Source organism: Apium graveolens, chromosome 6 (genome assembly GCF_009905375.1).
Source record: "Apium graveolens cultivar Ventura chromosome 6, ASM990537v1, whole genome shotgun sequence".
NCBI lineage: Eukaryota > Viridiplantae > Streptophyta > Magnoliopsida > Apiales > Apiaceae > Apium > Apium graveolens.
In genome coordinates this window covers 55,190,674-55,262,072 of record NC_133652.1, presented here as the reverse complement: position 1 = coordinate 55,262,072, position 71,399 = coordinate 55,190,674, and the positions used below count along the sequence as shown (strand labels likewise).

General features: G+C 36.3%; 6 protein-coding genes and 1 long non-coding RNA gene across 10 annotated transcripts in view; 2 read left to right on the top strand and 5 right to left on the bottom strand.

The window, feature by feature from the left end:
• Nucleotides 1–13,956: 13,956 nt before the first annotated feature.
• Nucleotides 13,957–14,488, bottom strand: LOC141667976 (uncharacterized). The gene has a single exon (XM_074474629.1). The coding sequence runs from the start codon at nt 14,359–14,361 to the stop codon at nt 14,137–14,139; it is 225 nt and encodes a 74-aa protein (XP_074330730.1). The 5' UTR covers nt 14,362–14,488; the 3' UTR covers nt 13,957–14,136.
• A 1,395-nt stretch (nt 14,489–15,883) lies between these two features.
• On the top strand, nt 15,884–16,372 carry LOC141665080 (uncharacterized). Its single transcript, XM_074471063.1, has one exon. It carries the CDS (start codon nt 15,884–15,886, stop codon nt 16,370–16,372), a length of 489 nt encoding a protein of 162 aa, XP_074327164.1.
• Nucleotides 16,373–17,147: 775 nt separating this feature from the next.
• LOC141668155 (coatomer subunit epsilon-1-like) lies at nt 17,148–22,061 on the top strand. 2 transcript variants are annotated; one of them, XM_074474864.1, is made up of 7 exons: nt 17,148–17,405; nt 17,495–17,584; nt 18,427–18,578; nt 19,768–19,903; nt 19,980–20,135; nt 20,381–20,460; nt 21,589–22,061. In XM_074474864.1, exons 1-7 carry the CDS (start codon nt 17,241–17,243, stop codon nt 21,680–21,682), a joined length of 873 nt encoding a protein of 290 aa, XP_074330965.1. In that variant the 5' UTR covers nt 17,148–17,240; the 3' UTR covers nt 21,683–22,061. The 2 variants fall into 2 exon arrangements, with proteins under 2 accessions (XP_074330965.1, XP_074330966.1); XM_074474865.1 differs by lacking the exon at nt 21,589–22,061 and adding an exon at nt 20,704–21,553.
• A 1,348-nt stretch (nt 22,062–23,409) lies between these two features.
• LOC141666595 (UDP-arabinose 4-epimerase 1) lies at nt 23,410–28,672 on the bottom strand. Of its 2 annotated transcripts, none has more exons than XM_074472674.1 (11): nt 28,562–28,672; nt 27,824–27,974; nt 27,451–27,575; nt 26,213–26,326; nt 26,023–26,130; nt 25,836–25,927; nt 25,008–25,149; nt 24,778–24,872; nt 24,352–24,481; nt 24,032–24,176; nt 23,410–23,871 (listed from the first exon to the last, which is right to left on the bottom strand). In XM_074472674.1, the coding sequence occupies exons 2-11, from the start codon at nt 27,882–27,884 to the stop codon at nt 23,648–23,650; spliced, it is 1,236 nt and encodes a 411-aa protein (XP_074328775.1). In that variant the 5' UTR covers nt 27,885–27,974; nt 28,562–28,672; the 3' UTR covers nt 23,410–23,647. The 2 variants fall into 2 exon arrangements, with proteins under 2 accessions (XP_074328775.1, XP_074328776.1); XM_074472675.1 differs by lacking the exon at nt 28,562–28,672 and adding an exon at nt 28,492–28,512.
• Nucleotides 28,673–35,077: 6,405 nt separating this feature from the next.
• Nucleotides 35,078–38,345, bottom strand: LOC141666596 (UDP-arabinose 4-epimerase 1-like). 2 transcript variants are annotated; one of them, XM_074472677.1, is made up of 6 exons: nt 38,089–38,112; nt 37,421–37,571; nt 37,048–37,172; nt 35,810–35,923; nt 35,620–35,727; nt 35,078–35,524 (listed from the first exon to the last, which is right to left on the bottom strand). In XM_074472677.1, exons 2-6 carry the CDS (start codon nt 37,479–37,481, stop codon nt 35,429–35,431), a joined length of 504 nt encoding a protein of 167 aa, XP_074328778.1. In that variant the 5' UTR covers nt 37,482–37,571; nt 38,089–38,112; the 3' UTR covers nt 35,078–35,428. The 2 variants fall into 2 exon arrangements, with proteins under 2 accessions (XP_074328778.1, XP_074328777.1); XM_074472676.1 differs by lacking the exon at nt 38,089–38,112 and adding an exon at nt 38,159–38,345 and having other exon boundaries at nt 35,079–35,524.
• A 12,800-nt stretch (nt 38,346–51,145) lies between these two features.
• LOC141665079 (uncharacterized) lies at nt 51,146–51,887 on the bottom strand. The gene is made up of 2 exons (XM_074471062.1): nt 51,709–51,887; nt 51,146–51,524 (listed from the first exon to the last, which is right to left on the bottom strand). The coding sequence occupies exons 1-2, from the start codon at nt 51,885–51,887 to the stop codon at nt 51,146–51,148; spliced, it is 558 nt and encodes a 185-aa protein (XP_074327163.1).
• Nucleotides 51,888–70,312: 18,425 nt separating this feature from the next.
• LOC141668105 (uncharacterized) overlaps nt 70,313–71,399 on the bottom strand; it is a 1,524-nt gene continuing 437 nt past the window's right edge. The window contains exon 2 of the long non-coding RNA XR_012552921.1: nt 70,313–70,615. This is a non-coding gene — a long non-coding RNA (uncharacterized LOC141668105). The remainder of the gene's footprint in view (nt 70,616–71,399) is intronic.

Genomic DNA, 71,399 nt, shown 5'->3' with positions numbered 1-71,399 from the left:
TCACCGTATGTGCGAGTCGATAGCCTCCCAGGATAAAACGAGGTAGCGGCGGCGTTACGGATAACGAGCACCTTCAGCGAGCTTGAACGGGCACGAAACTATCACCGAGAGAGAGAGATTTGTGTTTAGAGACGAATATGTTTTTGGTGTGTTTAACCCTAACGCCTTAGAGGTGTTTATATAGGTGTAGATAGACTTGTGCGCTACTCTTTTCCATAAATAATCTGAAACAGAATCAGATTGAATATATCAAGACATACACCATATCAATTAATCTGAAACAAAATCAAATTAATTTATGCCATAATATTTGAGCTAAATTCTAATGGAAAATAATAATTTCCATTATTAAGAGAATATCATCATATCTCACACATCTTTTAGTCATAATGCTCAAAAATATGACTTACCAATATGGGACTTATACCCATATTTTCCAACAATCCCCCACATGGGTGAGATTGGTAATCTTAGTAGCACACACCAGACAGACAGACAAACACGGAGTTTGACTTGGTGATAGTTTCTTCGATCAGATATAGCATACGATAGGTAGAGAATGCTCCTTGAACCTTCGCTCGAGTAAGCATACCGACTTTACTGGTAGACAGTAGACGTGCTTGTCCTTGAACTGTTCGACCGGTTATGTAAACGATGATATACTTATCACTATATCGTTTCTGACTCGTTCAGCTCTCATGAGTATGTCCATTTTGGCCATGGAACATCGTCCTGGTTCTGCAGAAGTTTCTAAAGAATTGTGCCTCGCAATTCTCCTTTGAAGCGGCCCCACTTCTCTCCCACATAGGTGATCTTTATCTTATAGAGTAACCCGCGTTTACTCAACTGAATTCCATGCGTTCACTCCTGAGCTCCACGTATTCATCAAAGATCATTAAAGGCTCAAAGCTTAACCTCGTACCTTACGGGTCTCACTGTTTCCTCATCATAGGAACAGGCCAGGGGTTACCCCCACAGTGATTTGGTCATCATGATTTAGTTTTCCCATTGAACCAAGTTCTTGGGATCTCCAGTCAGCAATGGTTGGGTGTCCACCATGATGTCGTTAAGCAATAGGCTTAAGGCCCATCCCTCTCGATGATTTCTCAACCACTTCTCTTGATAACCCTTTGGTTAGTGGATCCGCGATATTATCCTTTGACGGTATATAGTCAATAGTGATAATTCCGGTTGAGATCAATTGTCTAATGGAACTGTGTCGTCGTCGTATATGACGAGACTTTCCATTATACATCGTGCTCTGTGCTCTGCCAATAGCGGATTGACTATCACAGTGAATCCCTATTGCAGTTACAGGCTTTGGCCATCTTGGAATATCCTCCAGAAACTGACGTAGATATTCAGCCTCTTCGGCGCATTTATCTAGTGCCACAAACTCAGCTTCCATCGTGGAATGAGTTATCACCGTTTGTTTTGAGGATTTCCATGATATTGCCGCTCCAGCTAATGTAAACACATAGCCACTCGTAGACTTAAGTGCTTTCTTGCTAGATATCCAATTTGCGTCAGTATATCCTTCTAATACTGCTGGGTATCTGCCATAGTGCAGTCCATAGTCTCGAGTTCCCCTCAAGTACCTTAGTACCCTTATAATCGCTTTCCAGTGATCAGCTCCCGGATTACTCGTAAACCTACTCAACTTGCTAATTGAGTATGCAATGTCTGGTCTTGTACAACTCATGAGGTACATCAGACTACCAATTATCCTCGAGTATTCCAATTGGGAAACAGCTACACCTTTGTTCTTGGATAGGTGCAAAGTCATATCTACAGGTGTCCTAGCTTTCTCAAAGTCATCCTTAAGAAACTTCTCAAGGATCTTGTCAACATAATGTGGTTGACTTAATGCGAGACCCTCTGATGTTCTAGAAATTTGAATTCCCAGAATTACATTTGCTAGTCCCATATCTTTCATGTCGAACCTTGATTTCAACATGTCCTTTGTAGATTTGATAACTTTATCATTGCTTCCAGCAATAAGTAGATCATCTACATATAGTGTCATCATGACATAGCCATTGTCATTCTCCTTGACATAGCTGTTCTCGTTATCCTTGTAATAGGCACAGCTATCACATTCATTGATTTTGAAACCATTGGCCAGCACGACCTCATCAAATTTTTCATGCCATTTCATAGGCGCTTGTTTCAAACCATACAATGATTTCACCAATCTACACACTTTCCTTTCTTGTCCTGGGACAACAAACCCTTCAGGTTGTTCCATATAGATTTCTTCATCTATGTCTCCATTTAGGAAAGTTGTTTTCACATCCATTTGATGTACAGTTAGATTACGCATTGCAGCAATAGCAAACATCATCCTTATGGACGTTATTCTCGTTACAGGAGAATATGTATCAAAGTAATCAAGGCCTTTTTGTTGCTTGTATCCTTTAATTACAAGTCTGGCCTTATACTTATCAATAGTGCCATCAGTTTTCAACTTCTTCTTGAAAACCCACTTGCTACCTAATGGTTTGCAACCAGTTGGCAAGTCCACTAATTCCCAAGTATGATTTTGCATAATTGAATCAACTTCATTCTTGATGGCCTCTTTCCACATAGGTCCATCAGGTGAGGTAACCGCCTCCTTATAAGTTTTTGGGTCACCTTCTTCGAGCAAATAGGTCATAAAATCAGACCCATAGGATTTCTCCGTTCGTTGTCTTTTGCTCCTTCTCACTACCCCCACATTTTCGTCTTCACTTTCGTCACTCTCATTATCGTCATCTACAGACTCATGAGATCGTTTAGACGTCGTAGGTTGTTGGTTTCCTGGATTACAGGGAAACATCGTCTCAAAAAATGAGGCATTTCTTGATTCCATAATGGTATTCTTTTGAATATCAGGAATCTTGGATTCATGAACAAGAAACCGATATGCAGTGCTGTGTGGAGGATATCCGATGAAGACACAATTCACAGTCTTAGGACCTATCTTCACCTTCTTCGGTGTAGGGATCAGTACCTTTGCAAGGCACCCCCACACTTTCAGGTGTTGGTAACTTGGTTTCTTTTTCTTCCACATTTCATAAGGACTTACATCCTTATTCTTGCGCATCGTAATATTTAAAATATTATTTGCGCTTAAGATGGCTTCTCCCCACATCGATTGTGGGAGCCCATAGCTTAACAACATCGCATTCATCATCTCTTTCAGAGTGCGATTCTTCCTTTCAGCCACACCATTTGACTGAGGGGAGTATGGTGCAGTGACCTCATGGATTATACCATGTTGTGAACAGAATTCCCCAAACGGTTCAACATATTCACCTCCACGATCACTTCGTATCGTTTTGATTTTCTCAGTTTGTTGTGTCTCAACTTCTTCCTTATAGATTTTAAATTTATCTATAGCTTCGTCTTTGCTTTTCAACAAATATACATAGCAGTATTTTGTACAATCATCAATGAATGTAATAAAATACTTGTTTCCTCCTCTTGTTGGAGCGAATTTTAAATCACATATGTCGCTATGTATTAGGTCTAGCACTTTGGTGTTCCTTTCCACACGTTTAAATGATGATCTCGTTAATTTTGCCTCAACACAAGTCTCACACTTATGTTTTGGATCGATAGTAAGTTTAGGTATGTATTCTTTTGCACTTAAACGTCGTAAAGTGTCATAATTTACATGTCCTAATCTAGCATGCCATAAATTAGGAGACTCAAGCAAGTAAGCAGAAGAATTCTTCATTTCATTATCGTCCTTAACGGACATTACATTGAGCTTAAAAAGCCCATCAGTTAAATAACCCTTGCCTACAAACATACCACTCTTAGACAAAATAACTTTATCTGACTCTATTACAATGCGAAAGCCATGCTTATTCAACAGAGAACCAGACACAAGGTTCTTGCGAATATCAGGCACATAAAGTACATTCTTCAAAGTCAGATTCTTCCCAGAGGTCATCTTCAGGATCACCGTGCCTTCACCCTCAATGGTAGAAGTTGCTGAATTCCCCATGTAGAGTTTCTCACCAGCATCGGAAGCTTTGAGGCTAGAGAAAACCGCCTTGTCTGAGCAAACATGCCTAGTAGCACCAGTATCAATCCACCATTCACGTGGATTAGAACCGACCAGGTTCACTTCAGAGACCGTAGCACAGAGGTCTATGTCACCCATCTCCTTGGAGATATTCTCTACCATGTTTGCTTCTTTCTTCTTGTTGGGCTTCTTGGGCTTCTTGCAGTCAGAAGACCTATGACCAACTTTATCACAGTTGTAGCACTTCCCTTGAAATTTCGACTTCGAAATCCCTCCCTTGGGTGCCAGCTTTGCCCCTTTACCAGAATTAGCCTTCTTGGGCTTGGAGCTTTGAGCATGCTCCACCATGTTTGCCTTCTCAGTGGCAACGTTAACTTTCTTCTCGGACCCTCTGTTGTCTTCTTCAATACGAAGTCTAACAATAAGATCCTCCATGGACATCTCCTTTCGCTTGTGCTTAAGGTAGTTCTTGAAATCTTTCCATCCAGGTGGAAGCTTTTCAATAACAGCAACAACTTGGAAAGACTCACTTATGACCATTCCCTCAGCATGAATGTCATGAATGATCACCTGCAGTTCCTGCACCTGACTGACCACAGTCTTAGAGTCTGCCATCTTATAATCAAGAAAGCGGCCAACAATCCACTTCTTTGCCCCAGCGTCCTCGGTTTTATACTTATGGTCAAGTGACTCCCATAAGACCTTAGCTGTTGGCTTTGCGCTGTATACGTTATACAACGAGTCAGACAAACAATTTAACACATAGTTCCGACAGATGTAGTCGGAGTGCTTCCAAGCATCAGCAGCATACACAGTCTGCATGTTACTCTCAGCAGTGAGCAACGGTGGTTCTTCCTTAAGGAAGCGATCCATATGCAACGTGGTCAGATAAAAGTGCATCTTTTGTTGCCAACGTTTGAAGTTCGTTCCGTTGAACTTCTCAGGTTTTTCAGCATGTGCAGCAGGCACAGTTGGCATAACAGGTGCAGCAGGCACCACGGGTGGAACAGATGGTACGTGCGTCTGTACTACAGGTGTATGCACACCAGTAGGCACCGCAGGTATGATCGGAGGAGTGAATCCTGCCGATATCTGTCCAAGAGGAACACTAAACTGTCCAATGACAGTGTGTCCCACAGGCACATGTCCCGAAGGCACATGTCCAACAGGCGTTTGACCCCCATCAGATCGTACGATCCGTGCGTTAGGGTTAATCGGCTGCTGGTGAACCCCATCAGATCCAGTGATCTGTGCGTTGGGATCAGCCGTCATGTTCATCGAATCGTTCACAGTTTGGTTCTCCATCGATCTGTTACTCAACAAAACAAGCAGATACAGATGTATCAGTCACAGATGTATATAAAAGAAATAGCTTTAAGATTGTGAAAACAATCTGCGATTAATACAAATAATCAAACAAGTGTGTGCGTGAGTAAACGAAATCAAACGGAGGAAGAAAAGATATAAACAGAAGAGAGATCCTCGAGTCCAGTTGAAACTGTCTCCTTAAAGCTATTTCGCCTTTCACCGTATGTGCGAGTCGATAGCCTCCCAGGATAAAACGAGGTAGCGGCGGCGTTACGGATAACGAGCACCTTCAGCGAGCTTGAACGGGCACGAAACTATCACCGAGAGAGAGAGATTTGTGTTTAGAGACGAATATGTTTTTGGTGTGTCTAACCCTAACGCCTTAGAGGTGTTTATATAGGTGTAGATAGACTTGTGCGCTACTCTTTTCCATAAATAATCTGAAACAGAATCAGATTGAATATATCAAGGCATACATCATATCAATTAATCTGAAACAAAATCAAATTAATTTATGCCATAATATTTGAGCCAAATTCTAATGGAAAATAATAATTTCCATTATTAAGAGAATATCATCATATCTCACACATCTTTTAGTCATAATGCTCAAAAATATGACTTACCAATATGGGACTTATACCCATATTTTCCAACAGATTTCTTTATTAAACATCTAAACAAGAGTAGTTAAGTACTTCTTGTCTAAGAACAAGAGAGCTAACACGTACTACCAATAAGACTTAACTAGTTCACTGCGAACAGAAGTTGTGTATTTTAATATGTGCGAGCAAGTTTTCATATAATCAGGGACCTGTTACTTGGGTGTACTATAATTTGCTCCGTATATGGCCTTTTTGGACTATAAATGTTCCTTCAAAGTGTTCCTCGTGATTTTAAATGTGAGACCTTCAGTTCTGCAGTTTATCACTTGCCAGGTGCGCAACCATTCTCATTTTATTTCTAATGTGGGACGGGTCCCCTGGGAGCGCAAACAAGAACATTTCGGGAATGGTATAATTTCAATTATAGAAATCCACTAAAATGGCAAAGAGATCCAGTCTTCCCGCAACAATGAAAGGTGGTTCCTCTGCCCCTCGAATCATATCTAGGGCAATAGAATTGCATCTATTATGTCAAAGCACTTGTATTCACTTGAATAATAAAAAAAAATTGGAGAGTAATGGTGGTGACCAGGTCTCCCTAGACCCCTAGCAATGATCTGGCAAATCATCAGAGCTACTATTGTTCCTCCTCCATGGGTTCAGATAGTTTAGCGTTCATATTTTTTATTTCAAAATTTGCAATGCTGAGTTGGTTAGTGCTAAAGCAACGCCTTCTTGCCAAGGACAGAATGCTTCGGTTTTGCATGACTTTTAACTCTAATTGCAATATATGTACGTTGCAGTTAGAAACTCGTGAATTTCACTTTTGTTTTTTGTGCTTTTGCTGGAGCCATTCCATTCTGATGGCACGTTCGTCGCCTCTTACTTTCAGTTGGCAGGAGTTCTGGAATGAGAATTTTTTTACCAAGTGCCACGGATACAATACAGAAGCAAGTAGCGTATTACTTCTATTGCGGCTGCGTTTCATGCTATTTGGACAGTGAAATCTGCAAGCCAGATTCTCGGTGGAGTAAAAATTTGTTTGTTTTTTAGTAGAAAGAAAATTTTATTATGCAAAAGGAAAAAAAATTGTTAAGTAAATTTGAATGTTTTTCAAAATTCAAATGGAGATCAGAATGGGTGCCAACTCCGTACTGATTCTGCAGTAGTCGACACTCATACCAAAGAAATTCGAAATGGTGAATAGAACTTGGGTATGCTATAATGACGATGCATTGGGGGCCGGTTTGTTGTGACCATTCTGTTTAGCTTCATAAGGATCCCGACTATTAATCTGCATTTTTTTTCCAAGTAAATTGATCCTCCATTAAACCAAAACTTTACATATAAGCACAAGTAAAATCAAATTTTTCCTTCACATTTCACAATATTACCTACCAATTTGGCTTAATAATACCTTGGACCTGTGATCATGTACACATAAATATTTCGAAGAAAAAAAGCATACACATCAACCCTTAATGTATTGAATGTGTATAATTTGACCCTTGCATCTTCAAGAACTCATAAATTGGTTGGCCAAAAGACATCACAGGGTAATCTCGGCAGAAGCTAAACTGATCTTTTCCCTTTAAAGTTGAGATGCTTGAACAAAAGTTCTTTGAAGGAGAATTACACATTCTTAAAGTTGCAGCTGTTAAGAAGAGAAAATGCAAAAGACTTGTACGGGTGGGTGTGGTGTTTTTATGTTTATTTGTTAACCATGTTATGATCATGACGACAAAGTTGGAGCAAAAAGGTGGCCAAATGAAGCTACCACAGATGTAGATGTAGGCTCCCAGTTACACAAAACTTGTAGACTAAAGCATTAATGCTTATTATGTTAGCTATTACGTTTTATACATAAAATTTGGTATAAACCTTGTTCGGGTCAAAACCGGGTCAATTGGTCAGAATTGGGATATTGATACCTAAAATTAAGAAAATGATAAGGCATCTATTTTAAGGAAGAAGGCGCGCCCTACGAATATGGGGAGGCGCGTCCTTATGCATACAAGAAAAGTAATGTTGACGTCTTACATAATCAAGGCGCGTCCTCGTTGGTGAAGGAGGCGTGCCCTGTAGATGTATGAAGAAGGAATTTTGAATGATTTCTTGAGCTGGCCCCTAACCTATATATGTGTTAGGGCACGCCCTCATTAAAGGAAGTGAATTTCAACATGTCATTTGGACGAGTTCTTTGGATGCATCAACGAGGGAAGGAGGTTATTATTACTAACATATTTGCTGCATATATTCTATAGAAGAACTCTTTCCTGTAATGCAACCACAGGAAGGCGGTGTCCGTGGTTAGAGATCTACAGGGGTATGCCTGGACGGAAGGCCTCCTCCTGTAGTCAATGAGTGTCCTCATTGGGGATGTGGGGTAAAATCTGGTGTGTGTTTTGGGAGCTCTGTCTCTCTAGACAACAGGTGTTCTCGTAGGGAGACTTCAGAGTATCCTGCACTTTGCACCCAAAAGTTTGGGATCACTTGTCCAGCAATCTGGTAGGGGCTCCTTATCCGGGGGACAAGGATGCGTCCAACATTTGGGGTGAACCACGGCTATACCTGCGTCCACGGATTAGAGAAACAGCTGGTAGCGGAGGGTTATCCTTGGCCAGGGAGATGCCTTATTCGTGAAGTCTCGAAGCCGTGTACGAGCCTTGGGCCTTTGTGGTTGGGCCTCATCGGCGGACATTCCTAAAGCTAGTACAAGACGGTTTCCAGTAGGTTTCCTACTGGGCCTCGGGACAAGAGATCTAAGCCCATTAGGTTTCTTGTTTGCCAAGAATTATGTTGGCTTGATTCCCTATAAATAGGGATACGTAGGCAAATTGCAGGGGGTCGGAAGCGAGTGCCATAAGGAGCCACCACCAATCCTAAGCAATCTCAGCCCCCAATTCATCACAACCATCACACTTTGCTCACTTTCCAGGCAAAGAACCACCATGGTTTGATTTCGACGATGAACCTCAAATACAAATTTTGTTGATACCAAATTCCTTCATAAAAAAATTGGCGCTAGAAAGAGGGGTGCTGATCAAGATCATAATCTCATGAGCAATAGATGTCTCATCACGATGAAGGTTCTCTAACATAAGAATTGAAGGGTAGTCACGGAGGAGGTTGCAAATAACGGTCACAAAGGATATCCGTGAATAACTATTTCGGCTAAGGGGTCGAATGAGATTTGAATGTAGTATCCGCGGCCACGAGGGATATCCATGGATGAAGATTTCCATACATGGGGGTTGAAATTTACAGCCATGGCCACGAAGAAGCAAGGTTGGATACAAAAATCGGATTTGGTGGGTTAAGCTATTTGCCTACACTGTTTGGGCCCTATCTCGAGTTCCTTAAGTCAGATTTGGACAATCTTACAGCCTACGCGAAACTTATTGAATTCTCTTTAATTCAGAGATGATATGGTTATGAGAATTCAAGTTGAACAGCCCGGAAACAGAGGAAAACAGTAGCTGTGAATTTTTACCAAAAAAATCCTATTTGGTTTAGAAGATTGCAAGAAACCTATTCAGTTTAGAAGACTACAAGAAACCTATTTGGTTTAGAAGATTGGGAAAAACCTATTTGGTTTAGAAGATTTCAAGAAACCTATTTGGTTTAGAAGATTGAGAAAATCCTATTCGACTTAGAAGATTGGAGAATCCTATTCCAACAAGAAGACTAAAGATTTAGAAGATTTGAGAATAATATTCAGTTTAGAAGACTTAACCAGGAGCAAATCTGAGGATGATCGAGAGGAGAACACTCCAAGAAGAAAGTATTACTACCATGAGCTAGTCATCGCCTTTAAGACGATTCCTCGAGGTAACACTCAACTAGTTTTGTTGTATTTCCCGTTAATAGTTTCTAGGACTTGTGCAGGAAGAATATTGTGAAAGAGATTTGGCACGGAGGAGATCCCCGCAAACACTTAGGACGCGCCTTGATAAAGACATCTGAGGCCCAGGAGACTTCCAACAAATTTCAGGAGAATTCGCTGATTGGACACGTCCGTCCCTCTATGACGCGTCCTCCGGGTAATATTTAAAGTTCCATATTAATTGTAGTTCTTGCAGGTAGGAAACCTTATCTAGAAAAAATCTCATAATTTACCAAGTACAACATCACAATCTATTAAGGCGCGCCCTCTGCATGTGAGATTCAGTGGAAAATTACCCTCCCGGGGCACGCCCTCAGAAGAAAAAGTCTATGGAAGATTTCAATGAAGATGTCTTGATGAGCAGATGAGTTATAGTCAGTACTTGAAGAATGGATCGACTGGAACTAATTCCTTATCTTTCAAGACGCGCCCTTTCTTTAAGGCGCGCCCTCAGAAAAATATTGATGGTGAGGTGAACTTTATTGACTACAAGGAGAATCTTAATATTGGAATTTTATAAGAAAAGAAGCTATCAGAGTAGAGGCACCATGAATCCTAGGATGCGCCCCTTGCTTGTCAAGGTGAGGCCCCATGACATGAATGAGCTCCTTCATCTAAGAATATAATGTTATATCCTCAACAGTTATAAGTAAACTCTTCAAGGCTATCTCTCTTAAGGCGTGCCTTCATTGAAATACCCATTTCCTCTTCCTCGACATTACAGACATGATTTATAAAGAAGCAAATGAAGTACAATGATCTTCATAGTATGTCGAGAGTTTAATTTCAGTGAACGCGCCCTCACATCCTCAATAATCTGAGTGGGTTTTCAGGACGCGCCCTGAGCATATCTGGCTCATATGTTAAGGCTTCTTCTTTCGATATGATTATCAAGGTCATCTGGTTGTCTTTAGCAAAAAGAAAATATGAAAGTTGCATTAGAAACAAATGAGGAAGATGAGGCTACAAAGTATTTTTGACAGGGTGCACGCTCGGGGGGTAGATCACCTCTCATTAGTTCCGTGGTGTTACATATTGCCACATGAGTGAGATATATGGCTTTTCCTAAAAATCAGAGAGATGCTCAAGATCAGGAAAACACCCATGTTTAAGAAAACGCTCAACTTCAAGAAAATGTCTCTGAGAGTGAGATGCCCTTTATCAGATACCACTTCGTGAGATGCCTCGCTGAGAGATATTTCAACAAGAGATAGTTTCTGTATCCCTTGAGCTTTGTTGAAGATAAAAGCCTTCTAAGAATATTGATCTTTGATTTAGTTTTGTTATATGAAGATTCTATAGAAGATCATTGTCGAGGTAGATGATCCTCTTATAGAGGACGCGCCCTCCAAGGATGAATACCCTTGTCGAGGTAGATGCGTCTCTTACTGAGGACGCGCCCTCCAAGGATGATTCCCTTTGTCGAGGTAGATACTCCTCTTACAGAGGACGCGCCCTCCAAGGATGAATACCCTTGTCGAGGTAGATGCGTCTCTTACTGAGGACGCGCCCTCCAAGGATGATTACCATTATCGAGGTAGATGCTCCTCTCACAGAGGACGCGCCCTCCAAGGATGAATACCCTTGTCGAGGTAGATGTGTCTCTTACTGAGGACGCGCCCTCCAAGGATGATTCCCTTTGTCGAGGTAGATCCTCCTCTTACAGAGGACGCGTCCTCCAAGGATGATTTGCCTTATCGAGGTGGATGCGTCTCTGACAGAGGACGCACCCTTCAAGGATGAATACCCTTATCGAGGTGGATGCATCTCTGATAGATGACGCGCCCTCCAAGGATGATTTCCCTTATCGAGGTAGATGTGTCTCTTACAGAAGACGTGCCCTCCAAGAATGAATACCCTTGTCGAGGTAGACGCGCCTCTTACAGAGGAAGATCCCTCCAAAGATGATTGCCTTTGTCGAGGTAGATGCTCCTCTTACAGAGAACGCGCCCTTCAAGGATGAATACCCTTGTGGAGGTGGATGCTCCACTTATAGAGGGCGCATCCTCTAAATGATTTTCCTTATCAAGGTAAACGCGCCTTATATAAAGGACTCGCCCTCCAAGGATGAACACCTTTTGAGCAAAACGCCCCTTATAAAGAGGCTACACCCTTTAATGAAGTTAATTATTTGAGGAAGACGCTGGCACTATAAAGGGCGCGCTTTTTAAAAATAGATTATTGTAGAAGGTCATAAAAGTTTTGACTTTGGTTTGAATAAATGACTATTGATGGAAAAGACGAGAGCAGTGGTTTGGAGTTATGATTTGGCAAAACGCAAGAAATCAAATATGGAGTGGTATTGTGTCATCGGTGGAAGTATCACTCTCACCAGCAAGGCACGTCCTCCTTGTATCAAAGATTATGTATTATTTCAAGAACAGAGAGCTAGTCTTTTATTCTGGTCGCGTTTTTCTTAGAGCGCACCCTCATATGATGACCTTTTCAGTTTAAGGCGCGCCCATGAGAAACCAATATTAGGATGAAAAAGTTAGAGAAAACTCTCAAATCTTTGTTAATGGATTATGCTTTTTCAAGGTATGTGAGGTGCACACTTTTGTACGATTTCTCTTGTTTCTTACACTGAGTTAGCTCATGTCAGCTTAGAGAACTGGTGCATAAGTGGTAAATCTCTCTAGACAAACCTATGTTATAGCCATAAAGAAGAGAAGTGGCAGAGAGTGATAGATGTTACGTTGTGGGGTGTGAAGTGTTCGTATGGATTCATGACACGCGCATTCATCCAAGGCGCGCCCTATCATGTTCATAAAAGAAATAGAGCAGGATGAAGAAAGAGGAATGAATAAGTTCGTAAGGGTATACTCTCAAAATTGGTAGACGCTCATACAAAATTTTCAAGTTTGTCAGGGAGTTTAAAATTCCAATCCCATGTTCAATAGCATATAGAATTTGGGGGTAGTTGTTATGCCCAAAATTTGCTATAAACCTTGTTCGGGTCAAAATCGGGTCAATTGGTCAAAATTGGGATATTGGTGCCTAAAATTAAGGAAAAGATAAGGCATCTATTTTAAGGAAGAAGGCTATAGATGTATGAAAAAGGAATTTTGAATGATTTCTTGAGCTGGTCCCTAACCTATATATGTCTTAGGGCGTGCCCTCACTAAAGGAAGTGAATTTCAACATATTATTTGGACGAGTTCTTTGGATGCATCAACGAGGGAAGGAGGTTATTATTACTAACATATTTGTTGCAGGTACTCTATAGAAGAACTCATTCTTGTAATGCAACCACAAGAAGGCGGTGTCCGTGGTCAGAGACCTACAGGGGTATGCCTGGACGGAAGGCCTCCTCCTGTAGTCAATGAGTGTCCTCATTGGGGATGTGGGGTAAAATCTGGTGTGTGCTTTGGGAGCTCTGTCTCTGTAGTCAACGGGTGTCCTCGTTGGGAGACTTCGGAGTATCATGCACTTTGCACCCAAAAACTTGGGATCACTTGTCCTGCAATCTACTAGGGACTCCTTATCCGGGGGACAAGAATGCGTCCAACATTTGGGGTGAATCACGGCTATAACTGCGTCTACGGATTAGAGAAACAGCTGGTAGCGGAGGGTTATCCTTGGTCAGGGAGATGCCTTATCCCTGAAGTCTCGAAGACGTGGATGAGCCTTGGACCTTTGTGGTTGGGCCTCATCCGCGGACATTCCTAAAGCTAGTAGAAGACGGTTTCCAGTAGGTTTCCTACTGGGTCTCGGGACAAGAGATCTAATCACATTAGATTTCTTTTTCGCGAAGAATTATGTTAGCTTGATTCCCTAAATAGGGATACGTAGGCAAATTGCAGGGGATCGGAAGCGAGAGTCATAAGGAGCCACCACCAACTCTAAGCAATCTCAGCCCCTAATTCATCACTACCATCACACTCTGCTCACTTTCCAGCCAAAGAACCACCATGGTAGATCTTGATTGGCGACGAACCTCAAATTTTGTTGATACCAAATTCCTCCGTCAATATTATGCACTGGGAATAATTCAGTAGTTTAGGATTTACGAGTTATTGAAGTGACAAGGGTCAGAATATACACATTCAATACATCAAGCGTTGATGTGTATATTTTTTTTTCTTTTAAGAATTTATGTGTACAAATAATCATATTTCAAGGTCTATGATATAATTAAGCCTACCAATTTTTACGATATACAAAATTCCCATTCAGCATTTCATTAATCATTTCAACAACACAAGACATAAACAGGTAATAATTACACAAAAAAATGTATTACAAAGTTACAAGACACAATAATTTCATAATCATATAGAACTAGCTAGCCAGAGGCTCGTTAAAAACCAAATAAACAAAAATTAAACCATGTCTGATTTGTCAAAAGTCTTGAGATGTGTCGTTGGTGGTGAAGGATAAGAAGCTATCGCAATATCGCTACCAGGGGGAGGCGTTGGGATTCCAAAAACTTGAGCATTGGTGCGAACATCTTGACGCCCTTTAGCTCTTCCAAGAAAGTAACAACCAAATCCAAGAAGCAGAGAGAACATAATCAATGGCAGAGATATTACTATAACCATACCCATTTTTTATAAGTTGAGATTGTGTTGAGACAGGAGTACAAATTAGAGTTGTGTTGTTGAACTTGGGATTCAACTTGGAAGTGAACATGTAGAGCAGAGGAGTGTGTATTTAAAGTATATGAAAGTTGTTTCTAGAGTTCCTAACGGTCGCCTTAGTTTAACGTTAACTCTTCTTTGGAGTATCCTAGTGGCATTTATGAGCTGGCATTTATGAGTCGGTACAACCGGCTATTTTTGGATCTTCTCTGATTATTTTATTTTGTTTTTGGGAGAAAAATAAATATTTGCTAAATATAATCATGTTTTAATTTTTGATGTTTAAATTAATCGAATTTTGATTGAGATTTAATTATATAATGTCATTAAAATTATTTTCAAATATTATATCATTGAAAACTACCATTAATCTATTTTTTATGTAATTTTCAGTTTTTTAAAATAATAAATGAATAATTTTTTGTTGTTTATCAAAAATTGGTTAATTCGATCACTGAAAAGTCAAATATAACAATTAAAAAGGAACACGAGGATTAATAAGAACTCAAACTGAATTATTTTAATTTATTTAAATAATCAAAATATTGAGGAATAAACCGCAAAAACTTTTACAATAATTTACTCATGTTTTTAAATAATACACTATATAATTAACTACATTTCATAGTATTCGAGAAAAGTACTCCATATCAAAATCGAATAAATAAAAATATAAAGCTTTATTTTCATAAGTATATGACTTTTAATATTTATAAATGAAATACAATATTATTAATTATGTTCTTAATTTTGATAAGCCTTTTACTACCATCTTAAAATAAAAATGCTTAATTTTTTTTAATTATAAACTAGTACTCGATTATGGGTTTTCTTTTCTTTTATTTTTACCCCTACTCAATTTTCTAATTTTTTTAATTTTTAAAATCGAGCTTTTTCTGATTAATCAATTTTCACAAGAATTTAACCCGAGTCAAGTAAAAAATAAACTGAAAAAAAATAAAATAGTATCAGATCGAGAGTACTTGATCGATTCGGATTTTCAAATAAAGTCTCTACTAAATTTTGGATTGAACAAGAATCGAACTTCCCAACAAGAATACCACTAAAGTTAATTTTTAACATCAGATGTTCAACTGATCAAGAACATCCCTATACCCGTTTTAGAAAGACAGGATTCGTGGCTGTGGCTCTATGATGAGAAAAAGGAAACTTCACGGTTAAAAGTTGTTATCGAAAGTTAGTTGGTGAGTATATTACAACAGACGCCAGGTTTTGGAGAAAGATTTGGGCACTGGAAGTACCGGGGAAAATTATATTTTTTATATGAAGAACGTGTAAATCTTGTTTACCAACGGCAATAGCATTAAGAGACAAGAGGGTTGATATTGATAACAGATGTTCCTGGTGTCATACGGCAACTGAGGATGCAATACATGTTCTTTTTTAGTGCTCTTTTGCAAGATTAGCATGGGATGCACTGGGTTTTGCAGACTGGGTCCAAACGGTACCAGGTGAGACAATTCTAGACATGTTTAAGCGCTTGTTTACAACTGGAACAATGGAACAGTGTGTGTTAATCGCAGCTCTGTGCTGGAGTTTGTGGAATCGTAGGAACAAGTGGGTATGGAATAAAATTGACATGTCGGTGTTTGGTACTAAGAGTGTTGCGATAAATCTGTTAGAAGATTGGAAAAGAGCTCAGCAGGAAAAGGTCAAGTGTACCCCAACCATAAACTCGAGGAGTAGGTGCTGGCAAAAACCTCCAGTGGGATGGGTTAAAATAAATATAGATGCAGCAACGTTTATGCAGGATAATTCAATTGGGATTGGAGGAGTAATCCGCGATGATAGGGGAGACTTTGTACGTGCTATGTGTCAACAAGTGGAAGGGTTATGGCAGCCGAGGGAGGCTGAGGCTATTACTCTCAGGGAGCTTTTGTCTTGGACGAAGAAGTATGGATTTGTTCGGTGTGTGTTTGAGACCGATTCGAAACTTCTTGCAGATGCTTATAATTGAGGGAAAGAGAATTCTTATTTTCATTCTATTGTTAGTGATTGTATTGAGTTAAGTAAGCACTTTGAGAATGTGCTAGTACAATTTGTGCATAGGTCTGCGAATGTAGTAGCTCACTGTTTAGCTAGGGTTTCTCATTCTGAGCCAGACTTACGGGAATGGAGTACTGTTGCTCCTGAATTCCTTATGGATGTAATCATTGCTGATTCTGTTTAATGCAAGTACGTTTGTTTCAAAAAAAAAAAAAAACATCACCGGGTTGGTCGAGGATCGTCTTGATTTAATTTTACATAATACTCATCCGTACCTAGCAAAGTTAAATTTGAGAAAAAATTATATATAAACAAGATATGTACAGTTAATTCTAAGAAAAAATAAGCTTGTAAATATTATTCTCTCCGTCCCCTCAATTTTTTATATCGGGGACGGAAACTCCGCACGTACTTTAATGTTTTTATTAAAAGTAGTTGCATAATTTTTTAAAAATTTTTTTCTTTTAAATAAAAATATAATGTTCTAATTTTTATATAAAAATATTTAAAAATAAATTCCGAAACTATATTTTATAATTGCCTTAAAATACATGTCAAATATGTGAAAAAAAATATAAAGAAATGACGGGGATGAATGTAATATTAATTAACTGTAATGTAATTTAGTCAGTTTTACTGTTTTAAAGCTAAATTTTATTTTTGTTTCAAAAAAAAAGCTAAATTTTATTTTAAAATATGAATATTCATCTTTGATTTCTAATTTTTTTGATAAACAATTAAATTTGGGTCGACTAGTGATCGTAGACACTCCTGTCTTCCCTAACAAACTCATAAACAGAAATTCAGGAGTGACAAAGCTTGAGATCCAAATTAATCCGATGGCTGCACCAGATTTATTATTCTCTGTGAGAAACAACTTTCACATTGGAGCGTACCAAGCTGCAATTAACTCTAGCACCAATCTCTCCAATCTCTCTCCCGATGAAGCTATCGAGAGAGATTCTCTCGTTTACAGATCTTACATCGCTCAGTCCAGTTACGAGGTCTCCTCTCTCTCTCTCTCTCAATTTTATCTCATCTTTCCGTAGTATTCTTTAATTTTGATCATATGTTTGTTTTTTGAAATGTATAGCTTGTGATTAGCGAGATCGATTCTTCTGCTGCTACGCCTCTCCAGGCCGTTAAATTGCTGGCATTGTATCTATCTGATCCTGGAAACAAGGTTCGACAAATATTGTTTAATCGCTTTTGGAGAAATGTTGTTTGATTAGATTGATTTATTTTAGTTTGCTTTCCTCAGATATGAAATTACTATTTGCAGTCGATTTACAGTTATACTTATTATGTATGTTGTGCATCACGATTGTAATTAATTTGCTAGTTGTATGAATTGGCATCATCATTGTTGTCATTGTTATTGTTAAAGTCAGATAGTTGTTCTGCTATATTTAGCGTAATAGGATATGCATTGTGATGTTAGTATGTTGCTCAACTAAGGATTGGCATCATCGTCTCTACTATAAATAAGTTTTCTGTTTTCTCAATAGTTAACTTAGTATGTTATGCATTGGGATTGTAATTATGTTGCCCTTGTAAGCATTGGCATCAACATCTGCAAAAGGTATTTCCCTTTTCGAAAACTATTATATGATTGGCATGTCTTGAATAACTAGAGTTAGGATTGTGTTGTGTTTTGGATGAATGATTTTACTCCATTAGCTTTTAAAAGGTACTTGTTCCTTTAAAGTTTATTGCAGAAAAAATCATCTTTATGATAGATGAATATAGTGTAAGAAATGATTAAAGACGGCCATGATATGATATAATATATATGACAATACTGATACAATTTGAGGTAAGTCGTCATATTATTTTTGTGGTGAAACACGTATGCACAACCTTATCTGTATGTAGGTTTGCTTCCAATAGCTTTATGTTTAAACTATATTTTTCTTTAGCTTTGTGAGTTTGATAATTTTAAAGAAAAGGAAAGTGATGGACATGGATTTGACAGCTAATCCAAATGGCTGCTTGTGGTTAGTTTAATTTGTATATATTCTACAGGAAAGTACAATCTCAAACCTACATGAGTGGTTGTCAGATCCAGCAATCGGAAATAACCCAATCCTTCGGACCATTGCTGGCATCATATATATGCATGAGCAGGATTATAATGAAGCTCTGAAACACACACATGCTGGGGGAACAATGGAATTGTGAGTTCTCTTCTTTACTTAATTATTCTGAATAATAAATGTTACCCCAAGCAAGAGCAAAAATATTTCAGGGTTTAAATTGTCTTTGGCTAGTTCATGCATACAACTCATGCTAACATCAAGTTAGCTCTAAGTGACCATGATCTGTGCTTGCAAAGATATGTTTCTTATTTAACACATAGGCATGATAATTTGGCTATGATTTTTGCTGCTTCAGTCATGTCGGCTATATAACTTTCTAAAGATACAAGACATATTTCATAAATTGTTAAATATATGTACTGAGTTAAGCATACATGTTTAAACAAACATCAGAAACATTATAAGCAATAATGATTCATAGAAAATTATTAAATGCCAATTGAAAAAATATGAAAAAAAAATTGTGCATCACCAGATTATATAATATTATAAGATGTTCATTGTATAATATTTATATATGTATTGTGTAACTTATAAATCAGTAAACTATTGACTTTATTTTCTTCTGGAACTTTTGCCATCTGCTACTCTTCCGACTTCTGATTTTTGTTTGTTTAATTAGTAGTGACTTTTTTGTTGAAGTGGACAAAATATATTATTTGTGTCTTATTTTGTGATATAGTATACGTGTGTGTCTCACTTTGATAAGGTGTACGCTCGTCTTGGACCTAGGCTCCACCGGGCCCTTTGCACCCATCACCTTAAATAACATTCATCAAGAGAGCTGTACTCAAGATTAAAATGCTTTTTACGCACAGTAATTCGCTTTAGATTTTACAAAGTTATGGTGCTTCTTGGATGTGAAATATTATCAATTTGTGAATTGGAGAGCTCTGGGGATGTGTTGGCTATAAAAGTATTTGCAAAGACGATATTTGACATGAAGACTGGAGCTTACTTTCTTATTACCGAAGCTAACCATTCTGGTAGGAAAGCATAAAGAAATTACATATTGTTATTATACAGTGTTCTACATTAAGGAATGCTTGCATTTACTCAGTAGCATAGTTTTTTTTCTTTTGTTTTTTTAATATTCCTGACAATGCAGTATGCTTCTTCCATCTATTTAGTGCTTGTTTGGCAACTCTTTTAAATAAATGAAATGGTCGAATTTATTTAGAATTGAAAACTCATCTAAAATATTGGTAAATAGTTGCTGTAATTGAATACAATTGTTTTTTAAGCCTTCACTGATTTCATTTTTCAGGCATGCTTTGAATGTCCAGATATTTCTTAAGATGCACCGAACAGATTATGCAGAGAAGCAACTGAGGATTATGCAACAGATTGACGAGGACCATACATTAACTCAACTTGCAAATGCATGGATAAACCTGGCTGTGGTACGTACCCTTTTTTCCTATTATATATAGGCGGGAGGTTTTCAGTATCTTGAGTAAGTGTTTTCTTGCAAGTCAGGGTGGCTCAAAGATTCAAGAAGCGTATCTCATATTTCAAGATTTCTCAGAGAAGTACCAGATGACTAGTTTGATTTTGAATGGGAAGGCAGTTTGCAGCATGCACATGGGAAATTTTGATGAAGCTGAATCATTATTGCTTGAAGCACTAAATAAGGCAAATGTTTTATTGTTATATTTTGACTGAATTTTTTCTATGCCTTTCTTACCGAGCTGCCAATATTGATTCATTAGGAGTCAAACATCTATATAGTTGTTCACTTATCAGTCATCTGATTATTCTTTTCATATTACCATTCAACCTTTTGATCTCTTTTAAGCTGTGTTTCAGTTTATCTCTTACTTGGTTTACCATCTTTAACATTTCCTTCTGTATATATATGTTTTCTGTGGTTGGTGCAGGACACAAAGGATCCAGAAACACTGGCTAATATGGTTGTGTGCTGTCTTCATTTAGGGAAACCCTCTTCACGTTATCTAAGGTAATCAGAATTACCAATCCCTTTGCTTTCTTTTGCGCTGTGCACGTACATAATAGCAAGTATTTAGATATTGAACACAGAATTATAGTACGGTGCAAGTTCTTTCCAACAAGAAACCACGCTGTCAATTTTTTTGAGAAACTATCAGATCACGTGCATTTTGTATGACTTATATGGAAGTTCGAGTTTCATTCGTTTTTATATCTAGATTCATATTTGAATTTGAGTTCTGTTTTAATATAGTTGTAAATTTCGTGGTTCATCCAAAGCATGTCAGCTTTTGTGAGGGCAGTAAAAAGTAATGCGCTAAACTGCGTAAGTATTCCTAAGATCCCCCAATTATCTAGTGCTTTATACCCAACTGTTTGCGTGTTTGTGGAACTATAAGCTGCAAAAAAATATATTACATATCTATTAGAGAGACGGTTAAACGGTTCTGGACTTCACAAGCTTTTTTCTAAAATCTGTTTGCATAAAAATTTTGTTGGCAATATTTTTGTTTGCAGGTGGTTCTAGTTACTTGAGCAAAAACTTCATTGTTCTTATTCTGTCTGTCAGGCTGTTATTGAATATAAACCATTATGTTTTTAATTTATTTTGCGGTGCCATATCATTCATGGTATCCTGCCAATGGTATCAAGTACCTATCCCTGTGTTAAGTATCAGTATATTATGAGAAAGGAAATTGTGAAATTAAAGGCATGCTTATAAAAACATCTCAATCTACTAGTCTACTACTCCTACTAGCTGATTTATATTATATTGGGGGCCTGGCACACTCCGTTTAAGTTATTTAGTTCGCAGGAGCGGCTGTATCTCTAGTGCCCTTTAATGTTTATAACTTTAGTTATATATTTAGTGTCGTTTCACATTCACACAGGATTTTGTTTCACATTTACACAGGTGTCGTTTCACATTTACACAGGTGTTGTTTCACATTTTCACAGTTACACCTGATATGTTGGAGCTCTAGTTTATCAGTTTTTTTCCCTTTTTCTTGCTTGATGATATAATTTCTTCAGTTTCTTACTTTCTTATGTTCAAGCGAGTCAAAACTCACACCTGCCTGTCAAATGCAAGAATGTATATCTGAAGAAATAATTCCATTGTCTGATTTTGCTTTTGCAGCCAGTTGAAACTTTCACAGGCAGATCATATGCTCGTTAAATGCATATCTGCTGGAGAGGAGGCTTTTGATAGAGCAGTTCAGACGGTTGCTTAACGGTGGATGAGGCATCACCAATGAATCAACTGGAGCAATACATGACCGAGGAAAACTAAAATACCTTGACAGCTATCTTGTAACTAGAAAACTGGCACCGCTAATTAATCTAGTACTCGATGCCGAGTCATTGTCCCCAAACTTGCAGAGGAAGTTAGCTTTGAATCCAAGAATGTGTGGGATCCCTGATTCACCTCATTGTGCTTAACCTTCATAAATATTTTTCGTTTGAACGAGTTTACTAGCTTTCCTTTTGCCCAGTTCAAAGAATTAGGATCATTGAACATTTCTCCGCAATCTGTTTTGATATGGTTACTTGAATTGTTTTTATGAACCCAAATTAGGATGACAATAAAGTAGGTGTCCCTTTGTATATGAATATTTTTTAACTAACTGTGTGTCTGAAGTGCAGTTTGTCCAGAAAGAAAGTTTGAAGTGCAGTTAAATATTAGATATTGATATTAACAAATCAACTAATTGAATAAAGGGTCAAATCTCCGGTCTTCCTTCAAGTAGAGATCATCAAGTGATATGTTGATATCTTGAATTAAGTAAATTTACATGTACTTGTTTTATTACAATGGTGAATGTAATTCAGTATAAACCTATATCACTAAATCAGATTCAGCACTCACAATAAAGGCACTAAATCAGATTCACAATAAAGGCACTAAATCAGATTCAGTATCCACAATAAAGGAGGGAATAAGCTCACTATGATAAAAAGAGAAAATTAACTGAATTTTTTCGCTTGAATTTAAGATGAAAGAAAATTCAAGCTCCGAAAATTATATCTAAAAACAAACTAAATAAATTTAGTAGGTAAGGATTCTTGCCTGAGAGACACGATTTTTGAAAGAAACAAACATCAACAAACATCTTAAAGCTCTGATCGATCAGGTAGAGCGGATGAATTAATTACCGAAAAACTTTCAATCTCAAACAAATCAAAGAGTTTGGTAAATTGACAAAGCCCCACGGCTGATTTTTAGAGGAGGCTATGTTTTAGTCACGATAAAATAAAGTTGAAAGACACACAACATCGTGTAATTTAATTTTAAACGACTCGAATCATTTGAGTAGATATCTTATTACTTTTTGTTATTGAATTAAATCTATTATTCTTCAAAAAAAACTAATTTATTAAATCTCTTCTATTTTTTATTAGTCGACCGTTAACTACAATAATGCTTAATGATTAAATAGCGATCGGACTTGATTTGAAAACTTATTTAATTAAATTTAAAACATCATATTAATTTAATTTGTAAAAAAAGTACGGAGTTGAGATGCCAGGCCATATACATTTATCTCACAGATGTTTAATTGTTAGCATCGTATAGCTTACAATTTTTCTAAAAATTTATTATTCAGTAGCAAAATGATAAATATTAACAGGCACTTGACTCCGTGCGATTCTAGGTTTCAAAAAAAAAACTCCATAGAATTCTATGTAAAAAAATTATAAAATGAGTTATTTTAACTTTTCTCCCCTCCAAAAACAGGAAGAAAAATTTGAAAATAAATTTAGGAGTAATTTATTTTCTGTTCTTAAGCTTTTTCTTTCGCTTTCCTTAACAAAAGGAAAGAGAGAAGTCGCTGCAACAAGAGAAGAGTATCACTTGCTGTAGCAACAAAGCTCTAAACCAATTATTGGCAAAAAAAACAACTAAAGCACTCCCACAAAGAAGAAAAAAAGAACTACGAAGGATGTTTAGGCAAAAAGATGTTAAATAATCATACCCAACTGGCATTATTATTAAAAAAAGTGTTTCAGCATTATCATAATTTAGAAGGCTACCTCCTAAAACTCTACCCTGTATAGTAACAATGATATATAAGATACTTCAATAAATATGTGAGCATGTCAAAACCCCTCTACTATAAATAAATGTATTAGGACTGGGGCAAAATCAGGCTCTGGGTTGGTAACCAACTAATCTTCCACTATAACTGTACTGTGGTTTATGAATTGTAACCATCAAGATGAGACTTTTGCCATCTCCAAGCCACCTGCAAACTTTCTTCAAGGTTTGTGTATTGTGCGGTCCAGTTCAGCTCACGTAAGATTTTTGTGGGGTCAGCTAACACTTCTGCATAGTCACCAGGCCGGCGGTCGAGAAAGTCGACTTTGATGCTTACCCCAGTTGCCTTTTTACAAGCCTCGACAAACTCCTTTACAGATCTACCTGATTGAAGGATGCCCGACAAGAAGTTTAAAAAATTGTTTATCCATGTAATGTGATTCAAAGTTTTGTTTACTTAACTTTGTAAATAAATATTTTTACTCGTATAACTGAGATGCAGCCTAATAGAAATCTTTGAGCTAATAATCATGTAAACTTTTACCTCTTCCGGTGCCAACATTGTAGATTCCAACTTTTCCAGGCATGGCCTTTGCAAGGGCTTTCACATGAGCATCAACAAGATCAGTAACATCAATGTAGTCGCGTATGCAAGTTCCATCTGCAGTTTTATAATCTGTTCCTCTAACCTGCATGTCCACAGAATACTAATTAGGTAAAAAAGCAAATTAATATAGATATACTAATATAGTGATATACAAAATCTATATACAGTATAGATTAATATCTTTACGATATGTAAAAATTTTATTGTGAAAAACGCATATAAAGAAATTAGGGCCCTAAAAAATGGATGGTAGATACCTTAAGTCCAGGAATAATTCCTCGAGCTGCATCAAAGCAAGCACCTGATATTCGCCCATGCTCACGTAGTTCTGGCCTTGGAGCTTCTCCAAGTCTTCCCTCTGGGTCTGAGCCAATTACATTGAAGTATCTGAAATTTAAGGAGGAATGTAATGAGCAGAATCCTTAGCATCGATAGAATAGGTAAAACTCCAACACAACTTCAAAACCACATACTAAATTACTGGCTACATATTACATAAACCTAGCAGCCCTCGGCATAAAGAATATTTAGTCTATAATAAATACCAGTAGTGAATTTTTGCCAAAATTTATTTTCTTATACGGATACTATGCTTGCTACTGCCATTTGCCAAGACAAATGAGAGATTTCAAAAATGACAATTAGTTTTTTTAAAACATGACACTAAATATTCACAAATTTACCTTAAAATCATAACAGCCATGTTCGAGTTCGAATGGAAATCCAGAATAATATCTTCTGCCATCTTCTTAGCTTTCCCATAAGGATTAATCGGAACCTGCAAGAAACAAGAATATTTGGATGTAATATATCATAGCATCGCAATAAAAAAAAATTCCGATATTCCCTTGCAAAAGTAAACAGGTAGTAGTAGTAGTATTGTTGGTGAGCTTAGATATGTGCTACAACTCACCTGAGGAGTTTCTTCTGTAATTGGCATCTTTTCAGGCTCCCCATATGTTGCACATGTACTGGAATATATTAGAGTGCCAACACCATGTGCTGCCATAGCCTCCAGCACCACTAGAGTATTTGATGTGATATTGTGATAATACCTTCATTGTCAAATATGTAAGTTACTAAACGAGTGTTGATGTAGCAATAACACAACTTCATATCCAAATTAACATAACTAAATAGTAAGACTAAAGCACTACGATAACAGAAGATATGAAAACATTAATGGAAATGAAAGAATGTTGGTAAGTAGTGGGCGTAAAGATGGATCAATTTTTCAGGAGGGACTTCCCCTTCTATTTTTTTGGATAATGTTGTTAGATAAGCAATAATGTAACTGGCTAGGTAAAAAATTCAATGATTTGCTATAAATGCCACAATACCAGTTCCTTCTATTTCCCAACAGGGAACTTTTTATACTGTAAAATTATACTGTAATTCTAAGAAAAAAATTTGGCTTCTCTTTTTTTTTCAACTATTCCTCATGCAGACAATTTTATTCATAATCAACAATTTAGGAACCACTGGAAGTTGAGGTGATAGCACATATAAGCTTCAGCTCATAAACTTTAGCCTTTACATATCAAACTGATCCCTTGTTGAATTTAAGTATAGAAACTTCAAACATCTAAAAGAAAATTTGAACAAAGTGCGGAGGTTTGCAAGAATAAGAAAATATAATTTCAGTCTGGCAACGCATTAGTTTCAGTAAATTGGCAGCAGTCAGAAGCATAGATTTGCATTGAAACTACCGGTAAAACTCATAGTTTTGAATTGCATTTACTTTAGAGGATCAAGGGTACTCTCTCCAACATATGCTACAGCTGCAAAATGCATCACAGCATCAAATGCATTTTCTGAAAATATTCTGTTCACCTAATATATTGTGAAGGAAACAAGATGTGTGTATCATGCTTATTCACAACAATTAGTAGTTCATTTGTAGTATCAGTTATTTATGCTTAGGATACAGCTTTTGCATCCCCCAGGTCGGCGTATATAAATTGAAGTCTGTCAGGTTCAGGGAATAGTTCTTGTAGAACTTTGACGGCACCAAGGTTTCCGCGGGAGAGATTATCCTGTTGAAAAGTAATATATGAGAATCTTATTCAAATACATAACATGCAATGCAAATTCTTAGTATACAGTTAAAAGACAAACCACTATAGTCACACGATATGAATCTTTCAAAAGACGCAAGACAGCATGAGAACCAATATAGCCTGCTCCTCCAGTGACTAGAACATGTGTAATCCCTGCTTCATGATGGGAGAACTTGGGAGGAAGAAGGAAAAAGTGAAGCCATTATCAGAAGTTTTTCAATATATAGAAACCAAGTAAACAAAATAACTAATTTTCTTATAGCAAATCAAAATTAAAAGAAAAACACAATATTACATTAAAAATATGTTATACTTGTCAATTGCAAAAAAAATCTTTACAATAGGCAGACATACAGGACACCGATTTGTTTTATTTTCCCTTCTGAAGCCAAAATGAAACAGAGAAATCAAGTTTGTTGTCAATTCGGTCACGCAAGTCAACCTGAATCACTCCATTCATCATCCATTCCACTTCAAAAGATTCAATTGAGTAGTACTCAACACCTTTACTTTGATTAGACAAAATACCTTACAACATAATAAAACTTCTGGAATCTAACCTAAAGTAGCAAGTGCAGAACAATGTATGAATAAATTTCTATTTAATATGTTTGTGTGACCTATTTCCTATGTATTGACAGTTACTAGACTGATGGATCTGTGTATATCAAGTGTCTGAGACTCTCAAGCAACTGGTAACATATCGAATATGCATTAGATTCAAGTACTTTGGGCACCCATTATGTTGTCAAAGACTGTTTTGAAGATGTATTGAGTAATGCAACAAATACAAATTATTTTTGGATAATTACTGGAAGCCAATCTAAAAGCCCGCAGAAAGGGAAGCCTCCTTGGCCACTCCTTGGCCAAGCATCATATCATTAATGAAGTACTTCCATAATTTAGTAAAAGATATAGTTCAATCCATGTAACTGGTGTGAGCAATGCAACTAATGATTCCCTTCCCTATAATAAGAAATTAAAATTTGTTTGCTGACCTAAAAAGGTAGCACCAAACCTACCACTTATAAATTTGCTGGCTGAAATAATAAAGATGTATAAATCTTACCCTACATAGTACATAAATTAAATTACCCATAATGAAGTCAGAAAAACTCATAAGCAATAAAATGAGAAAAGATAAAGAGGCAAAAACACTATTTTTTTCACAGCAAAAGAGTAGATTTATCTCTTTGGTAGGTAGGATAAAATTAACTGCAAATCATAAAACTCCAAAACGAGATTTACATTTCATATATAGACAGTAGTGTATGTATTAAAAGGTCAGGGACTAACTGCGCTTGGGGTGTTGAAAGTTGGAGATTGTTTGAGCACGAGAATGCAAAATGCAGTTAAGGTGGCAGCCAAAAGAATTTTCCCAACGTAACTGCTCTTTTTCTTCGGATCCACGAAGTCCATGCCTACAAGCAATGAAAAAAACACAAATTTAATCTTTAGATCATCCACCGCTTGCAGCTGTTCTTCTGTTGACATACATACTACAGCTATAAACCATCAACTAATTGAATTTTTCTTAGAATACAACTCCGGTCAAATTAGAGAACGGAAACATACAATTCTTTGATTCTTATTAAATAAACTAATACACCTAATTCCTAGTAGGGGAAGAAGCTTCGAAATGAAAACTAGCTGTAAGAAACAAATTTACCTCCTAAAGACATGGATCTGTTAGCTCTTGCCTGACTTCTAGACCTATTAAAATTTAGCATTTGCAGAATAAATGCTAAATTTAATAATAAAAAAGAACCGTCTTCTAAATCAACAATAAAGACCCCTTCTTAACTGCAAATTGATGTAACCTGGTGGAATAAACAAATAAAACAAATTATTAGTTAAACCACAAAGAACAAGAAGAAAGCTAAATTGAAAAGTCTACAAACAAACAAACAAACAATGGGTCCTATAGCAAGCGAGAGATAAAAAAAAATTGAATTTTAAAAATACAAGAACGAGCAAAAAAACATAAACCCGCCAGAAAAATCCAACATAAAGAAAACCCAGATGAAAAAAATATCATAATTAGTTGAACTTATTACAATGGCATGCAATTCAGAATTGCAAGAACTGAGCTTTTAACATCATCAATTCCTATGATAACTCATAAAACATTGTATATTTTACTATAAACTCATCAAATTCACAAACTTTATGAACAAAAAAATAGTATTCAAGATCTATGAACAGGTTTATATAGATAAAAATGCAAACTTTAAGAAAAAAGAGAAAAGGAGCCCATTAAAAAATAAAAACCAAGAATCAAATAATAATACCAAGAATCATTCTTGATAAACATATAAGAGAATTCAAGTAAATTACAAGTGATGTTGATCAATACAATGCTATTAAATTGCTGGGGAAAAAATCAAGAAAATGAGAGAGAAAGTACCTGTATTAAGAGCAGAGGCAAAGATGTCTGAAAAGAGGGGGGGGGGGGCGTTTAAAATCAGTAAAAAAGGGGGCAGGTGTAAAGGGGGTGTGAATAAAAACATGTATGTATAGGTAGGCATCAAGAAAGACGACTTTGAATACAAAAAAAAAAAAGATTGAATTTTTAGCACACCCCACCACGATTTATAAGTGACTTTGAGAGAGAGATAGAGAGAGAGATTTGAGAATTGTACGTTTCAGAGTTTTACTGCAACTATGCCTCATAAATTGCAGTATGTATATCCAGTGTTTTTACTATTTACGTTAATTCTTTAGTTAACTGAATTAATTATCTACTATTTCTTTTTATGAAGTTTTATAAAATAAATATTATAATCAGAATCCCAAGACAATCCCGAGATGTACCTGGTCTTTACAAGATATCCATAACATTTACTATAGTTTAGTTGCTGATATAACTAAATTAATTATCTACTATTTCTTTATATTAAGTTTTATAAAATAATACCTTTTCCAGAATATAACATCAGGCAGTAGATTTTATACTTTATTGCTAATTTATTCTTCCTCCCAAAAAATATCTCGTGTTTTGACTTTTTATACTATTTTAGCATTGACTATCAATTTACATTTAAATTATAAGATCAAATATAGTCATGAGTGATTTTGTTGAATTCGTATTTATGAATTTTTTAATATTATGGAATTTTTATATTTAATATTAATACAAAATTAAAAATATTAATAATAAAAAATGTGCATCGCAAACGAAATAAGACAATATAATAATAAAATAAGACTGCCAAGTTGGAGCATAAATACGTGCGTATATTCCTCGGTAATCATACCAAATGTTCTGCTCAGAACAGAGCAGTATAATTTGATTATTAGCTGAGTTGACCGGATATAAATTTTTATGTTTGAATTGATTGTTAATTTTACTAATTTCTCAATTTTTTTATAGTTTACAAATTAAAAATCATTTACTTTTTACGTTTAAGAGATTAACCTTAATTCTGCATATATTTGGTTGAGATGGCACAAAGTGGTAACATCGCTGAGAAACTAAATAGTAGTACACATGAGCTTCCGAAGAGGTTAGAAAAATTATTATCATAAGAAATTGCATCACATGCAGCTCTTCTGTATCTTGGTTGGCCTATTCCAAAGTTGCGATTGTATATTATCATCCATCATGTAATAGTATATTCATTTTTTAATTTTTAACACGTATGTTTAATGGTAAAATTATGTATTTATTATTATTTTTATTGTTAAATTTTAAATTAATTAAAAAATGTGAATCCTAAACTTTTATTTGCTGTAGAAATTGATAATTTTTTATAAATACATTTATAATTTTTTTAATTTTAGATCAGAAAAATAAAACTATTATTTAAAACTGTTATCAAAAGATAAAGGACTTGTTGCATATGTAGATATAAATAGATAATAAGATAATGCAAGATTTCGTTGAATTACAAATTTTGTCTCTATAAATACATATCTAGCCGAACCAAGGATAAAAATATTTTTATTCATGATTTTTTCAAATCTTAACAAATTTAGCAGCATTAAAATTTAATAAATTAAGAACTTTAATATGTCAAAAATTATATAATATTATGTTAACCATTTGATCATGGTTATACATATTTGTCTTCCCTACTTTCATTAATGTCTATTTACTAAATTTTTAATATTTGATGTATTATAATTTAACATAAATGTGTATTTAAAATAAATATATTGTATACCCTCTATTTTTTTATGTTTTCAACTTTGATATGTTCTTTCAAGTTCTTTAAATTTCTAAGTTTTTCAGAAAGATTAAATTTTAAAAATTAAAAAAAATCACTATTTTACTTCCTTTTCCTATCTATTATTTAAATATTTATGAGTCCCAAAATTTTACTTATTTCTTTTCAACTATGGTGTATTCAATTCGAATTTTTGGGGAGTTATGATAATCCGTGGAATTTAGATTATTGTTACTGATTTTAATTTTACGCTGATTTTAGCGGAGTGTTGTTGAAAAATCTGGTAGAGTCTTGCTAATTTAAATAGTGATAATTATTCAAAATCTTATTAATTTTGCTAAGATTTCATAAAATATAAAATACAATAGTAAATCTATCAAAATCTATCATTTTATCAAATACAAAAAAAAAATCATGGACTTTGAATATAACCAGACTTTAGTGGATTTCTTAAAATCTAAATTGAATACCGCCGGATTTTAATGGACTTTTTAGAATTTAAATTGAATACCAATAAATTTTAAAAGACTTTTTTCAATATTTATTGCATATCATCGGATTAAAAAAAATATAATTCAAATTAAATATCTTAGGATTTTCAAGATTAAAAAAAAAAAAATCCCAATTGATTATGGTCTAATTGAATATAAAGAATTAGAAGAGCACTTGGCACTTGGGTGATGTCCAAAATATCTCATTTTCAATTTTTATGCTGTTTCCTAATCCATCTCAAGATTTTAGCCCTGAATGCCCCGCATATACGTTAATTTGTTTGCCGCTTCACATTGATATTTTGTGAGATGTATGATGTATCAAACCGATGCGCTGTTCCCATGTATCTAGTCCATTATTTCGATGTTACACATCAGGCCTAGTGCGGCATCGGAACAAGCGTATCATGCAAAATTTTTTAAAATTATGTTACGCAGATAATTTACCGCATTTAAAGGGCAGGATAATTGATATTAAATATACTGCATTTTATACTCCTTGAAATAACTTATTATAAGTTTTAGTTAGGTGTGAATGTTAACAAAAAAAAGGTTCATTGTCTCCTTAAGAGAAGAAGAAATTAAAAAAAAAAAAATCAAGAAATGAACAAATAGTTAGAGTGGGAGGGACATTATATTAACTTTAATTTGATTTGAAATTACAGTTATTTATTAGGTTTTTTTCCCCTTGTGCATTTTTAACCAGCCGACACCCCTGCCTAACTATGCTTTATTTTCCAAGTCCATGCATTCAAAGTTGGGTGAAAAACAATAATTTGGAACGAAAAATTACATATGTTACAGAAATTGTCACGTGATCAATTTTTTACATGAAAAAATAACTAAATATTTAATCGATAAATTTGTAGATATTAGAAATATTGATGAATTATATACATTTTTAATATGTTTTGTGTAATTATTGTTATAATTTTACGGATTTATACAGTTTGTAAAATAAATCTACTGAATTCTGGAAATTTTACAGGAAAAAGAACAAAAAGTTAATTTTTGACGTGACTTTAAATACCAACAGAGAAAAGAAAGTTTTACTAACTGTATTAATTGAAAAAGAAGAGAGCAGGGTGAAAAAGTGAAGATAGGCAACCGGAAAGCTTGGCACGTAGTATGTTATGTAGAGGGGACAATTGATTGTCCGGTGACAAGAATCTTGTCGCATTTCGACTGTACTCTTGCAGTTGTCACATGTGTTAACCCCGTATATGCTCGACATGTGTCCTCCTTTTTAATAGCCGTACGTACATTTTTATTTATTACTCCCTCCTCACTTGGTCATGCGTGGATTTTATTAAATACCACTTCCCGTTAATATTTTTTTTAAAAATTTTATTTTATTATTTTAAAATTTTAAAATATTTATATAAATTTATAAATAAAATTATATGATAACCTTGATTGTAATAGTTTAACAATTTAGTAATTTTTTTACCGTACGTAACCCGCAGTCGCTACCTTTTTGGTGCACACTGGGTAAACTCTACAGGACGTGAACCAAGGTAAACCACATTTAAGCGACAAACTCTGACTCAGAAGGCATAATCATAAATTATACTCTCGTGAGATTCGAACCTGTAACCAAGAGGATAGTTATCCTTTTTTTAACAAACTGAGTCAACCCTTGCGTGTACAATTTAGTAGTTTAGCGGATATATAACACTATTTATTTATTTTTGGATAAATTTTGGTTGTAGTTTAGAAAGATAAATAAATTATGTCTAGTAGTTTAACAATTTAGTAGTTTAACGGATATATAACACTATTTATTTATTATTTTAATAACCAAAATTAGGAGATAACCGTTGAACCAAATTATATACAATTCTGGTTATTATAGTATAAGATAGATTTTGAGTAGCAGTTCTAAAAATTTGTCGATTAATCGATGTTCGGATGTGTCATATCCTGATTGATCAAAAATCAGGTCAAAGAATAATTTTATAAAAAACGATCAAAACTGGGTGAAACAAAATTAAGCGGTTGAATTGAGTCTAAAATTGATCAAATTGGTTAAAAATTAAAAAATAATACTTTTCGATAAATTAAAATTCAAATAAGTAGATTATATACTGATTTATATATATTGTGTTTGATGACAATGAGGATTAGAGTAAGTTCAAACTAATTTGAGTTATCCAGTAATTAAGTAACTAACATAATAACTCGTACGTGACACGGGACATTCTCTAGTAATCATCAAAATACCCGTTGACTGTCATTTTGGATATGAGATGTTAAATAAAAAAAATTATTTTGTGATTAAATTTCTACGTTCTTAATCATGTAAGCTGACTGTTGAAGAAGTAGGATAAAACCGAAAATTTAAAATTGCAATTATCCATGACATACAATTACATTTATATATCTTTTACAAAAAGCAAAACAAATTGATAAATGCAAAGTTCTAAAGCATGCATGTAGAATACATAATATTTTTTTATATTAAAAGGAAAAATATCCATCTTTGTTGGCGATTCTATTTTTCAATTTCATACCGGAATCATTATTATCATCAACTTTTGTAAGTGGGTAAGTACTACAAGACAAATGTGACAGTGTATTTCTCAAAGTGTTGGATAACGGAATATTTTTATGACTTTAACTTAGAACGCACAGAGTTTCAGAATGATATTCTTAATATAATATCAAGTATTTTTATGATATTTTCATTGTGTTAAATATTATACTAGTCATTGAAATGGAGCCCATATATCATTTTGTTCACCGATCTCAACAAGTTATCATTTGCAGTCACTTAAGGTGATCTAGTTATTAGTTTTTTCAGCTTTCAATATTAAAAATAGGTGTAAATATATTTAAAAATTAAAAAAATAAGAAAACAATATGACCATTAAAATTACATATAAAGTTTTGTTCTTAGATTTTATCATAGAAAGACAAAAAAAAAGTTACTTTTATTTTTTTTTAAACTTTAGCACGAGTTTTGTTAGAAAATAAAATGTGTTGTGGAATGAAAATTAGGTTGCGTTAGTAATTAATGCTAGAGTTTGTTAGATTCGAATTTTAATGGCTATTCTCGCGTTTGGGACTGTCTGTCCTCGCAAGATGCCTACGTTTCTCTGTATTGTAGAGAATCAAGTCAAAAATGTAATTTTAGGTTGAGGGGTAGAGCCCGTTATATAGAGATGAGTTTAGGGTTAGACTTGTGTTGGGAGACTTGGTGGATAAGTCTCCAACTTAGATGGTAATTAGGAATCCTATAAGGGAGGGAATTATAGAACCTTCCATGTAAGAGTGTGTGTTGTTTTGGACTCACGTCTCTGCTCTTTTAGCCGTATCAGGACTAACTCATGAAGAACTCATGTTCGTGGGTCTTGACGACCTCTACTAGTGCGCCTTGACTACTTGGGTCGTCTTGAGTCTGTCACGAGCTTAGACCAGACTGGTCTGTGTTGGGCTTAGGACAAGAAGCCCAAATGTAATTAATGTGACATTTAATGTGTATTTAGGATGTATTTTCTATCTATATAAATTGCCCCCCAACTTCAGGGGTAACTACCTGAGTTTCCGCGGAAGTTATAATAGTCTCTTTACGACTCGGGGTACTTTCAGCCCGTCTCGGGTATCTATCATTCATGGGTATCGGCCCTTCATGGGTATCGTCATTTATTGTAAAGTGTGGAGCGACCTACACGTTTACATCGACTTATAATGTGAGTATACACGATTAAGGCCTTTTCACATGCTAATTGAATAGTGTTTAACACTAAATGGTCCTAATCGGGACTAAAAAGCGAGCGTTTATCATCCCTTAACCTTCGTCAAGGTTAATCATAGGGTAAAAGCGGCTAACAGGCCCTAATCGGCCCTAACCGGGCCTAATTTCCATGTATAAGCTCTTAATTAAGCTTAAAAGAGCATAATTTTAAGCTAGAACGCTCTAAATGGCCTTAATCGAGGCTAATCTGCCCTAATCGGGCCTAATTTATCTTAATCGAGACTAATTAGTATGCATAAGATACTAATTATCCCTGATTCACACTAATCATGTGAGTGAATAGGTTAAACGGCCCTAACCGGGGCTAATTATGTCACATGAGTCACTAATTCCCCTTAATTTAGGTTAATTACGTGTAATATACACTAATCAGCCCTAATCAGCCCTAATCAGTGCTAAATCTCACTAATCGGCCCTAATCGGGGATAAATTTAATGATTTGCTATAAATGCCACAATACCAGTTCCTTCTATTTCCCAACAGGGAACTTTTTATACTGTAAAATTATACTGTAATTCTAAGAAAAAAATTTGGCTTCTCTTTTTTTTTCAACTATTCCTCATGCAGACAATTTTATTCATAATCAACAATTTAGGAACCACTGGAAGTTGAGGTGATAGCACATATAAGCTTCAGCTCATAAACTTTAGCCTTTACATATCAAACTGATCCCTTGTTGAATTTAAGTATAGAAACTTCAAACATCTAAAAGAAAATTTGAACAAAGTGCGGAGGTTTGCAAGAATAAGAAAATATAATTTCAGTCTGGCAACGCATTAGTTTCAGTAAATTGGCAGCAGTCAGAAGCATAGATTTGCATTGAAACTACCGGTAAAACTCATAGTTTTGAATTGCATTTACTTTAGAGGATCAAGGGTACTCTCTCCAACATATGCTACAGCTGCAAAATGCATCACAGCATCAAATGCATTTTCTGAAAATATTCTGTTCACCTAATATATTGTGAAGGAAACAAGATGTGTGTATCATGCTTATTCACAACAATTAGTAGTTCATTTGTAGTATCAGTTATTTATGCTTAGGATACAGCTTTTGCATCCCCCAGGTCGGCGTATATAAATTGAAGTCTGTCAGGTTCAGGGAATAGTTCTTGTAGAACTTTGACGGCACCAAGGTTTCCGCGGGAGAGATTATCCTGTTGAAAAGTAATATATGAGAATCTTATTCAAATACATAACATGCAATGCAAATTCTTAGTATACAGTTAAAAGACAAACCACTATAGTCACACGATATGAATCTTTCAAAAGACGCAAGACAGCATGAGAACCAATATAGCCTGCTCCTCCAGTGACTAGAACATGTGTAATCCCTGCTTCATGATGGGAGAACTTGGGAGGAAGAAGGAAAAAGTGAAGCCATTATCAGAAGTTTTTCAATATATAGAAACCAAGTAAACAAAATAACTAATTTTCTTATAGCAAATCAAAATTAAAAGAAAAACACAATATTACATTAAAAATATGTTATACTTGTCAATTGCAAAAAAAATCTTTACAATAGGCAGACATACAGGACACCGATTTGTTTTATTTTCCCTTCTGAAGCCAAAATGAAACAGAGAAATCAAGTTTGTTGTCAATTCGGTCACGCAAGTCAACCTGAATCACTCCATTCATCATCCATTCCACTTCAAAAGATTCAATTGAGTAGTACTCAACACCTTTACTTTGATTAGACAAAATACCTTACAACATAATAAAACTTCTGGAATCTAACCTAAAGTAGCAAGTGCAGAACAATGTATGAATAAATTTCTATTTAATATGTTTGTGTGACCTATTTCCTATGTATTGACAGTTACTAGACTGATGGATCTGTGTATATCAAGTGTCTGAGACTCTCAAGCAACTGGTAACATATCGAATATGCATTAGATTCAAGTACTTTGGGCACCCATTATGTTGTCAAAGACTGTTTTGAAGATGTATTGAGTAATGCAACAAATACAAATTATTTTTGGATAATTACTGGAAGCCAATCTAAAAGCCCGCAGAAAGGGAAGCCTCCTTGGCCACTCCTTGGCCAAGCATCATATCATTAATGAAGTACTTCCATAATTTAGTAAAAGATATAGTTCAATCCATGTAACTGGTGTGAGCAATGCAACTAATGATTCCCTTCCCTATAATAAGAAATTAAAATTTGTTTGCTGACCTAAAAAGGTAGCACCAAACCTACCACTTATAAATTTGCTGGCTGAAATAATAAAGATGTATAAATCTTACCCTACATAGTACATAAATTAAATTACCCATAATGAAGTCAGAAAAACTCATAAGCAATAAAATGAGAAAAGATAAAGAGGCAAAAACACTATTTTTTTCACAGCAAAAGAGTAGATTTATCTCTTTGGTAGGTAGGATAAAATTAACTGCAAATCATAAAACTCCAAAACGAGATTTACATTTCATATATAGACAGTAGTGTATGTATTAAAAGGTCAGGGACTAACTGCGCTTGGGGTGTTGAAAGTTGGAGATTGTTTGAGCACGAGAATGCAAAATGCAGTTAAGGTGGCAGCCAAAAGAATTTTCCCAACGTAACTGCTCTTTTTCTTCGGATCCACGAAGTCCATGCCTACAAGCAATGAAAAAAACACAAATTTAATCTTTAGATCATCCACCGCTTGCAGCTGTTCTTCTGTTGACATACATACTACAGCTATAAACCATCAACTAATTGAATTTTTCTTAGAATACAACTCCGGTCAAATTAGAGAACGGAAACATACAATTCTTTGATTCTTATTAAATAAACTAATACACCTAATTCCTAGTAGGGGAAGAAGCTTCGAAATGAAAACTAGCTGTAAGAAACAAATTTACCTCCTAAAGACATGGATCTGTTAGCTCTTGCCTGACTTCTAGACCTATTAAAATTTAGCATTTGCAGAATAAATGCTAAATTTAATAATAAAAAAGAACCGTCTTCTAAATCAACAATAAAGACCCCTTCTTAACTGCAAATTGATGTAACCTGGTGGAATAAACAAATAAAACAAATTATTAGTTAAACCACAAAGAACAAGAAGAAAGCTAAATTGAAAAGTCTACAAACAAACAAACAAACAATGGGTCCTATAGCAAGCGAGAGATAAAAAAAAATTGAATTTTAAAAATACAAGAACGAGCAAAAAAACATAAACCCGCCAGAAAAATCCAACATAAAGAAAACCCAGATGAAAAAAATATCATAATTAGTTGAACTTATTACAATGGCATGCAATTCAGAATTGCAAGAACTGAGCTTTTAACATCATCAATTCCTATGATAACTCATAAAACATTGTATATTTTACTATAAACTCATCAAATTCACAAACTTTATGAACAAAAAAATAGTATTCAAGATCTATGAACAGGTTTATATAGATAAAAATGCAAACTTTAAGAAAAAAGAGAAAAGGAGCCCATTAAAAAATAAAAACCAAGAATCAAATAATAATACCAAGAATCATTCTTGATAAACATATAAGAGAATTCAAGTAAATTACAAGTGATGTTGATCAATACAATGCTATTAAATTGCTGGGGAAAAAATCAAGAAAATGAGAGAGAAAGTACCTGTATTAAGAGCAGAGGCAAAGATGTCTGAAAAGAGGGGGGGGGGGCGTTTAAAATCAGTTAAAAAGGGGGCAGGTGTAAAGGGGGTGTGAATAAAAACATGTATGTATAGGTAGGCATCAAGAAAGACGACTTTGAATACAAAAAAAAAAAAGATTGAATTTTTAGCACACCCCACCACGATTTATAAGTGACTTTGAGAGAGAGATAGAGAGAGAGATTTGAGAATTGTACGTTTCAGAGTTTTACTGCAACTATGCCTCATAAATTGCAGTATGTATATCCAGTGTTTTTACTATTTACGTTAATTCTTTAGTTAACTGAATTAATTATCTACTATTTCTTTTTATGAAGTTTTATAAAATAAATATTATAATCAGAATCCCAAGACAATCCCATTTATATATCTTTTACAAAAAGCAAAACAAATTGATAAATGCAAAGTTCTAAAGCATGCATGTAGAATACATAATATTTTTTTATATTAAAAGGAAAAATATCCATCTTTGTTGGCGATTCTATTTTTCAATTTCATACCGGAATCATTATTATCATCAACTTTTGTAAGTGGGTAAGTACTACAAGACAAATGTGACAGTGTATTTCTCAAAGTGTTGGATAACGGAATATTTTTATGACTTTAACTTAGAACGCACAGAGTTTCAGAATGATATTCTTAATATAATATCAAGTATTTTTATGATATTTTCATTGTGTTAAATATTATACTAGTCATTGAAATGGAGCCCATATATCATTTTGTTCACCGATCTCAACAAGTTATCATTTGCAGTCACTTAAGGTGATCTAGTTATTAGTTTTTTCAGCTTTCAATATTAAAAATAGGTGTAAATATATTTAAAAATTAAAAAAATAAGAAAACAATATGACCATTAAAATTACATATAAAGTTTTGTTCTTAGATTTTATCATAGAAAGACAAAAAAAAAGTTACTTTTATTTTTTTTTAAACTTTAGCACGAGTTTTGTTAGAAAATAAAATGTGTTGTGGAATGAAAATTAGGTTGCGTTAGTAATTAATGCTAGAGTTTGTTAGATTCGAATTTTAATGGCTATTCTCGCGTTTGGGACTGTCTGTCCTCGCAAGATGCCTACGTTTCTCTGTATTGTAGAGAATCAAGTCAAAAATGTAATTTTAGGTTGAGGGGTAGAGCCCGTTATATAGAGATGAGTTTAGGGTTAGACTTGTGTTGGGAGACTTGGTGGATAAGTCTCCAACTTAGATGGTAATTAGGAATCCTATAAGGGAGGGAATTATAGAACCTTCCATGTAAGAGTGTGTGTTGTTTTGGACTCACGTCTCTGCTCTTTTAGCCGTATCAGGACTAACTCATGAAGAACTCATGTTCGTGGGTCTTGACGACCTCTACTAGTGCGCCTTGACTACTTGGGTCGTCTTGAGTCTGTCACGAGCTTAGACCAGACTGGTCTGTGTTGGGCTTAGGACAAGAAGCCCAAATGTAATTAATGTGACATTTAATGTGTATTTAGGATGTATTTTCTATCTATATAAATTGCCCCCCAACTTCAGGGGTAACTACCTGAGTTTCCGCGGAAGTTATAATAGTCTCTTTACGACTCGGGGTACTTTCAGCCCGTCTCGGGTATCTATCATTCATGGGTATCGGCCCTTCATGGGTATCGTCATTTATTGTAAAGTGTGGAGCGACCTACACGTTTACATCGACTTATAATGTGAGTATACACGATTAAGGCCTTTTCACATGCTAATTGAATAGTGTTTAACACTAAATGGTCCTAATCGGGACTAAAAAGCGAGCGTTTATCATCCCTTAACCTTCGTCAAGGTTAATCATAGGGTAAAAGCGGCTAACAGGCCCTAATCGGCCCTAACCGGGCCTAATTTCCATGTATAAGCTCTTAATTAAGCTTAAAAGAGCATAATTTTAAGCTAGAACGCTCTAAATGGCCTTAATCGAGGCTAATCTGCCCTAATCGGGCCTAATTTATCTTAATCGAGACTAATTAGTATGCATAAGATACTAATTATCCCTGATTCACACTAATCATGTGAGTGAATAGGTTAAACGGCCCTAACCGGGGCTAATTATGTCACATGAGTCACTAATTCCCCTTAATTTAGGTTAATTACGTGTAATATACACTAATCAGCCCTAATCAGCCCTAATCAGTGCTAAATCTCACTAATCGGCCCTAATCGGGGATAAATTTAAAATCCTGAAAATTTAAAAAAATTCTTTTTTTTTCTAGTTTTTCCAATTTTCGCAGAAACTTTTAAAAAAATCGCATGAGGGTCTCTGGGAAACCTGCAAAACCTCCTGGACCAGCCTGTAAGAGGTCTTAGGGCTCACACCTTGTATCAGGTACATTTCTGTTAGATGTTCAGGTTTATGATGATTGCAGATAAACAGAAGATAAACAGAATGCAAGTAAACGAGATTCAAGCTTTGCAGTTTGTTCAGATTTTCCAGCAGTGGCTATTTCTCAGGATCAGGTTTGTTAGGGTTTTGTGTAAATCTTGTTTATCTGGATAAACCTTATCTCAAACAAACTTACCACCTTATCTTATAAATCAAGTTTAAATCTCTCAAGCCTTATCTCTTTACTTGATTTATCTTTTTCAAACGTACTAACAGATTAGTTTCAAAGTTTCATTCAAATATTTTCAAACAAACTTATCTTCCAATCTTATCTTGTGTTTGAAAATAAATCTGTTAGAACTATGTTTATAAATACAACTCTTCATTTCAGATTTGTAGCTAACACTTTCACGAGAATCTTTCATCATCTGAAATCATTTTCTTGTTTCATACCCGAGATATTCATATCCAGAAAAACAAGAAACCTAGTTTGAGTTGTAATCAATTTATTTATTCTTGTACTTGTGTATTCATATCAACTTTGTGCCGGGTTGTGGCAAGCTTGATTTCAAAGTATAGCAAGGTAGCTAGAAGGCTAAGGAATAGCAGTGGGCTAGGTAGCAAGGTAGCTTGGGAAAGGGTTTCTTTCAGGTGCTATATTTGTAATCAAGGAAAAGACTGTAAGTTCTTTTATTAAAGTTGATATAATACATTCTCTATGCTAGTTGGCATGGGGACTTGGATGTAGGCCATAGACTAGGTGTAGGGGCCGAACCAAGTGAAAACTCTTGGTGTTCTGCATTGTTTAATTACTTTATTACTGCATTTATATTTCAGTAATTTAATTTCTGCAGTTAAAAGAGACTGTCCCATACCCTGTCTCATTTGTAAAGGGACTGTCCCATTTGCATAAGAGACTGTCCCATTTGCCTTGACAGTTAGAATATTATTTTATCTATCGAGCCATCAAATTTCATTTGGTATCAAATTTCAGGTTGGAAAGAGATGAAAGCGTGCGAGATGCTCAAGGGAGGTTTCTGACATTGATGAACTCCATCTCACTTCTGGAAAGGATCATTCCTCAATCTGAGATTAATAGGAAAATCCTCAGAGCAATGCCAAAGAAGTTTGCTCCAAAGGTTACCATTCTGCAGGATTCAACACTGCTTTCAACTATGGACACTCTAACACTGTTCAGTGAATTGGAAGAATTCGAAAATCAGCTTCGTAGATATGATGAAGAAGATGAAGCTCCTCGTAAGAAAACTCTTGCACTTAATGCTGATGCAGATGAGTCTCCTGACGATTCTGATGAAGATATTGCTCTTCTAACAAAGAAGTTTCATAAATTTCTTGCCAAACGGAATGCCTCCAAACGACCTATGAAGTCACAGTTTCTGAAGAAGGACTTCAAATCTAATCCGAGCAAGGAGGTTAAAGTGAATCAAAGCAAGGATACTTGTTTTGAGTGTGGAAAGAAAGGGCACTTCAAAAAGGACTGTTACAAGCTGAAGAACAAAAAGAAGGCATTAATTACCTGGAGTGATGATGAATCTAATGTGGAGATCGATTCAGACGATGAAGTTGCTCAACTTTGCTTTGCTGGACTAGAGGACAACTCCAGTGATAATGATGAGGTACAGAATATTAAGTATAATTCAAATATATCTTCATCTATTTTAAATTTGCAGGTCCAGGTTAAGAAGTTGAAAGAAAAGAATGCTTATTTAAAGCAAGCTTTAAGTGAAGTTCTTAGTGAAATGGATGACCCCATGAAGGAAGAAGCCCTAGTTGCTGAGAACAAATCATTGCTTGAAAGGGTTTCAAAACTTACTGAAGAAAATCAATATCTCAAAAATGAGATTGAGATGAAGGATGTATGCCTTGAAGCTTTGAAGAAAAAATCAATATCTGTTGATCCAGAAACTGTTAAAGAAGACAGGGCTCCTGATCCCCTGGTTCCTGAATTAAAGCAGAAAGTCGAACAGCTTGAAAAGGATTTAGCTAAATGTTTTCATGGAGAAGGAACTTTGAATGCTCTTCTTGGTGAACAAAAATCTTCTCTTGATAAAGGAGGTTTAGGATGTGATTCAATCAAGAAACGTGCATTTCAAGGCGGTTATAAGCGAGCTCCTATGAAATATAAGATGCCTTATGAGAAATGTCGAGATTGTGGCAAAGCTGGCCACCCTACAGCTGAATCTAGATTATGTGGTATCAAGGACCACTTCTCTAACTCATCTTATAAATCGTCTACTAGATATAAATTTGCTAATACTTCTGTTAATATTGTTCAGATGTGGATTAAGAAATCAGATAGACATTTATATAAGATTTGTGATACTAACCAACCAGGACCCAAGGTTAAGTGGGTACCTAAGGGATAAAGCAATTCTTGCAGGTTTGTTTGAAGGTCCATGTTCTGCGAAATAAATGGATCATCGACAGTGGTTGTTCACGTCACATGACAGATGATAAATCCAAGTTTCTATCTCTAGTTGCCAAGGAAGGTGGCTTAGTTACTCTTGGAGATTCAAACACTATTAGAATTATTGGAAAAGGCACCATTGGTAATGACAGGTTTGCCATTTCTAATGTTCGTTTAGTTGATGGTTTGAAATATAATCTCATTAGTGTAAGTCAACTTACTGATGTTGGTCATAAGGTTAAGTTCGATAAAGATGTATGCTATATTGGCACTAAGTCTAACGAGTTTGCTTTAGTTGCCAAAAGAAAAGGAAATATTTTTGTGTTAGATTTTGATGAACAACAGGAGGAAATTTGTCTTGCTACTGTTCAAGATCAGCAGAATCTTTGGCATCGACGTCTAGGCCATGTTCACATGGATCTTCTTCGGAAGATATCCTCTCATGATCTGGTTCGAGGTCTACCAAAGCTGAAGTACAAGAATATTGAACCTTGTTCAGCTTGCCAACTTGGAAAACAGGTGAAAACTTCCTTTACTGCGAAGAATAAAGTATCAACTTCTGTTCCTTTGCAGCTTCTTCATTTAGATCTTTTCGGTCCAGAAAGGTATGTAAGCTTGGGAGGTAAAAATTATGCCTTTGTTATAGTTGATGATTATTCTCGTTTTACTTGGGTATTATTTTTACGAACTAAGGATGAAGCTTTTGTTGAGTTTAAGGATCTTATTACTAACCTTGAGACTAAGTATTCATTTAAGCTCAAGACTATTCGTAGTGATCATGGAGGTGAATTCGAGAAGGATTTCATAACCTTCTGTAAATCAAGAGGAATCACTCATGAATTCTCAGCTCCTCGAACTCCTCAGCAGAACGGAGTAGTAGAACGCAAGAACAAAACTCTACAGGAAACTGCCAGAACTCTACTGCATGAGAGTAAGCTTCCAAGAAAATTTTGGGCTGAAGCGGTACACACTTCCTGTTATGTTTTAAATAGAGTACTTATTCGTCCTATTTTGCTTAAAACTCCGTATGAATTGCTTAAGAAAAGGACTCCTAACATTAGTTATTTTCGAGTATTTGGTTCCAAGTGTTTTATTTTAGATACTCAAAATAATCGAGGCAAGTTCGATGCGAAATCTACGGAAGGCATTTTCTTGGGATATTCTACAACAAGCAAAGCTTATCGTGTTTATAATTCTGTCAAGAACAAAGTAGAAGAATCCATCAATATTACCTTCAATGAATCCTCAAGGAATATATCTCAAATTGATGAAGACACTGCGGATCTATCGTCTCATTCCCAAATGAGACAGTCTCATTCTGAAAAGAGTCAGTCTCATTCTGACAAATCAAACAGTCAAGACTCTCCAGGTCCATCTCAGTCTTCTGATAATTCTTCAGGATCTACTCAAGCTTCAGATGAATCTTCTGGCTCTCCAAAGACTCCCGATAGTGTTTCAAATGTGAATTCTGTTACTCCTCTGGATAAATCTTCACAAGCGGAAATGAGGCAGTCTCTTTTGAATGAGACAACTCCTATTCATTTCCAGGCAGACAATTCTAATGAGGAAGAAATGAGTAATATTCAACTTCCTAAGTCTTCTAGGACTGTGAAGAATCATCCACCAGATAATCTTCTCACTGATTTAGATCAAGGGATTTCTACTCGAAGCAGACTTCATAATCTATGTGCATTCTGTGCTTTTGTTGCTAAATTGAACCAAAGAATGCTCAAGAAGCAGTTGCAGACGAACATTGGTATGTTGCAATGCAGGAGGAATTGAACCAGTTCGAGCGTTGTGATGTTTGGGAACTCGTCCCACCTCCTCAGGATGCCAAGATCATTGGTACTCGTTGGGTTTTCAAGAATAAGAAAGATGAAGATGGAAATATCATTCGAAATAAAGCTCGGTTGGTTGCTCAGGGATACAACCAGCAGGAAGGAATCGATTACGATGAGACATATGCTCCAGTAGCTCGTTTAGAAGCTATTCGAATCTTAATGGCCTTTGCAGCTCACAAGAAGTTCAAGCTCTATCAGATGGACGTCAAAAGCGCATTTCTAAATGGCTATCTCAAGGAAGAAGTCTACGTGAAGCAGCCTCCAGGTTTCATTCACGAGAAGTACCCTAACTATGTTTACAAGCTCAAGAAATCTGTCTATGGATTGAGACAGTCCCCTCGTTGTTGGTACGAGCGTCTCAGTCAATTTCTTGTGAACAATGGTTTCATTCGCGGTACACTCGATCCAACTCTCTTTATTTTTCATAAACGTGATACTTTCTTTTAGTTCAAGTTTATGTTGATGATATAGTTTTTGGATCTTCTAACGAATCTTTGTGTAAGTGGTTTTCTGATTGCATGCATAAGGAATTCGATATGAGTTTGATGGGTGAATTGCAGTACTTTCTAGGTTTGCAAATTAATCAGTCTAATGCAGGAATATTTATTCACCAAGGCAAGTACATAAAGGATTTACTCAAAAGATTTGCACTTGATCATGTCACACCTAAATCAACTCCGATGAGTACTTCAGTTAAGCTTACAAAGGATGAACAAGGTACACCTGTAGATGTCACTAAATTTCGAGGTATGATTGGTTCATTGTTATATTTAACTGCCTCACGACCTGACATTATGTATAGTGTATGCTTGTGTGCTCGTTTTCAATCTCAACCTAAAGAATCTCATTTGAATGCCGTTAAACGTATTTTTAAATATTTGAAAGGTACGAGTGACTTGGGATTATTTTATCCAAGCTCCTCTTCCTTTGACTTAATCAGTTTTTCAGATGCTGACTATGCAGGGTCACAGGTTGATAGAAAAAGCACAAGTGGTGCTTGTGAATTTTTAGGAGATTGTTTAGTTGCATGGCATAGTAAAAAGCAAACTTCAGTAGCTCTTTCTACTGCTGAAGGAGAGTACATTACAGCTGGAAGTTGCTGTGCTCAAATTTTGTGGATGCAACAAACATTGCAGGATTTTGGTATTTCTTACTCAAATATTCCTATATATTGTGATAATACCTCTGCAATTAATATCTCTAAAAATCCTGTTATGCATTCTCGTACTAAGCATATTGATGTTCGTCACCATTTTCTACGAGATAATGTTTCTAAAGGTAATATTGAGCTTATTTATATTTCTACTGAGAAACAGCGTGCAGATATCTTCACTAAGCCTTTAGCTGAAGATAGATTTTGTAAAATGTGCCGTGAATTAGGTATGTGTTCTCTGTAATTTATTACGTGATTTTATGTAATTTATGTGTTTAAATATGAATAATGTCATAATACTTAAATATATGTTGTGTATTTATTATTTGAGTAATTAGGTTCCTGTTTATGAATTTGTGTTTTTTTTATTTTATTTGTCCGTGTGTTTATGCGTGTATATAGCATTAGATTTTGTAAATCTTTTGATTAGACTTTTCATATCCTTGAAACTCGTGCATGTATTACTCTTTCAGTACATAACTTCTGTCTTGCATCTCTTCGACTTCTTTTCAATCTCTATCTCTTCAATTCTCATTTTTTATTTAAACTCATCTTCTTAATCCTTTCAGTTTCCTATTCACCTTCTCTCTATTAAACACAATCAAAAACCTTTCTCAATTTCTTTTCTACTTTCTCACCTCTATCCATGGCACGCAAATCTACCCCTTTCACCCGTTCTCGATCTACCGCTCAACGTACCCCAACTGATGCGGCTTCAGGTTCCAAGCGTCAACGGGTCGGTAATTTTGAACCGGAAGTATCAAGCGGAATGTCTGATAGTTCTTTTGAGCGACATGCAAAGGAGACTACTTCGACGAAAGTGATGTCAAAGTTGATTCTGAAGGAACGCCTGTGTGATCTGGATCTTCTGAAGAAAATTGGTATTGTGGGCTTGTTTGATTCAGTTGGTTGTTCGTCATTGTTGTCGCCCCCGGAGATTATTTATCCCGAGTTAGTGAAAGAATTCTACGCCAAGCTACGTATTTTGGATGGAAATATTGTGTTCTCAGAAGTCCAAGGGAATCCTGTTTATTTTAAAGCGGATCTTCTGGCACGGCTTACTGGTGTTTCTGACAAGGGAGTTTGTCCGTCGACAACTCATCAAGCGTTTCAAGACATTCCTGGTCTCCAGTACGAGGAACAACTCAAGGTCATTCTTGGTGACAATTTTGTTTCAGTGTCAGTCAAACCTTCGGTAAATGATTTAACCCCAGTTTCTCTTGTTTTGTTTCGCTTATTTCATACGAATGTTATGCCTCGTAAATCCGGTCGTGATAGAGTCACTTTCCAAGATTGTATTCTTATGTCTGTTTTTGTTAAAAAGATTCAGTGCAATGTTGCTTCCTTGATTATATCCAATATGGGTCACTGTGCCAAGCATGGTTCTATGCACTTACCATACCCTGGCCTTTTTTCTCGAGTATTTGAATATTTTTGTGCCTTGACCCCTGCTTCTGTGTCTGATAAGATTTCCGTAGTTTTTGACTTGTCAGTATTAACCTTAAATGGTTTAGTTGTTTCTGAGTCCAATGAGTTAGTTTTTGATGATGCTTCTAGGAATGTTGGTGGTATTCCTAAGTCTCCTAATTATGCCTCAGACCCCTTTGATCAGCCTACCAATACTCTTCTTAATTCTTTGTTGATCAAATTAAATGAAAATTTTGTTGCTTTGGCTAATCTTAATCAGCATTTTGCTTCTGTCAAAACTCTTGGATCACTAACTTCTGAAGTTAGTATTCTAAATGCTTCTTTTGAGTTGTTTAGGAAGTATGTCTGTTCATCTTTGGATGATATCAATGCTAAACTCTCTGTATTGCATACTTCTGATGTCAAGTTGTCTAAGACCATAGATTTTGAGTTTGGGACTCTGCAAGAAGGGATGGTTTCCTCTGCTAAGACATGGGAAAAGGAATTTGTTAAGTTGTTTTTTAAGCTTGGGTCAGAGACTAAGTTTTTATCTCAGCAGTTGTCAGCCATGCAAGACAAGAGCAAGATGTATTGGCATAAGAAAAGAGACTGGATTGGAGATTGTACTCTAGAAGAAATCACTGCTCCTCTGCCACTCCCTGCCATTCCTCCACCTTCAGTTTTTGGCATGACCAGAGAAGAATACAAGGCAAAGATTTTTGATTGACTTCGTGAAAGGGACGGAAAGGCACCAGCTCAGGAAGCTTTTGACAAGCTATTTTCAGAGTACGGCTCAGCTCCGGTGTTTCCTTCATTCCAGAACAAGGCTTCTGGTTCAGGAAAATGCAAAGCTCTAGTTAACGTTGATGACGATTCTGACTAGAGGACCCTTTTATGATGAAGGGGGAGAAATTATGATGTTTTTAAGACGTGTTTGGTTCTTCAGATCTTCAGACTATGTTTTTTATGGATGTTTTTGGATGACTTTGTGATGGGTGTTTATGTTTTTGATGGATGTTTTTGGATGACTTTGTGATGGGTGTTTATGTTTTTGATGGATGTTTTTGGATGACTTTGTGATTAACTGCAACTGGACATCCTGGTTTAGGGATGGGTTGTTATGTTTTAAGTATTTAATGTTTGAGACTGTTTTATGCATATTTTTCTGGTGTCTCATTCATTCTTTAGTTGTCTCATTCTCATATAATTGCACATATTATAAACTGCAATATATTCTGTTGGTTCTAATTTTGTTTTTCGGGCCTTTAGTGTTTTTGATAGGGGGAGCATTTATGCTTTCTTTGTCATCATCATAAAAGGGGGAGAATGTTAGATGTTCAGGTTTATGATGATTGCAGATAAACAGAAGATAAACAGAATGCAAGTAAACGAGATTCAAGCTTTGCAGTTTGTTCAGATTTTCCAGCAGTGGCTATTTCTCAGGATTAGGTTTGTTAGGGTTTTGTGTAAATCTTGTTTATCTGGATAAACCTTATCTCAAACAAACTTACCACCTTATCTTATAAATCAAGTTTAAATCTCTCAAGCCTTATCTCTTTACTTGATTTATCTTTTTCAAACGTACTAACATATTAGTTTCAAAGTTTCATTCAAATATTTTCAAACAAACTTATCTTCCAATCTTATCTTGTGTTTGAAAATAAATCTGTTAGAACTATGCTTATAAATACAACTCTTCATTTCAGATTTATAGCTAACACTTTCACGAGAATCTTTCATCATCTGAAATCATTTTCTTGTTTCATACCCGAGATATTCATATCCAGAAAAACAAGAAACCTAGTTTGAGTTGTAATCAATTTGTTTATTCTTGTACTTGTGTATTCATATCAACTTTGTGCCGGGTTGTGGCAAGCTTGATTTCAAAGTATAGCAAGGTAGCTAGAAGGCTAAGGAATAGCAGTGGGCTAGGTAGCAAGGTAGCTTGGGAAAGGGTTTCTTTCAGGTGCTATATTTGTAATCAAGGAAAAGACTGTAAGTTCTTTTATTAAAGTTGATATAATACATTCTCTATGTTAGTTGGCATGGGGACTTGGATGTAGGCCATAGACTAGGTGTAGGGGCCGAACCAAGTGAAAACTCTTGGTGTTCTGCATTGTATAATTACTTTATTACTGCATTTATATTTCAGTAATTTACTTTCTGCAGTTAAAAGAGACTGTCCCATACCCTGTCTCATTTGTAAAGGGACTGTCCCATTTGCATAAGAGACTGTCCCATTTGCCTTGACAGTTAGAATATTATTTTATCTATCGAGCCATCAAATTTCAATTTCAACTTCTACAGATTTTCATTCAAGTGCACTTCTTTCGGAATTTCCAAAAAAATTATAGGAAGGCCTCGGAGAATACTTCGAGGGGTTCTGGACCATCCTTACTGGAGGTCCTGGTCGGCCTATTTGGCCTTCCATGTAGCCTGGTCGGCCCTTTATGGTCTTGGTCGGCCAGGGCTTTGTTTGTCGGGGACTCGGCCCTTTTAAGTCTTATTTGTTTTTAGTATCTTGACCCTTATCTGAGTTAGCCGTTTTTGTGACTCCTCTTTGTGTTTTCCTTGTCAGGACAACGCTTACTTTGTTGCGTCCTCAACTCAGAGCATCAAGATGAGGAGTGACTATGCAGCGTTGCAGACTTCTATGAATAAGATGAAGCTGAGTGGAGTCTAAGGCTCACCGGGTGGAAGACAAGGTTGTTGTCTTGGAGAGGAAATGCACCAAGGAGATGCAGAAGAGGAAGGAGTGGAGGGAGCTTGTGAACTCATATCATAGATCCCAATAGTGTACTCAAATGATGGACGACCATGACGACCAGATACGCCCCGTGAACTTGGCCTTAGGATGGCAAAGGGGCGTTAAAGACGTTCATAGCTTGTATTCGGATGTGGTTGATCCTAGTCTCTTCACTTGCCCCTGGGAGATGCTTGTTATGGACCCATCCGGGCAGGTCTCCGGGTCTATGCCCGAGACTTCCCGCCAGCGGTCTTAATCTATTTCAAGCCGCAGGGTTTCTAGTTCTAAGGGTAAGGCCCCTTCAGGATGTCCCAACTCTAAAGTAGCCCTTTACTGGAATATCAAGGAGCCGGTTCCAGGGAGCAGCAGCTCCTCCTCCGAGGAAGGTTCGGATGGGGAAGATGACGAAGATGATGATGAGAATACCCAGGGAGAGGGGAATGACGAGGAGAAGGACTCTTCTGAAGATTGATTGTGATAGCCTTGCATGGCTTTGAATGCCACATGTGGCTTTATTTCTATGACTTGTTTATTTGAACTATATCGTTTTGTAACCTATCTGTCCTTCAAGACTTAATTTGTGATCCTTCGGGATCTTTATTTATGCATTTCGTTTGATCGCATTTCATACTTATTTTTTATTTTCGGCATTTGGTCCTTCGAGACTTGCATTCTTTAGATTCTCGTACTTAAATAAATTGGTAGACAAGATGATAGAAATAAACTTGCATAAATAGAGAATATCTCTGAAAATCGGGTTCAACCCTTACATAAGATGGTTTCATCGACCTTATTCGTAACTAAATACTAAGTACTAGGAACACGTTACGAATGTCCTAAACATAAAAAACCTTCAGATTTGAAGTGTGCCAAGTGCGGGCCTCTTCATCACCATTGAGGGTCTCTAACTTGTAAGATCCTCGTCCTAATGTCTTCCTCTTCATCACCCTTCCCAGTTAGGGGCTAGCTTTCCTCTCTCCCCGACTCCCGATGCCTCAATCTTCCTTAAAACCAAGTCTCCTTGCTAAAAGAACCTTTTTTTAACCCTTCTATTGTAATAGAGGGAGGCTCTTTGTTGATGCTCTATTGCGAGCGTTGCCCTCATCTCTGACCTTGTCAATGAGATCGAGAGCGAGCCTCATGCCTTCTTCATTGATTTCTGATTCATAAGCTTCAACCCTAGGTGATCCATGGGTTATTTTTAGGGGCACCACATCATCGGCTCCGTAAGCCAGCATGAATGGGGTAGCTTCAGTTGTTACTTTGCAGGTGGTACGATAAGCCCATAGTATAGGCAGTAACTTATTTGCCCATGTGTTTCTTGAGCGTTCAACCCTTTTCTTAAGTCCATCAAGGATGATTCTGTAAGCAACATCCATCTGCCCATTTTCCTGTGGGTGTGCAAATGAGGTGAAGTGAAGATCTATACTGTATTGTCGCAATACTCTTTGAACTCTGCATTATCAAATTATCCTCCATTATCCGTGACAAGGATGCGTGATATCCCAAATCGGCATATCACATTCTCCCAAAAGAATTGGGTAATTTGCTTGGTGGTTATCTTAGCTAGTGCCTTAGTCTCAATCCACTTTGTGAAGTAGTCTATGGCTACCACAACGAACTTCCTCTTTTCGATGCTATAGGAAATGGTCCAAGGATATCTATTCCCCACATTACAAAAGGGATGGGTGTGCTGATAGATGTAAGCCTCTCTGGGGGCTGTCGTACTATTGGAGCATGCCTATGGCATCCATCACATTTCTTTACATAAGCCTTTGCATCGGCTAGCATCGTTGGCCAGTAGAATCCCAATCGAGTTATCTTGTGAGCGAGGGCCCTGCCCCTCAAGTGTTGTCCACAAATCCCTTAATGGGCTTCTTTAAGCACCTCCTCTACTTCAAGAGGTCTCAAGCACTTCAAGTATGAAATAACAAAGGACCTTTTTTAGAGAAGTCCTTCAATTAATGAATATCTCAATGCACTCACCGACAACTTGCGTGCCTCCTGAGCATCATCGGGGATCCATCTAGTCTCAAGGTGGGTTTTAATCAGATCTATCCAATAACTTGCCACAGCAACCGGTGCTATCAAATTTATGACATGTATAGTGGGATCTTCAAGACCCGGAAGTAGATACTTCTCGGATAGTTCTCAATTTCAGAAGAGGGGAACTGGGATAGGGCATCGACCGTAGTGTTCTCCTCTCTTAAAATGTGTTATGTGCCTTTCATCGAACTGAGTTAGTATTCCCTTCATAACTCTCAGGTACTTGGCCATAATATCATCTGTTAGGTCCCAATTTGTTTGTAGAAGGGGGGGGGGGGTTGAATGCAAACAATACCGTTTAATCGAATAAAATGCGGAATAAAATTGTGAAACAAAATTCAAGTTAAATAAAACTTTTATTAAACTTGAAAGGTGTTACAACTACGGTATCGGTTACAAGGGATTAATCTCAAATCAATTATTACAAATCTAGAATAAATTCGACATGAACTTTTTCTATTTTTGTAATTAAAAGATCAAATGCTAAATGCGATTTGAGATTAAGTTCTAGGGATTTTAATCCGCTAGATTGATACACAAGAACAAGATAAGTATTTCTAGTTGATTGGATTTAACTTTACAATCTAGAAATTGATCTTGAAGTTGCAGATGAGATGAAATATTTTTCTGCTCCTTTTTCTTTTGTTCTTGAGTTTGTGTTCTGTTTTATTGATTTTGTAATAACAGACTTCTGCTCCTTTTTATCAAACAGCCGAATGTAAAAATGTACTGGCATGACAATCTTCTTTGGTCAGCAAGACTTTCGGTATGACAAAATTTACTACTAGCAAGACAATTAAAATGAGCTAGCAAGACTTTCGGTATGACTATTGATTGTCATACCGATTGTCATATTAGTTCAAATAAATTGTCTTGCTGAATTAATAACAGATTTTAATCTAAACAGAAATTCTAATAAGACAATTAAATGTATTGGCATGACTTTCGGTATGACTATCAATTGTCATACCGATTGTCATACTAGTTCAAATGAATTGTCTTGCTGAATTTAAGCAGATTTTAAACCAATTAAAATCTTGTAAATCCTTAATATTAATTCTAAATTAATTAATCAATTTAATTCAATTAATCAATAAATTAATCTTTGCAGATATAATTTATTTTCTTAATTAAATTATATGACTTAATTAATTAATAGAGAATTAATACTAACGCTGAGCAGCATCCATTCTTCTGACAATCTTCTGAAAGTCACTGAGACTTATGAATCAATTCCGCCACTTCAATGCTGACACTCGATGTACTGTCTGGTTCATGAGTGACTAACTTCCGTGACGTTTCTTCATGTCTTGACTTTGATATTCTGATTGAATCCTTATAATAAATGATACCTTGACGAGATCTCTGTCACTTGATTAAATCCACGATCTTGATTTATATCACTGAGGCATGATCAAATTCTTGAACTTCTTCCAGTGAATCTTCAAGTCTGCAGATGAACAATGTTTCTTTATTCTTTGACAGATGTTACATTGTGAGATCTCTCTGATGATTGATCCACTATTTACTTATTACATTCTTATTTGAGTTGAGTTAAATACTCGAATAAACGAGTAGGCTATGACATATGCCTTTCAATCTCCCCCTATTTGCTTGTTAGACAATAACAACAAATACCTAGAGGATAACTCAACTAACAAATAAGAAAAAGATATAAACAGTAATGTAAAGTAAATAGCAGAAAAGTTCTGGATTATATTTAACATTTTCCAGATTCCAAATAAAATTTACAAGTGAATACAAGATAGATGTTCCTCTAGCCTGAACATATAACTACATTAGACTATCTTGATTCATAAAGCTCTAATCATATTACATTGAGTTTTGAGCTAATTGACTTCAGTTGTCTTCTCTTCTGACTTCACCTTCTTCTAAATCTTGAAGCAATTCCTTGTCAAAGACACGATCCTTTTCTGAAGTGAAGCTTGCTGGTCTGACTGGTTGAACTCCAACTGACTTCAGCTTATTCTTGAGTTGATTGTATCTTTTAACATTCTTTTCACAATAAGCTTGAATCAAGTCAGCAGCTTAAGTCTTCAACATGGATGAATATCCAGCAGTTCTCAAATGATGTTCCATCCAGACCAGATGCTTAGCTGAGTAGTCTTTAAGAGATTGTACATCTAGCTGACAGATTTGAAGACAATCAGACTTAAAGAATCTCATCTGATGAGGATTGTTGACCACTTGAGGACTAGCCCTGCTGGCAAACTCTTTAAGCCTTTCTCGAAGAACTTTATTCAATTCTGAGCTTCTTTTGACTTTGTTTAAAAGAACCCAAATCTCTGACAAAGAACGATTCTCAAATAGATGAAGTGACACCTTGAATGATCCTTCACTCTGACAATATACAAAAATGCTCATCTCATTTAGGGATCTATCAAAAGCAGTTGTGATCCTTGAGACTTCAGTCTTGATAGCATTCATGTACATGTCATTGTTAGGATTTGAGATTTCCAGCTTGTCAAGAAGATGTAAGAACTGCCTATCATTGTTAGTGCTCAGCTGAGGCATATCAAGTACTCTCCTAACTTCATCCCATTTTTCACCAATCTTTAGTCTGACATCTCTTCTCCTTTCTTGAGCCTTAATGTCATGAAGACGTTGCTTTTGAAGAGTTTCTGTTCTTTGAATGTCTTTTCTCATGTCAATGATCTGAGAGACCTTCTTGAGTTCAACTTCTTTTCTTTTCATCTCTGACTGCTCCTTCTAAAATTCTTTCTCAAACATAGGATCCACTTGAGCTTCTTCCCATTCTTCAAAATCACTTTCCTCTTCAGCTTCAAATAACCCATCTTTATCTTCCTGAACTGGTTCAGTGGGAATGTCAAAAATATCAAAGTCATCCTGTTCTCCACTGTAGTAGACATCATCAACCTTTCCTTTGTTTCCAGCAGAGGTATCTTTTTCTTTCCCTTTGGCACTACTCCCTTTCTTCTCCCCCTTAGTTGAGGGATCCTCTACTGACTTTCCTTTGGAACCTCCATCACCTCCAGAGCCTGATCCTCCACCAACGGTCCTTCAAAATAAGTTCTTTGTTCTTTATTAGGGCAATGAGAATTCTTGATCATGAAATATAGGTGCTTCATCCCTTCATTGAGATGTTACATGCCCGTCTCTATCTTTAGAAATCTTGAGGAGTCCAGTGAATGATTCATCTCAACGAGGTCTTCAAGAGAAGTCATTCTTGTGTGTAGAGAGCAGAAGTTGGATATGTCATCAGCTGATAAAGTTGGAGTGTCCTGAATAGAATTGAGCTTTGGTATTACAGTGGTCTTTAGATCTGAGATGTCATTCCTTATTATTGCAAGCTGATTGTTGACAGAGGTGGAAGAAGAAGACCGTTCAACCACTTGTGCTTTGAATGCTTGAGCTTCAGCTTGGCTTTTAGCAAGTTCTTCTTTTAGGGCAGCAATCTGAGCTAACAGGTTTACAGTATCAGTGTCTGTGTGTGCTCTCACCTGAATTTCACTCGTGTTTGGTTCACTCACCTCACGTGCATGTGTTTCTCTCAATATAATTGCTCGTGAGGAGTCTTCATGTTGCTGTTCTTCTGTACCTGCATTAAAAATCACCCTAGCCTCTTCAAGAGAGGTCAGTGGTGATGCAATGGGAATTCGCGAGTCCCGATCCTCAGTCAATACTATCAAATCTTTTGGAATAGATGTCTGAATTGCTTCAGGGATAGATTGACCGAGTTGCCCTCCACTTTCTCCAGATAAATCTGCGAGTGGAGAATCCCATAAGGGAGCCAGAGGTGTTGGATCTGGGAGGGGAGAAAATGACTCTATTAAAGATGGCGGAGAGTCAGATTTTCCCTCTGAAGCATGTGACTGCTCTTCTGCCGTAACTATGGCAGGCACTGTAACCGACTCTACGTGCACTCCTCGCTGTGTGTCCTGAGTATGATCTGGGGAAGTGTATGGTTCCATTGTGAGTAATGGAATTGTGCTTGACTCAGTACAAGATGCCATGGCCCTATGGCGAATTTCAATAGATGCATCCTGTTGAGAGAATGCCTCTAGTAACTGTTCATTGGCCATTTCAAAGTCCATGTCCTGTTGGGAGGACAAGGATGGGCTTTCAGATGCCTCAGAATATGTTCTTCTTTTCTTAGGAGGAGGCAGAGCTGAGGGTTCACTCATATTTAACAATTTACTACTTCCTAGTAATCTCCTGGGTAACATTTTAGACAGTGGGGGAGAGGTTGAGATAGAATGTGACTCTGCGTTTGGCTCTATGACCTGGGATTGAAGCTGTGGTTCTACAACTTCATGGTCAGCCCTATCAACCACTGGGGGTCTTTCAACAGAAGTAGGAAGAGAGTGAGAGTGAGGAATTACTACCTGTAATGGAAGAGCCTGGGTGGCTTGAACCACTGGAGGTTGAGGTTGCTGTTCATGGCCGGGAAGATTGAAAATAGGTAAAGGAATATAAGTGGCCATGAAAGCAGATACAAGTACTGGAACTTGCATGAATTTGAAGGTTGTGTCTTGGCGAGTGTAAATCTTTTTGCTAACTGGAGGGGGTTTGGTTACTGCAGAGTTAGCAAAAAGGGCTTTGTGTTCAGGTGTGAGAAGATGATCTGCTATAAGCATGAGAAAACGAGCATAGTAACATGATACCCTACGATTTGTAGAATGATCACGTAAAGCAGAAGTTAGACGTCTCAAGAAAATGGGAAAAAGTAGTTTGCCAAAATTGATCCTTTGATTGTAAACAACCGCAAGACCAATATACTGCAGAGTGGAAGTGATGTTATGAAAATTGGATTTTGTGCAGTTGACAAACACTTTGGAAAGTGTATCGAAGAAAATATCCCATTCAGACACCAAATTGGATTTAGAAAGTTTGGTTAAATTGATCACCCCCTGATAGTGAATAGCATTGAAAAAATTTGTGATATCATTTTCAGAGGGTAAATTACAGAAATTGTCTAGTGGAAAATTTAACGCTCGATTGACGACTGTTTCATCAACTACATACTGTGTGTTTGCGACGGTGAATGAAAAAGATTTTGAATCATCGGCCACAGTAGAGGTTGTGCAAATCAGTCTAAGTAGATCGACGTTTAAAATTACATTTGATTTAATAGCAGAGCTAACAATCGAATGGTCATTTAAAAATCTAATCCATGGCTTAAATTTTTCAACATCACATTTTTCCGGATTAAAATAACCAACCTGATTTTGCGCGACAATTTGGAAATTGAGAGCCATTTAAAATAATAATAAGACACACGCTTTTCAGAATTTTAAGAATAATATTAAGAAAATTCGAATTAATTAAATTAATTTAATAATTCGAATTAAATTAATTATAATCGAAAAATTTAGACAGAAATGTATCTCGTTAAAATTCTTAACTCACAAACGCAGTTTTGAAAAGCCAAAAGACACAAATCAGAAATTAAAATTAAAAATAAAAAAGTTCAAAATCAACAAACACAAATTGAATTTGAAGGGGCAAACTGATTTTTATTTGTTTTTGCGTGTGTTTTTTTTTTTAATAAAAATCCAACAGCACCTCTGTATATATATACTTGTATGTATATATCACAAAGTGATGAATTTGTGTGCTGAGTAAAAACTCGAGCAAGGAAAGAAGCAATTCGAAGAGAGAGAAGAGAGAAACTGAAGAGAAAAAAAACTGTTCGATTTTTTTTTGAAAAGAACTGAACTGCTGAAAATGGTTAAAAAAACAACAAACACATGCCTTTATATTACAGCTGGTATGGCAATCCGAGATTGTCATACCGATTGTCATACCAGGCAAAAGAAGGAAAAGAAACAATAGAATAAATACTAAAATTATAACTGGTATGACAATCTGATAGTCATACCGATTGTCATACCAGTATAATAATAGAAGGAAAATAATTATATATATGGTTTATAACTGGCAAGACAATTGATAGTCATACCGATTGTCTTGCCAGTATAAAACTGAACTGAATAATATAATAAATAAAATTTAAACTGAAATGACTTTCAGCAAGACAATTTCAATTATCTTGCCGATTGTCATATCAGCTTTAAACACAGAAACACATACATATATAAATTTATAAAGACACATATAACTTAGTAAAAATATCAGAAAATATTTACAAAATAGTAAAACTGAAATACAGACCTATAATATTTACAGAATCAAAGACAATATATCAGAATTTATTATTTTTATTCCAAAAATAGATTTCTATTGAATTTTAGCAAATAAAATTCATAGAAAAATATTTTTAGAGAAAATAAAATATTCTGAGATATTTTAAATTAACAAGTAGGGAAAATAAAAATAGATAAGATAATATATATTTCATAGAACTAAGCAAGAAATATGATAAAATGATAAAATAAATTTGCAAATAAATTTTTCATTTATGAAAAATTCATTTGAAAATTCATTCAAGAACAGATCCCAGATATTAACTAAATTAATCACTAAAACTATTCAACATGCCCAATTTACCAACTAATCTGGTAAATATGGATTCGTCAAGTGGTTTAGTGAAAATATCTGCTATTTGTTCTTCTGTTGGAACAAAAAATAGTTCAACAGTACCATTCATGACGTGCTCTCTAATGAAATGATACCTGATGTCAATGTGCTTTGTCCTCGAGTGCTGCACAGGGTTGTTGGTGATGGCTATTGCACTTGTATTGTCACATAAAATAGGAATCTTGTTCAATACAGAGCCATAGTCTCGTAGTTGGTTCCTAATCCACAAGATCTGAGCACAGCAGCTTCCAGCAGCAATATATTCAGCCTCGGCCGTTGAGTTGGAAACTGTTTGTTGTTTCTTGCTGTACCATGAGACTAGCCTGCTTCCTAGGAATTGACAACTTCCTGAGGTGCTTTTCCTATCAACAACACTTCCTGCATAATCTGAATCTGTATATCCGACAAGGTTAAAACCAGATTCTTTAGGGTACCAAATACCTAGATTTGGTGTTCCCTTAAGATATCTTAAGATTCGTTTAACAGCAACGAGATGAATATCTCTAGGATCCGCTTGGAACCTTGCACATAAACATGTAGCATACATAATATCTGGTCTACTTGCAGTAAGATAGAGTAACGAGCCAATCATACCTCTGTAGCTTGTGACATCTACCTTAATGGAGTTTTCACATGGTCCAAGCTTGACAGCTGTAGTTGACGGAGTCCTTGCTGATGCAGAATCCTCTAGATTGTACTTTTTGAGGAGTTCCTTGAGATACTTGGATTGACAAATAAATGTTCCATCTAACCTTTGATTTACTTGTAATCCAAGAAAGAACTTCAGCTCTCCCATCATGCTCATTTCAAACTTGCTGTGCATTAACTTAGCAAATCTCTTACAGAGATTATCATTAGTAGACCCAAATATTATATCATCCACATAGACTTGGACTAATATAGTATCCTTCTTATGTGTTTTAGAAAAGAGAGTTTTGTCTATGACACCTCTAATAAAGCTATTTTCAATAAGAAATTCAGAGAGAGTGTCATACCATTTTCTTGGAGACTGTTTTAGCCCATAGATAGCCTTGAAAAGAAAGAAGACAAAATCCAAATGATCTGGATCTTCAAAACCAGGAGGTTGCTCTACATATACCTCTTCATCCAGCTTTCCATTCAGAAAGGCGCTCTTGACATCCATTTGATAAACTTTAAAGTTTGAAAATGCTGCGAATGCCAGAAATATCCTGATGGCCTCAAGTATAGCCACTGGAGCATAGGTTTCATCATAATCAATGCCTTCAGCTTGAGAATACCCTTTAGCTACCAGTCTTGCCTTGTTTCTTGTAACCACACCATCTTCATCTAGTTTATTCCTGAATACCCACCTAGTACCAACAGCTTTCTTGTGTACAGGCCTAGGTACCAGTTTCCAGACTTGTTGACTTTCAAACTGATTGAGTTCATCTTGCATAGCAATCACCCAATCTGGATCAGTCAGTGCTTCTTCAATTTTCTTAGGTTCCATCTCAGAAAGAAATCCTGAGAACAGACACTCATTTTGAGTAGCACGTCTAGTTCTTACTCCAACATCTGGATCACCAATAATCAACTCAAAAGGGTGAGCTTTATTCCAGACAGTCTGTCTTGGAAGATTTGATCTTGATGATTCGCCTTGAAATTCATTGTGATGTTGTGTCCTACTAGATGATCCTTCAGCATCTCCCCCTGAGTTGTTGCCATGTTGACTTGAAGATTCTCCGTCAGTAGCAGTGGTATCTCCATTGTTGCCAAAGTTTCCATCACTATTACCTTGAGTATCATCAGGATTAACAGGTTCTTCACCAGCAACAACCTCAGGTTTTTGACCATGTTCTGATTCTGAATCTGACGTATCATCAAACTTCAGTTTCTCAGAAGGATCTTCAGTTTGGATACTAGGGAGTTTAGTGTCATCAAATGTAACATTGACACTTTCAGTTACTTTGTGTTGATCAATGATATACACTCTATATGATCTTCTTCCATATCCAACAAAAATACCCTCATATGCCTTTGCCTCGAACTTACCACGACGATCATCTCCATCCTTGAGCACGAAGCATCTGGCACCAAATACATGAAAGTATTTGATAGAAGGTTTCTGTTCATTCAAAATCTCATAAGGAGTTTTCATGAAGTCTTTGTTGATTAGAGTTCGATTCTGAGTATAACATGCAGTATTGACAGCTTCAGCCCAAAAGTACATTGGAAGACCTGATTCACTTAACATCGTTCTTGCAGCTTCAATCAATGTACGATTCTTCCTTTCTACCACTCCATTTTGCTGAGGGGTTCTAGGAGCTGAAAATTGTCTGGTAATCCCTTTGTCTGTACAGAATCCATTGAGAAGTGCATTCTTGAATTCTGTCCCATTATCTGACCTTATTGCTCTAACAGGGACGTTAGAATCTAACTCAATCATCTTGATATGATCAATCACAACTTGTGGTGTTTCATCCTTAGAGTGAAGAAATAAAACCCACGTATACTTGGAATAGTCATCAACTATCACAAGACAGTAACACTTCTTTGACATAGAAAGGATATTAACTGGACCAAATAAATCCATGTGCAATAATTGCAGAACACCAGTTATGGAAGATGTGTCAGTACCTTTGTGACTTGCTTTCTTTGACTTTCCTTTCTGGAAAGCCTCACATAGTCCTCCTGGAGAGAATTCCAGCTGAGGCAGACCTCTTACCAATTCTCTTTTGACAAGAGAATTCATTGTTTTGAAATTGAGATGGGAAAGTCTCTTGTGCCATAGCCAACTCTCATCTGACGATGCCTTTGCATAGAAACAATTGACTTCAAGATTGCTTCCAGAGTTCATGTCAGCTACGAACAGATTTCCTTTCCGGATTCCCATTAAGGAGGGTTTTTCACTTTTCTTGTGCAGAATCTGACACTTCAGCTTGTCGAATAAAACATTGTAGCCGTTGTCACAGAACTGACTAATGCTAAGCAGATTGTGTTCAAGTCCTTGCACAACATATACATTTTCAATGATAACATTTCCAGCTAGCAAACAGCCATATCCCTCCGTTAAACCTTTGCTGTTATCTCCAAAGGTAACCACTGGGCCAGCTTTCTCAACCACATTTGATAGCAGGGCTCTATCTCCGGTCATATGTCTTGACGATCCGCTGTCAAGAATCCACACTACCGGTTGTACCTGTTTAATGCCCTGCAATACAAATGGATTAGGACTTCTTCGGAACCCAAGCTTGGATGGGTCCGACATACTTGTAAAATTGGCCTTTATCAAGCAAAACAACATTCTTAATTTCAATATTCTCAACGTTCTCAATGACTGAACATTTGACCTTGTGAACAGCCTTGACAAATTTCTGGTTAGGCTTAGGTACAAATGTCTCCTTTCTAGCTTTAGGAGGACTAGCAGTCATAGACCTATCATGCTTTCTATTATTCACATGCTGACGAGGAGTAGTCTTATCATTAGAAACATGCTTACCATTAAAATAAGCAAACAACAGATTAAAAGCACAAGACATACAATCAGGAACACCACATGCTTTATGAGAAGGATTAACAATAGGCAACTTATGCATGGTAGACATGGCATTTGTGTTATCCAACTCATGTGTGTCTGAGTTAGTCTCAGTTGCTTTCACAACCTTGACTGGAACTTTTGACACACTTGACTTGGAGACATCTTTCCCATTAGCATTATCTTCAGCACGGATTTCTTCTTGAATAATAAAAGAGGTCTCATCAAATGGTTCAGCAATTGATTCTTTATAGAGGGGTTCATCAACACCCTTAAGCACATGTGGTACTTCCCTGCCTTTAGCACATACATGAGGAGGGGAGTTTATGCCTAATTTTCCAATAGCAGCATTGTAATCATAACCTATTCCATGTGTTTGATTAACAGCTTGCTTATTGTAAAACTCTTTGGACTTCGAACAAGAATTAAAGTAAGCTTTAACCTTAGCCTCAAGACCGGTGATCTTGTCTTTGAGAATAGTTTCGAGTTGTCTATAACAGTCAACTCTATTCTCTAGAAAAGATACTTGTTCTTTTAGTTTATTTTGATTAATGTGCACAAGTCTTAATTCATTGACCTCTTTCTCAAGGTCTTTGATTTGTTGATTTAACAATTCATTATCACGACGAGCACAATCTAAGGAACCTCTTAGATGATAAACTAATTTAGCATCAGTAAATTTTACCTCTTTTCTTGACGATGAGGTGCTTGCATTACTAGCCATGAGAGCAAGATTCCCAACTTCTTCATCTTCACTGTCAGTATCATCCCAGCTTCTTCCCTTTGCCAGGTACGCCCTTTCAGATTTACTCTTCTGATTAGAATCGTAAGAGTTCTTCCTAGCTTGTTTTGGCTTCCTGCATTCTGTGGCAAAGTGTCCCAACTCATTACAGTTGAAGCATCGAATGGTGCTTCGATCAACCATCCCTGTTTTATACCCACGACTGCTGGTGTTAGAGGATGAAGATCCACCTTTCTGGAATCTGTTGTAGTTGGACTTGTACTTGAACTTGAGATTCCTTTTGAATCTGACATTTGAGAATCTCTTGACAATCAGGGCCATTGACTCATCCTCCAATTGCTCCAGTTCTTCCAAGGAATAATAATCATCTCCTGATTGATTTGTAGTAGGAGAATCAAATTCTGCTACTATCACATTATCTTCAACCTTGGAAGACTGTACCATTCTTTCTGACTGTTGAGATTGTTGTTGATATTGTGGTTGTTGTTGTTGTTCATCAGCTACTAGAGCAGTAGACGTGCTGACCACTCTTCCTTTCCCGTAAACTTCCTTCTGCTGAATCTGCTCCAACTCATAAGTCTTTAACACACCATAGAGCCTTTCCAAAGAAATCTCACTCAGATCTCTTGCTTCTCTTATGGCAGTGATTCTATGTTCGAGATGAGTTGGCAGTGTTAAAAGGAACTTTTTGTTGACCTCCCTGATGGAATAGTATTTACCATTAATGTTCAGGTTGTTGATCAATGCATTGTACCTCTCAAACACTTCAGTGATTCCTTCTCCTGGATTGGATTTAAAGTATTCATACTCAGAGGTTAGGATTTCTAGTTTGTTCTCCCTAACTTCCTCTGTGCCTTCATTAATAATCTCAATAGTTTCCCAGATATGTTTGGAATCTTTACAATTCATCACATGTCTATTCATCAGGGGATTAAGGGAATCTACTAAGATTAATTGAAGGCTAGCATCCAGGGAAGCTTCTTCTATTTCAGCAGGAGAGAAGTCCTCAGGATCCTTCACATAAGTTCTCGCTTTGGTGATCACCACATTATTTTCTATTACCTCTGGTTCCATAACCATAGGAATTTTTGGACCCTTCTTCAACACTTGCAAATATTTGGGATTAGCAACCTGTAAAAATAGTAGCATCTTCTTCTTCCACATAACATAATTTTCTTTATCGAAAAGTGGAATTTTAACGGTTCCAACTTTTTGTGTAGTCATTATGAATTTTTTAAGTGAATAAAAAATTCAAGAAGTGAAAGAAACACAAAAGTCTAGGATCTAGATTTGTACGTTAATCAGAAGGCTCTGATACCAATTGTTAGGTCCCAATTTGTTTGTAGAAGGGGGGTTGAATGCAAACAATACCGTTTAATCGAATAAAATGCGGAATAAAATTGTGAAACAAAATTCAAGTTAAATAAAACTTTTATTAAACTTGAAAGGTGTTACAACTACGGTATCGGTTACAAGGGATTAATCTCAAATCAATTATTACAAATCTAGAATAAATTCGACATGAACTTTTTCTATTTTTGTAATTAAAAGATCAAATGCTAAATGCGATTTGAGATTAAGTTCTAGGGATTTTAATCCGCTAGATTGATACACAAGAACAAGATAAGTATTTCTAGTTGATTGGATTTAACTTTACAATCTAGAAATTGATCTTGAAGTTGCAGATGAGATGAAATATTTTTCTGCTCCTTTTTCTTTTGTTCTTGAGTTTGTGTTCTGTTTTATTGATTTTGTAATAACAGACTTCTGCTCCTTTTTATCAAACAGCCGAATGTAAAAATGTACTGGCATGACAATCTTCTTTGGTCAGCAAGACTTTCGGTATGACAAAATTTACTACTAGCAAGACAATTAAAATGAGCTAGCAAGACTTTCGGTATGACTATTGATTGTCATACCGATTGTCATATTAGTTCAAATAAATTGTCTTGCTGAATTAATAACAGATTTTAATCTAAACAGAAATTCTAATAAGACAATTAAATGTATTGGCATGACTTTCGGTATGACTATCAATTGTCATACCGATTGTCATACTAGTTCAAATGAATTGTCTTGCTGAATTTAAGCAGATTTTAAACCAATTAAAATCTTGTAAATCCTTAATATTAATTCTAAATTAATTAATCAATTTAATTTAATTAATCAATAAATTAATCTTTGCAGATATAATTTATTTTCTTAATTAAATTATATGACTTAATTAATTAATAGAGAATTAATACTAACGCTGAGCAGCATCCATTCTTCTGACAATCTTCTGAAAGTCACTGAGACTTATGAATCAATTCCGCCACTTCAATGCTGACACTCGATGTACTGTCTGGTTCATGAGTGACTAACTTCCGTGACGTTTCTTCATGTCTTGACTTTGATATTCTGATTGAATCCTTGTAATAAATGATACCTTGACGAGATCTCTGTCACTTGATTAAATCCACGATCTTGATTTATATCACTGAGGCATGATCAAATTCTTGAACTTCTTCCAGTGAATCTTCAAGTCTGCAGATGAACAATGTTTCTTTATTCTTTGACAGATGTTACATTGTGAGATCTCTCTGATGATTGATCCACTATTTACTTATTACATTCTTATTTGAGTTGAGTTAAATACTCGAATAAATGAGTAGGCTATGACATATGCCTTTCATCATCCTTGGCCTTAAATTCTTCATTGACTTGAGCAACTACAAGTCTTGAGTCTCCGCATATCTTAAGGTTTTTGGCCCTCACGGCTCTAGCCAAGCCTAAGCCGGCTATTAGGGCTTCGTATTCTGCTTGGTTATTTGTAGTTGGGAAGTCCAACTTCAAAGCATACTCATTTATGAACCCTTCGGGGCTTTTTAAGACTACGCATGCACCATTAGATTTTATTTTGGATGCTCCGTCAAAATGGAGAACCCAATATTCTTTCAGAGTCATACTTTTATCTTTCTCTTTCTCTCCTCCTTCTGGGGTTACTATCTCTTGCCCCCAACTTATTGGTCGCTAATGGTGCATTCGACCACGAAGTCTGCTAAGATCTGAGCCCTGATGGTTGTTCGAGGCTTGTAAGTTGATGTCAAATTCTCCTAACTCAATCTCCCACTTGATAAGCCTTCCACTGGCCTTCGAGCTATGAAGAATGTTTCTCAAAGGCTGGTCCGTTTCGATCTTGTGAGCCTGAAAGTATGGTCTCAACTTCCTTGAGGCTGTGATGAGGGTAAGTGCAAATTTCTTTGTGGTGGAGTAATTCAACTCCACTCCGTAGAGCATCTTACTTACATAATATACAGGCTTCTGGAGTTTTTGTTCTTCCTTTATCAGGACTGCACTCATGGCTTGTTCAGATACTGCGAAGTATAAATAAAGAGTGTCCTCCGGACTAGGTTTGGCCAACAACGGGGCCTCAGTCATGTACTTCTTCAATTTTTCAAAGGCCTCATGGCTCTCAGCTGTCCATTCAAAATTCTTCACCTTCTTAAGGGTTTTGAAAAAGGGCAGGCATATGTCTCCAGACTTGGAGATGCACCTCCCTAGAGCTGCAATTCTTCCTGTCAACTTCTAAACGTCCTTGATAGAGTGTGGTGGCTCCATGTCTAGGATGGCTTTGATCTTATCAGGGTTGGACTCGATTCCCCTCTTTGAGACCATGTGACCCAAAAATTTTCCAGACCCAACACCAAAAGTACACTTGGTGGGGTTTAACATCATCTTGTGGTGCCTTAGCATTTCAAATACCTCTCTGAGGTGATTAATATGATCGTTCTTAGCAAGGATTTTGACTAACATGTCATCAACATAGACCTCCATGGTCTTCCCAATTAGATGGGCAAATATCTTATTTACCAACCTTTGGTAAGTAGCTTCTGCATTCTTAAGTCCTAAAGCCATAACAAGATAACAAAAGACATCAAAGTTAATTATGAAAGATACGTTGGGGGTCATCTTAGTGCATTTTGATCTGATTATAACTGCTAAAACCATCCATGAATATTAGCATCTCGTGTCGAGCGGTGGCATTGATCAGGTTATCGATTCTTGGTAGAGGGTGGCAGTCCTTAGGAAAAATATCATTCATGTCAGTAAAGTCGATGCACATCCTCCACTTCCCATTGTCCTTATTGACCATTACGGGGTTGGCCAACCACTCAGGCAATTGCACTTCCTCAATGAATCCGGCTTCTAGGAGCTTTTCGACCTCCTAATGGCTTCTAGCCTGTCAGGGGCATAAGTTTTTTCTTCTATTTCATGACCTTCCGAGTTGGATCGACATTCAGCTTATGAGTTATGAGGTTGGGTGTTGAGTGGAATTTATGACTCTTTATTACACTCCGTAAAGCTTTGAATTGGTGTATTTGTACTCAATTTATTGGTGTTTTAATGTGTTTTCTAGTGTTTTTGCATTTTCAGGCATTCTCCAGGTAATCAAGTGAATTAGCATTGTTTTGGTGCTAATTTGGTGTCCGGAAGGTGTTGGAATAAAAGCTCTTGGAAAACCAGCTCAATCGGCTAGGAAAAAGAAGTCGTCAAAGTTTTGGTGAGCCAGCGCACCCGCACTGTCAAAGCGCGCGCCCGCGCCCAAACATCAGAAACCCAGCGCGCCCGCGCTGATCAAGCGTGCAGCCGCGTCGTGTCGGGATAGAAGAATCCTGATTCTACTTGGCTTTTGAGAGAGAGACTTCTACTTTGCATGGGGCTGCTATATAAACAATTTAAAGCTCATTTTTTAGGAGATATCAAGTTAGAGACATATCAGAGCTAAGGAGAAGACGACAAGAGACATATAGCACAATTCAACAAAGGCGAAGACGATCTAGTTTATTCTTGTGAAACTCTGTTTTGAGTTGTAATCTTGGATGCTCGTTTCTTATTTTGTTGAACCTATACTCTTGTGTTAACTTTGTTTTATTATTCGTTATAAAGACTACGTTTATTATACCATGCTTTCATCGGAACCCACGTTGATGATGAGTCCGATTATAGGCTAATCGTTATCGTGGGGTTCTAGCGGATTTATTTATGAATTTCTTTAGTTGATTTGTTTCGATACCTTAGTGTGTGGTAATTGTATGATAACCTAGTATTGGTTGTGCTTATTCATCTTATGAGCATCGCGAACTTATAAGATAGCGCGTTAATCTTTAATGAAGCAAAAGTGAATTTAAGGGTTTAGAACTTGTCATGCTAGCATAGGTTCATGTATTTGTTATGCATGATTCGTGGGTAATTTTAACCATCTTACTTGCCCTATGTAATCAAGATAGATAACTTGTGTTTAAACCGTTATGTTGTTGAATTCTATAGACATATAGGGTCTCAATATAATTGGTGTCTATTCAGCTTCTATCTCTTTTGTGGATGTCTGGTAGTATGGTACTCGTGCAACGAAAGTTGGCGTTTATCAGTTTCGTGTTATCTGATTAGTGTCATCACCATTACATGCTAAGGTTAAGAACGAAAAGGCTATTGAATGAAGTATTTAATGAAGTTAGAATCCCATGTTTGTCATATATATATTAATTCAACCATTCTTATTCTCTTAGTTATAATTGCTAGTTTAATTCTTAGTTATAAACAACCTCAAATTGTTATTCGTCTTAGCATTGAATCATAATCATACATTGTTGCTTAAGTGTATAAATTATAAAGTTAACCTAAACCAGTCCCTGTGGGAACGAATCTGATTTATATCTTATACTACTTGCGAACGCGTATACTTTTGTGTATTATTAGCTCGTGTTTAGCAACTAACATTGGGGTTAATCCCAGGCATGTCAGCTACCGTCTAGGAAAATACATCACTGTTCTTTTGTAAAAAGGTTGTCAATTGGCCTTTCAAGGGCTTTTCCAAAGATGTTCCAAAATACGTGACATTCTCCGGGTCTAAGGAGTCTAGGGGAATTGGGACTAAGTCCTCTGTTGGCTTCCCTCGAAGTTCTTCATTCTCATGGACATCCATGTCTTCTGTGGGGAGGACCTGCCCCCAGTCCCATCGGGCCTAACTGTTGCAATATAGCAACTGCAGGCCATTTTCTGATCTTCTTTTGCCTCTCCAACACCGTTCCTAGTTGGGAACTTCAGTACCATGTGGTAGTTGAGGGCATGGCTTTAAACGCATGGATTCCTATTCTACTCATGATAGCGTTATAACTTGAGGCTACCTTAACAACCTAAAAGTTTAACATCTGTATGGCCTCCCTAGGCTCCTCCCTAATAGTCACGAGAAGTTGAATCGCTCCTTCGACCTGTCACTCTACTTGATTGAACTCGTATATGGGTGTGACAGCTGGAGTTAGTTGAGAATCATTGTATCTCAACCTTAGGAACGTGTCATGGAAAAGAATATCCATGGAAGCTCCATTGTCCACCAGGACCCTCATGATAGGATAATTTCCAATAATTGGTATGATAACCAAAGGATCGTCCCGAGAAAATTTCAAACTTTCAAGGTCTGGGTTATCGAACTCAAGCGCCATCTCCGACTTGGAACGCTTAGATGATTCTCCGACTATACTCATTACCTCTCTCGCATAAGCTTTGCGAGAGTTCCTTGTAGTTCCAAAGGCTATAGGACCTCCTGAGATCATGTTGATTACTGGACCCCGTGGCTGTGGGTTGTGATCTCTGTCCTTACCCCTTTGATCGTCATCTCTTTCATCATTATCTCTTTTTGGGCCTCCAGCCTCTTCACCCTTGGTGAAACGTCCGAACTTTCCTCTTCGGATCCAATACTCATCTCATTCTTGAGTTTCCTATAATCATCAGTATCATGACCAACATCTTTGTGGTACCTGCAGTATCAACTCTTATCTCTTTTCTCGGGGTCCCCCCTTAGTGGCTTTGGCCATTTGAACTTTTTTCCTTCTCAATTCACTACGCCATAGATTGGATTCTGCAACCCCAAGAATCCGTTACTAAAGGCCAAAAAAGCGTTGCTAAAGGCCAAAAAAAGGCTATGGCGACTCTTTTTCGGGGTTGCAATAGAGTTTTTTGCAACCCCTTGACACTCTATTGCAACCCTTGGTTATCCGTTACAGAAACGTGCTATTGTAACACCAATGGGGTTGCAATAGGTCTTGAAAAGTGTCAAAGTAGGGTTTGGGCTATCAGTACAATATTTGTGGGCCCACAATGGGGCCCGCATGTGGGGTATTGATGCAACCTTTTTGCAACACTTTTTAGTATTTTTGCAACATTTTTAGTGTTTTTGCAACATTTTACACTGATTATTAGCAACACTATAAAGACATATTGCAACGCTTTTACAAAAAAATGCTAGGAACTGTTTGTAAATTAACATGCCCATAAATAAGACATTGTCTTAAAACCAACACAATCCACAAACCATAACATCAATCCACCAACCATAACATCAGTTACCCCATAATACCACTACCTTCACCATCACCATACTACCATCCTTATATAAATAAACTTGAACCAATAAGACTACATTTTGCCTTTTGATAGGATTATTACAATGCTATATGAACATTCTCATGCAGCTGTTTATATTTGCTCCCAATATCCCCAAAAAATTCATTTACTTCTGCTTCAGCTAGGTACCACAATGAGGCAGAGCAATGTATAAAGCTTTGTTAACCAGATGCACCAGCTGCATTCCTTTTCTCATCTGTTTTATCATCTTCGCCATGCTCTTCTTTTGAGAACTCCTCGATCAATTCACGCTGCCTCTGGGTCAAATTCCTACAAAGAAAATAGAACTTTATTCAGCATATTTGATAACATTGCTTAATTTTCTGAGCTCTGGGTAACAAAACCCTCGTCTTGAAGTATTGAGGCAATATGCCAGAAACCGATTTAGTGTTGTTTCGCGTTGCATCGATCTGGGCCACGTAAACCCTTATTTTTTCATATTTATATTGCACTTAGGTGTCCATGTACATATTATTGATTATATATTATCTTCCCAAGTTCTAATACATAAACCTATTAAACGACGATAATACATAGATGCTCGATATTTTTGTTGTTATACTCAAGTGAAATTAAAGGGAGACATCTCAAATTATAAGATATGAAAATTTATGAAGACAACATTCCAATCATTTTTGGTTCATTTCTTTGGGATTATGATACACTGTGAAATGTGGTACTACGATAAGTGATAACCCTCCAAAATGTAGTAGAAAGTAACCAAAAGTTGGTCATAACCACAAGACTATTTCAAGGGACTAAATGTGATAAAAATGAGTACAAGTTACATATAGCAAAGAGATCACAATCCTTGCAAAAAAATACCCTAAACGGTCCTTGTATGTGCCTTTGCAATCATCTCTGAAATAGTATGTGATTTGTGTTCTCTTTGCCCCAAAAAATATTATACTATTTGGTAGGTCTTTAACGTAAATGGCATTAACTTAACAGAACTTGTACATAGGGAATTTATGTATTTTCACCAACTGCACTAACAGAGCAAATTATGTTATTCACTTGTTTCCTATCAACTTGAAACACGCTAACTTGCACC

Coding starts and splice junctions, on each gene's coding strand:
- LOC141667976 (XM_074474629.1), bottom strand. CDS start 14,361: ATGGGTATGGTTATAGTAATATCTCTGCCATTGATTATGTTCTCTCTG.
- LOC141665080 (XM_074471063.1), top strand. CDS start 15,884: ATGTTTAAGCGCTTGTTTACAACTGGAACAATGGAACAGTGTGTGTTA.
- LOC141668155 (XM_074474864.1), top strand. CDS start 17,241: ATGGCTGCACCAGATTTATTATTCTCTGTGAGAAACAACTTTCACATT. Junction 17,406..17,494: donor TCGCTCAGTCCAGTTACGAG/GTCTCCTCTCTC, acceptor TGAAATGTATAG/CTTGTGATTAGCGAGATCGA. Junction 19,904..19,979: donor CATGGATAAACCTGGCTGTG/GTACGTACCCTT, acceptor CTTGCAAGTCAG/GGTGGCTCAAAGATTCAAGA.
- LOC141666595 (XM_074472674.1), bottom strand. CDS start 27,884: ATGCTAAATTTTAATAGGTCTAGAAGTCAGGCAAGAGCTAACAGATCC. Junction 25,928..26,022: donor ACCTGGGGGATGCAAAAGCT/GTATCCTAAGCA, acceptor ACAATATATTAG/GTGAACAGAATATTTTCAGA. Junction 23,872..24,031: donor CAATGTTGGCACCGGAAGAG/GTAAAAGTTTAC, acceptor TCCTTCAATCAG/GTAGATCTGTAAAGGAGTTT.
- LOC141666596 (XM_074472676.1), bottom strand. CDS start 37,481: ATGCTAAATTTTAATAGGTCTAGAAGTCAGGCAAGAGCTAACAGATCC. Junction 37,173..37,420: donor CAGATCCATGTCTTTAGGAG/GTAAATTTGTTT, acceptor CATTGCTTGTAG/GCATGGACTTCGTGGATCCG. Junction 35,924..37,047: donor CTTTCAACACCCCAAGCGCA/GTTAGTCCCTGA, acceptor CTTCCTCCCAAG/TTCTCCCATCATGAAGCAGG.
- LOC141665079 (XM_074471062.1), bottom strand. CDS start 51,887: ATGCTAGCCGATGCAAAGGCTTATGTAAAGAAATGTGATGGATGCCAT. Junction 51,525..51,708: donor AAAAGAGGAAGTTCGTTGTG/GTAGCCATAGAC, acceptor GCGACAATACAG/TATAGATCTTCACTTCACCT.